The 65,378-nt window shown below is 46.5% G+C and overlaps 2 protein-coding genes across 8 annotated transcripts; both read left to right on the plus strand.

The window, feature by feature from the left end:
- Nucleotides 1–33,359: 33,359 nt before the first annotated feature.
- Nucleotides 33,360–48,819, plus strand: BNIP2 (BCL2 interacting protein 2). 7 transcript variants are annotated; one of them, XM_088148321.1, is made up of 11 exons: nt 33,360–33,510; nt 36,661–36,801; nt 38,207–38,271; nt 39,050–39,152; nt 41,382–41,558; nt 41,659–41,761; nt 42,560–42,691; nt 42,882–42,968; nt 43,059–43,157; nt 44,413–44,448; nt 46,138–48,819. In XM_088148321.1, the coding sequence occupies exons 2-11, from the start codon at nt 36,786–36,788 to the stop codon at nt 46,184–46,186; spliced, it is 867 nt and encodes a 288-aa protein (XP_088004447.1). In that variant the 5' UTR covers nt 33,360–33,510; nt 36,661–36,785; the 3' UTR covers nt 46,187–48,819. The 7 variants fall into 7 exon arrangements, with proteins under 7 accessions (XP_088004447.1, XP_088004443.1, XP_088004442.1 ...); XM_088148317.1 differs by having other exon boundaries at nt 33,361–33,510; nt 38,985–39,152; XM_088148316.1 differs by having other exon boundaries at nt 33,361–33,510; nt 36,676–36,801; nt 38,985–39,152.
- Nucleotides 48,820–49,955: 1,136 nt separating this feature from the next.
- On the plus strand, nt 49,956–58,355 carry GTF2A2 (general transcription factor IIA subunit 2). The gene is made up of 5 exons (XM_088148323.1): nt 49,956–50,111; nt 52,373–52,514; nt 53,127–53,231; nt 55,084–55,210; nt 57,221–58,355. The coding sequence occupies exons 2-5, from the start codon at nt 52,443–52,445 to the stop codon at nt 57,244–57,246; spliced, it is 330 nt and encodes a 109-aa protein (XP_088004449.1). The 5' UTR covers nt 49,956–50,111; nt 52,373–52,442; the 3' UTR covers nt 57,247–58,355.
- Nucleotides 58,356–65,378: the final 7,023 nt, after the last annotated feature.

A 65,378-nucleotide genomic window follows, 5' to 3' on the forward strand; every position in this document is an offset into this window, starting at 1 on the left:
AAATCATGCGGGAGAAGCTGTGCTAAAGGAAAGGAAAGGGCCAAACTATTGTTAATAAAACCCCCTGCGGGTTTTTAAGGCATTTGTGGTGGGTCAGTTTGTATCAGAACCACTCTGGTGGACGTGGCCTTGTGGCTGTTGATGGGACTTGTGGCCAGACTGATTTGGAGGCTCACCAGATGGGGAGAAAACGGCTTTATGTGACGGGTTTGCGTTGCTTGAATGCACATGAAGGACTGAGCAATGGGACTGCCATCGGATCCCACCATTGCTGCAAGGGAGCAACCTTAAAACAGGGATATGGAACCGTTTTCAGCTCGGGGACCATGCCTGGCCCTTACGTTGCAGCCGAGCATCATGTTAGAAAAAGAGAGCAGGGCCATTTGGCTTGCATCTGATGTGATTTGCATGCATTTACATGACATTAAGCGAATTTGTAGGAAATAAAACACAATTCCCCGATTCACAGAACAGGCTTAAGCGAGTCAATGGTGGGAGCAGAACAATACTGTGTGAACATCCACGGCTACTCAGTGCTGGGACAGAAGAGGTACAGTTCAGATCCCAAACTGTGTCTAACCAGCTGTGAGCCAAGGTGTCACATTGGTGAACCCAGAAACCCAGTCAGTGATACCACATATCTCAGTTCTACAGTCAGTCCTCCAAGGAAAAGAAAACAAGTTGTAGAGCAGATGGAAAGCCGTGCTCCACATTCTCAGGGTCCTCTGCCCTTCTCCAACTGGGGCCTTAAACCCTCATCTAGCTCTCCCTTCACCCCACTCCATCCCACAACTTACGGTCAAGGCACAGAACGCATTTCCCAACGACAAGAGTTGCAGTGTCTGAGCCACCCAGTGAAAATTCAGGACATCTGGACCTCCTTCCTTGCAAGGCGGATGACTTCCAGACAATCCTATCGTAGCAGTTAGCGTCAACCCAGATTGAAACCCTGTACACTTCAGTCTGGGCATGTTCTCTTAGACTAGCATGTAGGGAAGGGAAGCTTGACTTCATCACAGCCCAGCCATGGTGGCTGCTTGGTCAATGGGAAAGAGCCACCGATGTTAGGAAGCCTTGCAAAAACTCTCCAAGCCCAAGAAGACATCAGGCAGGACCCCAGGAAATGGGTGGGGGTGTTGTGGTCCACAAAAGGGTGCTCCTTGACCGGATTAATTTGACTGGGTGCTAACCCTCTTAGAACCCATCAGGTAAGGAGCTAACTGGGTGAAGTGTGTTGGGAAAAGTAGGGTGCTCCTTTTGTGTTACAATTCCAGCTGGTAACAACCAGAATCACAGAGCAGGCTGGGAAAGGGGTGGAAGAGAGTTTAGGCACAGAATATCAAGAGAAAGAAGATGAGTCTGCTGCTAGTTTATCTCATAAAAGGCAACTCAGCCCAGGTGGGGGAAAAAACACATTTCAAATCATTCAAAGAGGCCACACCTTAATTAACCCACTATAATAGAGACGGGAATTTCTCCTACATTTTCCAAGATTCTGTACTGCCCCAAAGTAAAGACTGTTTCGGAAGTCTTCTGAAGTTCTTGCTTCTTTGACCTTGTCCGGCTATGTGGGGTGACGGAGGCATCACAGCTTTCTCTGTTTTTGCCCATTGACCACCTTCGGCAAAAGAGCAGTCACCTTACTCTCTGTTGATCATCTCTCCTACTGAGCTCAGATTAAATTGCCCATTTTTAAAATTTACTTACTTATTTATCACATTTGTCACTGCCCATCTTGTGAAATGACTCTGGGCGGTTTACAACAAGATAAAAATTCATTAACATACAACATAAAAATGAGAGTTTTGCAGTCATTGTGCAGGTGAAGAGAGTAGGAGATTTTGGGAACATGTGTCAACATTTGAGAATCCCCCAAAGGAGATGTTGCTGCCTCTGACACTGAAGCTGTTGACACAGGGAAGGCGGCAATATTAATGGCTGCCCTGACTCCTCCAGATGATACAAATGCTGTGGCTCACATCTGCCCAGACAGCTGTTGGGAAGTGAAACTGACAGCTTCCCCGATGATCTATTGGGAGCAACGTGCAATTTGCCAAACTGACGGAATCAGGCCCGTTCTACAGATGTACCTGGGATGCGAAGAACATCAGGATGAAAAATTCCCCATTAAGCATGAATTCTTAATTACTTCAGCTTTGCCAGAAATCTCTGGACCTGAGTGGACTTCCACATGGGAAGGATTCGCATGTCAGTGTAATTATCTTCTCCTCTGGACATGCTCCCAGGTAGGGCTCTAGCTGCTAGGTGAGGAGCAACCCACAAGTTGTGGGAGACCTTCAGATGGCCAACGTGAGTTGTGCATTGTTTTGTGGCTATCGAATCAGTATTAAGAACAGAAGCTTGCCATTTTGCGGCATGGAGAACACTGCCTTTATGACCCACAGTCCCAGATCGGTTGCACGAGATCCTTCCCACCTCTTGCAGGAATCTGCTCCAAGGTTATGATCCTTTTCAGAGGCTCACCTCTACCTTCTGAGATCAGACCAAGGGGGCAGGAAAGGTCTTCTCGGTGGTAGCTCTCCATGCCCAGAATATTCCCCCCAAGGAAGCTTTTTGTTTGCAACCTGAAATTCAAATGGTCAATGCACATCCAGAGAGAAAATGCACATAATAAACTAACATGACGGGGAAACCTTAGAGGCTAGACCTCTTCTTCCTGACCCACTAGATTTCTGTATGCAAGGCTTCATTTCCTCATCACAACCTGGAAAGATACTCAATCAATCAAATCTTTATTACAGTCAAAGACCAGCATATGAGAAGACACTGCCTATATGGATTTTCAGTGAGAAGCAGACCTCAGCTTACCACTTTTCTCTCATACACTGTTTTGTGCTTCCACAGAGGCCCCTTCACCTTCATAAGCAGGTAGGTGGAAATAACTGTTTTAGGTGCCATCACACACTTTATGATACCAAAAGACTCTTAACACCGATTTCTTCCTTCCTCTCCAACCTATTTGCATGGTCAGCAACCAAAGATGGCTCTGCTCCCCGAATGCCACCCTTGCAAGGTAGTCCAGACAAGAAGCCCACCCAGAAGTACTAGCTCTAACTTCATTGTAAGAATGATATTAACAGAATCTTACAAATCTGAAAGTACCTCTCTCCCCCCTTGCCTTTACAATCCAAGAAACTAGGGAAGGTCCCTTCTGAGACGTTTGCCACGTTTGCCCCCATTCCTCCTGTGGGCTCAGCTGCCGCTTATCTGATCGTTGCCTAGTCTGCGGCTCTTCCTCCTGTGTCCCAGGGTCATTCCCACAGACCATTACACCAAGCCAGAAAACAGAGGTCCAAGACTGAATGTGAGCATACCCAAACGTGCAAACCAGCACTTCTATGGTAGCTTCACCTTCACATGCTGGGGAGTCTGCAGCCTTCCATCAAAATAGAGAAGCGCCTCACGTGGGTGAGAACAAGTGCAGAAGTGGTAATTGCCTCTTGAAGAACATCCCGCTTGCGCCGCTCCACCATCTGCTAATGACCAGCAGATTCCGAAAGGAAGAAGCCATCTTCCCAATTATTTAAGCACCTGGAGCAGTCTCGGTGCATCAGTAGCTTCAAGAACAAAAGGAAGGAGTGAAGCTCGCGCATCAGGAGGGTCGGTTTGATGTCCTTGTGTCTTTATGTAATTTTGATTTTAGGAAACTAAAGACAAATAAGACCAGGATGGTGTGGGCAAGGGATTTTTCCTTTGTTCCTGCTGTCAAGACTATCATTGTTTGAACAGCCCGGATAAACCACACAAGAAACGGGTTCCATTTTTATCACCCCAGAGAGCTACTGGCGGAAGGTAGGCACGCTTCGTGCCATCCATTCCACCCAGTGAAAACAGGTGCCATTATTCTGGTCTCACCTCAAATTGATCTTCCAGCAGAACAGGGTTGCGGGAGGGCGCAATCAGTCCTTAATTACAAGGAGCGTCTGCTCCAGATGTTGGAGAGCAACCGGCAAGTCATTGCCAAGGCCCACTTGCCAACACCTCTGCTTCATGGTGGGGCAAATGCTCCTTGACTGGCAGGCCAAAGAAGTCTCCCCTTCTGTCTGATTTCCTCCGTTTCGTCCCACCTTGCTTGCCAAGAGGGCAGCAGGAGGACCAAGCAGGAAGCTCCAGGTTTGGGGAAGACAGATGGGCAAAGATATGGGTGTAAGTCAACTGTAATGGGCTGTGAGGATAACCTCGGGAGATAGGAAGAAGATCCACAACCAGGGCAATAGTCAGATAAGAGATATTTCAGCCCACAGAAGGAATGGGAGTGGAGAAAGCATCTCAGAAGGGACCCTCCCTAGTTCTCTGGAAAGTAAAGGCAAGGGATGGGAGAAGTGCTTTCGGACTCGCAAGGTTCTGTTCCTGTAACCTTACAATAAAGGTAGTGTCAGTACTCATGGTTTTGGCTTCCTGTCTGGGCTGCCCCAAAGGGAATTCTGCAAATTGGTTATTTGTACATCCACTTGCTGCTGGTGTTACAACAACGCTGCAGCAAAGTGCTTGATGGATAGAGGTGTGCCCTGAGGATTGGAGGCCACTTCTAAACCCCCCAGTGGGATCTTCTGCCTCTCTTAGAAAGAGAGTAGAAGACGTGCAAGATTGATGCCAGCCCTTCAGGAAACCAAAACCATGGCTACTGAACGCTACCTCACTGCAGCGCTGTGATGAACCCATTGAAGTCCTCCAACTCCGGTGCCTCCAGGTTGATCACCCATTCGGCCGTGCGACCCACCAGGTAGTCTGCGGCTCTTCCTCCTGTCTCCCAAGGTCATTCCCACGTGTCATTACCGGTGTGCCCTTTCCACACAACACACATTTTAGTATCAGTTCAACTGGGGTGCATTTTACCAGAAACATTTTCCTGCACAAGGCCCTTCAGAAGCACATTAACTTGGGTTGGGTCTGCAGTCCGCATCTGTCTCCCAGCCTGTTGTCCTCAGCAGCAGCCAAAATCTACCCCCTGAAGCAGACAGCATCCCACGAGGCTGTACCACTATGGGGGAGGCGCTGTAGGCCCCCGCTTTTGCCAGCTCTGCAAGAACACCCATCTCTCTCCATTAGTGAAGCATCAGCAGGAATAAAAAAGTGTCTGACTTTGGACGTGGAGAAGCATTTCTCATTACCCTTCCCATCCAAATGAATAATTAGGTGGAATAATGATCAGCCTTAAGAATAATTCACACCCCGGTGTGTCCATGATGATACCCAGGATAACAGGTGTTGAGTGTGCCTGGAAGGGACAAAGATTAAAGATTATATTCCATTTTCTTGCTTTCTCCAGGCAAGGAAGTTGTTAGATTTATCCTGCCATGCTCTGAGAGGTCTAGGCAGAGCCAACCCCCTCACCCACCCCATGTTTGGCAGTTTGCAGAACTAAATCTTTAGCAGACAGCAAATCATGTTTAATCTGGGGGAAAGTGTGTCCTTGAGGATTTGAGCAGGTCTTCTTCTTCTTCTTTTTTTAACTACCTCTGAATTTGGTGCCTGAATCTGTAGGATATTGCAGCTTGGGTTCTGGGGTAGGAAGATGTTAGCAGCTAGCGCATCCTTCAAGGAGGTCCATGACTAATTCAGAAGGAGATCGTTGATCTCTGAGACCTTGGATGGGATACAGAGGGGGCTTAATCCCATTGTTTCAGCATTTCTTAAAAAGCCACCCAAAGAGTTTGAATAGGAAATCCACGCTGGCTGAAAAACACAAGCTTGGCACACCTTCTGGTGTAGCCTAGTGACGAAAGTGTGAGTTGATTGTCTGGTTCTCCATTCTCGGCTCTTTCACGAGGTAACCTTTGCTGAATCAGATACTCCATTTCAGCTCCAGTCTGGCCCAGAACAACAATAATTCACTAAAATCTCCAATGCCTTTGCAAAAAATGACAGACCAGTTCCTTTCAGACGCACAGAAATGGCCCAGGCTAACCTGTGTGGAAATTAAACTGGAGTTAAAGGGGACGCTTCATTTAAGTTGGGGTTCAGGCAGGAACACGATTGGCCCATCCTTTAAGCAAACCACCATACTCATCCCGCATGCACGCTTTGCACGGCACAATTTCTGGACTGCTTTTGAAGATTTCCCCCGCCCCCAGTGATTATTTCAGAAAAGAGAAAATCTACATAATTAATATGGATCATAAATATTCAGCCTCAGTTCATCATTAAGCAGAGACATGCAACACATTTACTTGGAAACTGAGTTTGGGGACCGAAAGTAAAAGACTAATAAGGCATCATAGCCACCATTCCTGAAAACTCCAGGGATTAAGAGGAAATGGGAGCTGGGAGGGGGGGTCATTAGGCAGCATTTCATTCTTTTAGGACTCCCCCACAAGATCGGCGTTATCATCTTGCCAGCGACTGAGGCCTTACAGGTGTGTTTCTGTGTTAGCAACCTGCTATCAATTCTCTGCAAAGGTCACTACTCAGGCCTTACGTTTCTACAGGATGCTCACCCCCTTGGCTACTCCAGGTTGATTTATTTTAAGGAAAAGTTAGTTTAAATCAAGCAAAGGGTGTCTTCTGAGATGGCCAGGCTGACAACCAATTAGGTGTCTGGCTTTTAACTGAGTAATTCCATAATTCAGTGAATGGAGCCATGAAAATTATCTGTGTGGGTCTACAAAGGCCCAGGAGTCACTCTTGACGTCTTCATTTAAATGTAGGCACTATGAAATCCTTCAGGGAAAGGATGGGGGGGGGCAGCATCACAGACCTCCTGAGACATCTTCTCCTGGTGTCTCTTTCTGCACCAGACCAGGATAGGTCTGTGATGGGTTGACTCGTTGGCAACCATGTGGTTGGCCCGGATTGGCTTAACATGCAATAATCCAGTTGTTCTGGATGGTAAGCAATGGTACTGTTATGGTAGTGGAGGGCCACTTGGTTTCGCTCCACAAAAATCAGCTGATATTGTAAATCTGTTAGCCCCAACAGGGTCACAAGATGCTTTGTCGTGTGGCCAGAAGATGCAAAGCTGCTTCAGCTGTGCCAGGTTCTCTCTATTTCTCTAAATTGCATCCATCTTCTGGGCAACTGATTCTCAACCCTGTGACTCCACTATCCTTTTTAAACAGAGTTGACCAGAGTTGGATATGAGATGTGGAGAAGGACAAGTCAGCCCCTTCCGTAAATGGTCTAACCGTAGGACCTCTTGAATTGCTCAAATTACAGTCCTGTGCAGCAGGCCTGCAAATTTCATCTCAGAAATGTTGGTGCCTGCTTTTATTCTGAGGCCGGTCACTCCCGAGGTCTGGTGCCATTCCTGAAAAATCCACCCACTTCCATTTTAGCTTCCTGTATTTATCCCTCACCAGGTTGTGATTCACCTGGGCAAATACGCATGGAGAACATTGCAACAGACTGTGGAAAATGCCAAAGAATTATTTCACGTGCTTTTCTGACCTTTGCTTCATGACCCTGTAATTGGTATTTATGCTTTGGGGGTTATTTTCTGCTTGGTTCTAAATCTGGCACGCGGTCCTAAGCAGACTTTCTGATCTGTGGTCGATTTGATTCAGCTCAGGAATGGAGAGAAAATTAATTCCAAACTTTGCCTTTTCTTTCCCTGCAAGTAGCATGATGTACGGGTAATGTGCCTCACATTATCAATTATGCATAAAGGAGAAAATGCAAGAGTTTTGACTTATTAGGGAGACAGCTGTGAACAGTTGCTTATGTAAAGATTTCTTAATAGATTTCCCAGGATTTCATGTGTGCTGGACTCAGCCGTGCTTAGGAGAAATCTTCAGTAAGGAAAATGTCCGGGAAATTGGAGGAAGAGGAATCTTGCAATTACTTGACTTAATTTTCAAATTACATGCATTTTTACCAATGTGATATGTCACGGATTTAGAAAACACTGAACTGAAATTCAAGTTTACCAAAGGACTGAAGGGATCAAGTTTTCCAGTTCTGCTTTTGCACTTTTTTCACCTGAAATGACTGCCTTGATTTGAGTCACACGTTCTTTTGCTATCTCAACCTGGAGGGACGATTTGGTGGGTCTGAAAAATATGAAATCCTTATAGGCTGTTTCCTTTCCAGCTTTAATTTTCATTGAGTGTCTTGCGTTGCAGCAATTTTATTAACGTGCTGTCTTTCAATACATCATCATCTAACAATTCACTACAAAGATTGATACTAAATATTAATTATGTCAACAATATATTGCTGTGCGTATTCAGATATCTCAAGCTGCCAAACCAAGATTTCAAAAACATTTAGCAAATACCCCTTTCCCTGAAAGCCTTTGAGTGCTCCCGTCAAGTAAAGGGAGGCGGGCTTCTTTTGAAGACCTCAACGGATGCCTAAGTTCAGACATCCTGGCGTTGAAGCACAGAGGTCTTCTGCGGTGTCTTGAACTCAATCCAGACGTAAAAGAAGAAAAATAGGAAATAATGTGATTCCCAATAAGCAGACCCTGTTTAGCAGCCCGGCAACTTTTGATGGAGTTTCAGAAGTCCATCATGTCTTCAGAAGACACAGAGTGATTAAATCACTCTACGTCTGATTCCTGACATCTCTAACCATAATACATTTTTAAGAAGAACATAATACGTAAACAAAGCTGGGATGTGTAGGGTCTTGGTAGCCACAGCAGCCAATAAGGCTAACTAACGCTAGGTTGCCCGCTAGCTAGACATTAGTACCTTCCTGCTTGACTCTTCCAGCAACTGGGAGAACCAATTAGGACCAGAAAGACCCTGTTCCAGACCACCCTCAGCCATGGAAGCTCCTTGGGTGACCTTAGGCTGGTCACTATAGAAAGAGGGAAGATTTTCGAGTTGACCTTCCAGGATGTCCCTGCCAATCTACTTCCCAAGGTGATGATGATGATGGGGAAGATGGGACAAGGGAGTGCTACATACATGGCCTTCTGTTCCTGGAGGGAACACAAGAAATCAATCTAACAAATAAATAAATAAATTGCTCTAGAGAGACGTCATTGTTCCGTTACTGGAAATCATATTCAGCGATCAGAGCTCAGAGTCATTTTTATCGTTCCCCCGCATGAAATTCCTCCAATCCCTTCCTACACATCTGTCTAACACACTTTTAAAGGTGTCCAAGCGGGCATCGTGACCTTCCCGGAGACCAAATTCCATACTTCCACTGTCGGTTGTACAGGAAGATGCATTTTTGTCTCTCCTCAATCTCCCTCCGTCTCTCTTCCTTGGATGACCCTGAATTCTAGGGTTTTTCTTTGATGAGAGTGGAGAAAAAACTCTCCCGCTCCTAATTCATAATTTTAATGACGATGCTAATTAGAGAAGGGTGTTTTTTCTTTTAAAAAAAATAAAGTTATAAATTTTATGAGGCATAGATTTGTCCAATTAGAAGGAAGTCAGGTGAAATACCTAGAAGAAGTCACAAAATCTGCTCAGCCCAACATCAGCCTTCGCCCTACAGAGCTGGGTTTGGACGGATCTCCAACCCAACTGCTTGTTCCCTTGTTCAGTAAGGAGTGGTGGCAACGAGCTATTTATAAGGCTGCGTTGAAACGTTGTTTTCAAAGGAAGTTGCGAGTGTCAATAGATGCAAAACTAATATTTACTTTCCCCCCCCTTTGATAGTTACCCCTCCCATCCAACGTCTACGCTGAAATCCTTGCGGCCTCAGGATATTTATTCTTCTTATGAGAGAAATAGCTTGCATCTTGCTAATGGGCTACCTTAATTCTTCCTGGCTTTGTGTTTTGCTGAAATGAAGAATAAGCAACGTTCTTGGAAAGATTCAGGATCCCGTTCCAGGGAAGCTGAGAAGGTTGCAAGAAGGTTGTTCCAAAGAGGGGGTGGCCAATCAGGGAAGCATGTTTTCCGGGTGTTATGGGCTTAATCCAACTGTCATAAGTGGTACATCTCTATCTCCCTGCCTTCCCCCCTCCTCCTGTCCCCCCCCCCTTTTATGGGGCAGCAATCTGTCTGACACAAGGGAAGGAGGGACCCTCTGTGCAGTCGTATGTTTGCTTTCAAGAGAGAGAGATTTTGTTCGGGTTTTCCGTTACAGGTAAATATCAAGACAGTATTTTTCACTGCAATCGCCAAACTGAGAATTGCCGTTCTGGCAGAAGCCTTTGACAAGGTTAATAAGTTAGATTTAGTGACAGCCCTTCAATAAAAGAAGCATTTCCTTCCCCTTAACTATCCTATTTAGATGTTAATAACTTTACTTAATGTCACTTCTTGGCTGATGGATGGGTGTTTGTGTGTCTGCAGACAACAGATGTTGGGGTCCTCGGTTTCCTGCACTGCACTGCGATACCCAAGGAGAAAAAAAATGGCAAAGGGTAAGTTTTGGGCTTTAAAAAAAGAAAACTCCCCCCATTTTTGTTGCTTTCAAACTGGTGTGGCAAAGCCCCAAGGTCTGGCTCTGGAAAGCCCACTCAATGAGGCATTCATGGATGCAGTAAGCAGGAGCTGCCAGGATCCTGGAGGGAACAGCAAACCATGGTTACTCTGGCTTAATTCTAGCCAGTTTGCATATCTGAATCTGACCCAGCTCACTCACTGCGGTTTGCTGGGTGCCCATAGAGCAGTGTTCCTCAACCTTGGGCACTTGAAGATGGGTGGACTTCAACTCCCAGAATTCCCTAGCCAGCTCTGCTGGCTGGGGAATTCTGGGAGTTGAAGTCCACCCATCTTCAAGTGCCCAAGGTTGAGGAACACTGCCATATGGGAACATCTAAAACTATGATTCCCCTGCTGGCTGGGGAATTCTGGGAGTTGAAGTCCACCCATCTTCAAGTGCCCAAGGTTGAGGAACACTGCCATATGGGAACATCTAAAACTATGATTCCCCTGCTGGCTGGGGAATTTTGGGAGTTGAAGTCCACCCATCTTCAAGTGCCCAAGGTTGAGGAACACTGCCATATGGGAACATCTAAAACTATGATTCCCCTGCTGGCTGGGGAATTCTGGGAGTTGAAGTCCACCCATCTTCAAGTGCCCAAGCTTGAGGAACACTGCCATATGGGAACATCTAAAACTATGATTTGGAGGCAGCTGGTCAAACTCAGCTTGTTGCAATGGGATGGTTAAATTCACACGTTGCGCTAAGCTGCAACGTGTGATCCGTTTGGAGCTGACTCTGTCCGCTGCGTGAAACGGGTTGCTGCGGTTTGCAAAGCAGGATTGATTGCCGAGCCGAAGACGTGAAGTCTGGCGTAAAAGCTGGTTAAATCAACGATGGCTTAGCCCAACGGGTGAGCCCAAACATCCTTTGGGCATGCTGGTTCCAGATGCTCATTGCAACCTCTGGCTGTGGACAGATCTGATTCGCTGTGTTTTGGCTTCTCTGTAGTAGCGAAGGAGGGTCAACGTGAACGCCATACGGTCAGCGAACGACCTCTCCGATGGGAACGAGGCTTTCCCAAAGATGGTTGCATCCTGCATATGAAATGGAGCCCTCCCATCGCTCCCATTCTCAGTCACCACAAAACAGCCATAAAGCCTCATTTCTCACCGGTTTGGTGGGCTGGTTGGTCGGAGAGACACTTCCAACAACCCAGAGAACCCTTTCCTTATTTCAAATCTAATTAGCCGTTTAAATGTCTTGGGTTCATTTATTAACACTTTATTCATCGGGGTGTAACTTTTACGAGGCTTTATGGCGTTTGGAAATGATATTTTACACAAATACAACCGCGGCTTCAACGTTCGGCAGAAAAGGCTGACCCCCACCAGGTTTTACGGCACGGGGTAGTAATGAACCTTAGCCGGCCGAAGCTTTGAGAAGTGTAAAACATCGCCGCTTGCCACTACTCCAATTTTGTTCCTCTTTAATGACTGATAATCCATGGCGATTTAGTGTGATAGCCACAATCCAATCCTGTTGGGCTCCCCCCAAATGTGATTGTAGCAGGACCTATTAAGGGGGGCCGCGTAATAAAATTAGTCAGAGCAGCTTGTAGAGCCTTTCCAGCGAGCTGGGTTTCCATTAGGATATTGAAATTTGTTGGACTGTGAAGCCCTCAGTGGTTGGTTGGAAAGAGCCCCTCCAGACAGGAATAGTGGTTGCAGGGGGCCATTTGCACGATCTGTTCAAGGAAATTAATCTGAAAGAGTCTTCTCGGGCTTCACAGCAGAACCTAGTTAAGAGTCTTGCTTTGTCTCAGGGAAGAAGCCTCCATCCTCGGCAGCAGCCAGCCATCTTGCAGGGTGGTCCATGGCACGGATTTGAGGGGTTCAGTCTGGTTCACCCAATAATCAAGACCGATCAGAAAAATCAAGATGGTGGCTACAGTTTGGATCCTGTGGTCGTAGCGGCCACCTTGATGCCTTTGACCTCTGCAGACGCCTGTCTGCACCTAATTAGGACGACGCTATCTGCACTGTGGTGTCCCAGAGCACCTCGTCACTTGTTGCCCCCAATCCTAGTTCCTCAACACATCATAATAGCCTGAGTTTCCACGACCACCTAAGGCCTAAGCCATGATCTACAAACCAGGGTGGTTGTGTTCATGCACCGCAGTAAGACAGGAACCAGCACAGCATGTTTTGACTTGGCCTGACACCTGAGCCCAGTCTGAGCATCATTGCAGACTTTATTTATTAACCTAGTTCCCACATTCCTGTCCCACCACAACCAAAGACGCTTGGTGGCTTACCTAAGATGATAACAATCATCCACAATTCAACAGCCATACAAACATTAACAGGGATGGAGCAGATGGATCATCTCCCTCCAACTCGCAAACTGATTTTCATTGATTTATTGGTATGATTACGAATACAATGGCGGCCACTGGCTGACCTGGTCTGCCCTGTACTGGGATGGGAGACATCCAGGAAATCCCAAACTTGTAGCCCAAACTGGGAGATCAAGCTACCTCCCAGGAGAAGACATCAACCAACCGCTGTCTAGCCTACCTCCCTGGTGTTCCTTGGTAGTCTCCCATCTGAACCCTGACCCAGGCCGACCCTGCTTAGGTTTCCAACCCAGACCATCTGCAAAGAGGCTTATAGCTGGGTTCAGAAAGAAGGGGACAGCAAGAGAGGCTATAAAGCAGTTGAAGGTGCTGCAGAGGAAGACAATTAAGGGACGTGCAGATGTGCAGAAGGCAGCCAGCGAGCGAGATTAACAGATGCACCCAGCAGAAAATCAGAGTGGGAGATCTGAACGGTTAAGAGAATCAAAAGGCACGGTCTGTCGGCATCGGATGCTTCCAGGCATGGAAGAGATGCGCCATGATGGCCTCCTGGCTGTAGGCAGAATGGGAAGGCGATAAACCGGCCGGCCGGTGCTCCAAAGCTTTCTCTTAAATTGCTTATTTACGGCACCAACGGGAGGAGCAGCGCGGCTCAGGAAACCCTCCCCGTTTTCCGGTAGGGTCGATGAGCCGTGGGCTGTTGTCTGAGCGGCCAGAGGTGATGACAGCGACCCTGCTTGGCCACAGAAGGCCTCGGGGAAGGGCAGCCTTCCCTTCCCTCACCCGGACAGTCCTGCTAAAAAGGCAAGAGGGGGGCACCTGCCCAGGCATTTCGTTTCACGCTCTGCGCTCGGCATTTGCCACCCTCCGGGGTTTGCCCCCAAAGGCCCCAGTGGGGCTGCAGGGCCAAATCGTTTAGAGGGTGACGCTGTTTCACCCCATAAAAGCCTTGAGGGGTTCCGAGCTGCGAGCCTTAAATTAGCAATAACCGAAATGGACATTTGCAGCCGAACCCCGAATGCCCAGAGCCCGGCGGGCTTCGTTACGGAGCGGACAGACGAGCAGAAGGCACAAAGGAAGAAACGCATCCGGTTGCCACCTTGGACCTCACAAGAATATGACTGAAAGATTATTTGGTAGCCTGTGGATCCAAAGGATGAATTTTTTCAAAAGACACATGGACCCCCAATGGTGATTTATCTTTTGCTGCTGCTGAATGCATGGGCAGCGATGATAGATAGATATTTAGAGAGAGAGAGAGAGAGATGTAGATGATAGAAAGATAGATAGAGATAGATATTTATATAAGACAGTGTTGTCCAAACTTGGCCACTTTAAGATGAGTGGACTTCTGGCTGGGGAATTCTGGGAGTTGAAGTCCACTCATCTTAAAGTGGCCAAGTTTGGACAACACTGATATAAGAGATAGATGATAGAGATAAATATTTAGATAGATATAGATATTAGATAGATATAGATATTTATATAAGATAGATAGATAGATAGATAGATAGATAGATAGATAGATAGATAGATAGATAGATAGATAGATAGATAGATAGATAGATATGGGATGAGTATATATTCACGTTTGAACTACAGGAAGCCTGGTGTAGGGATAAGAAAGATGTTCAGGAGCCTCTTTTATTCCTAATAAAATTCTCAGGGCAGGGTTTAATTAACCATAAAAGCCACCAGAGGGTTCAAAACATGTGAGGGAATCTTGGAACAGCTGTGCAGGTAGGGACAGGTCAAAAAAGTCAAGATGGTGGCCAAGACTGTGCAATTGAAACCTGTCACTTTTTTAGGGGCATGGTGTATTAAAAAAGGGTGGGACTTTAATTGCCCTGTGAAGACCACCACCTCGACTTTTTTGACCCCCGCTGCAGATGCCTCTTTGTGGACGAAGGACAGAAAGGTTTGCTCTTAATCTAATCCAGATGAAATTTTTTCAAGGGGAAAAGGTCTTGCAAAGGTGAAGTTTGAGCTTTAAGTGGGACCAGGGTGGCGGGCAGCTTCCAAACTGTGCCAACCACATTTCCAGGCTGGGTTACGACAACCAGTTCTAGCTGGGCCTTCCCTCGAAAATAGCTTGAAAAAATTCAGCTATTCCAAACTCTGAAAGTGGGAGGGTTGGGCAGGATCCCAAGGGCATTCCTTATTTCAGCTGTAGTACACCTTTTCATTTTGCTCCAAATCCAGCTTAAATTGATTATAATCCAAGCTCTAACTTCCTTTAATCTTAGCCTTATATACCCTGATGACTTGCAGTGCGTTTTAAAACATGCATCCTGCTTTTTCCTAGATAACATTTATTTTTTAGGCCTCTGCATGTTGTTAATAGACTCCCCCCTCTTCCAGTTTTCCTTTTTCACCCTGGCAGCAAAGTGCCAACTACGGCCACCCTTATTTTCCTCCTCTGCAGTAGCCTGCCATGTGCCAGACGAGGGGAACATGGGCACAGAGAATGCGGGAGCCTTTGATACACGGTTCTCCTTCCCCATTCCAGTGCTGGGCTCAATTAGTGGGAACATGGCTAATTGGAACATAAGTGGGTTTCTTTGTTAATGCATTTGACAGCTAGCCCTCGGGAATGCGTGCACCGTTCATTAGACACTTTAGTAATCCTTCTCTTTTCTGCCCCAAAACAGAGCCGCTGCCCATTCAAAGATGGTTAAGTCTTTCTCCATTGCAGATTTGCAAGGAGGTCTAAAAGCTTTCCAATCGTGCCCCTCAATGCATTAATCAGCATGCCAACTCCAAACCCAGATCTGATGGAAACTTATTTAACCTTTTTTTCCTCTCAATTTTTTGGGGGGGATAATTTCAGCCATCCCCCGTCTTCTCCTTTCGTTTCCTTCTCCCTCTCATTGCCTTGCCTTGCCCTCGTCTTTCCAATCAAGCAACTTTAGCAGCATATCATCCCCCCCAAATAATAATAATAATAATAATAATAGTAATAATAATAATAATAATAATAATTCTTGTACTTGTTCTCCTCCTCTTCCTCTTCCTCCTCCTCCTCCTCCCAATTTGTCCATCTCATCTAAGCAACTCTGTAACTTGGGTTAAAACAGATAAAAGGAATTGACAAAATCAATACCATGTTGTCAATCACATAATCAAATCCACATTAAGCACCATAAATCACAACCAGGATTCCGAACCTCCCAAACCAAAGTACAGTCAATTAACGGAGCCAAAGGCTACGTCCTTCATGGCTTTTTCTTACACCTTCAGGGGCAGCTTTATCTGGAATGGTCACCTTTGTGGAATTATATGGGTTGTTTGTCAACCTTCTAATCCAGTGAGGGAACATCGGTCCTTTCTAGGGGTTCAGTAATCTCATACGTTTAAAACTGGTTGATTCTTAGGCAGCCATTGTTCCATGGCGGATGTTCTCCTTCGTTTCCTTGGAAGCCGCAAGGATGGGGCCTGAGAACCTGGGGGCGCAAAGCCAGTGTCCTGCCCTGAAGCTTGGTCCAGAAGTATTCTGCAATAACATCCTCTGAGATCCAGATCTCCTTAGCTTGAACAAAGCCATTTCAACATCTGTTTCTAAGAAAATGTGGAAGACTCTAGTTTTGCTCCTACAGACTTTGTCGCTGGGGGTATTACTATGCATCTGATGACCCTACAGTTTGCATCCTTGCCCAGGGGGATATTTAGATTCCCCCCAGAAATATTAAGGGCAGCCCTCTTGCTGACCACCAGGTGCTTTCCCTTTTCTTTACATGACTGCAAAACATAGTCCTGGCCAGCGGGAAGAATTCAGCTGTTGCCAAATGGGTAAAATGAATGGCTAAACCAAGAGGACCCACCAGGTGGCAGCTGAGATCATGCAATCAAAGACACTATTTTGACTTTTTTGACCCCCTTGCTCTCCCCCTCCCGCCCCCCAGATGACCCTGGGAAAGTTCTGGAAGCATCCCCTTGTGCCCTGGTGCCAACTTTGGGAACTGCTGGACTGCAGACTTCCTTTTGGCATGATGATATCTAATCCATCAAAAGCTCAAGTATTTCTCTGGGCTGTGAAAATGTCTGCCCTTTGGATGGGTCCCTTAATTGACAGGCCATCTTAAAGAATGCTTTTCATTAAAGAATATAATTTGAAGAACTGGGTAATTGACTCACATTTGATTAAGGCCGATTCTATTGGATTAGCGTGATTAATAGATAAAATTACAATCAAACAGAACGCAGTGCAAAAGGTGGCTTAAGTCATGGATCACGTCAAGATTTTAAATTTAAAATAACAGAGATGTATGAGGGAAATATTCATTTTGCAGGAAATGGAGTACTTTGAGTTGGCGCCGTCTTCAAAAAACGTAAGGCAATACCAGGGAAAGATAGCACTCTGTGCCACTGTTTATTAGACGGTAGGTCTATTTCTCAGCTAAATTCCAAGAGTATAATTCTAAGAGTTGATACTTGGCATCCATATTATAAGAACTGCACTGACTTCCAGGTCTCTTCAAAGTACAATCCAAAGTACATTCAGGGACTCTTATTCAAGGAAGAGCATGTCCAAGAGGGGTTGATGCTCCAGATTCTCTAAAAGTAGTCTAAGGACATCTCTAATCTCCATGCAGACCCTTCTTTCTTGTTCTTTCCAACCATCTAGAACCAGTTCAAGCTCTTCAACTATCTTCTCTGTTGCCAAATGTCTTGGCCTTCATCCTTCCAAGAAATCGACGTTCTACCACAATTTAAAAACAGACTGGCCTCCAACTCTTTTCTACACATCCTACCCTGGTGTTAAATGTATGCCAGCTTGCTAGTGATGTGGAAACACACCCTAGGCAAATCACCCTTCCAGCCACTCCATGTGAAGGACCAGGGAATATTCCAGGATTATCGCCTGAAGGGATTGTGGTTTAGAAGAATCTTAATGCCTGCTTTAATCCCAATGCAAAGACTCTAAAATGTTCCATCTGTATAATAATTTACAGTGCCATGATATCTCTTACTGTAGCTCTAGTTGAGGACTAAAAACTTAACTGCTACATGTAATGGAAATATGTGTGTGTATATGAGATTATCTCTCTCTCTCTCTCTCTCTCTCTCTCTGAATGAAATGGATCATTGAACAAATCAACCCAGAGTTTTTACCTGAGGCACAAATGACCAAGCTCAAATTATCTACTTCAGACACATTGTGTGAAGACCCAGCTTTCTGGAGAAGGCTCTAATGCCAGGAAGGTGGGAAAAAAGAGAAAAAGAGGATGATCAGCAGCAAGGTGGATGGACTCAGTTACAGCGGTGATGGAGGCACTGTTGGAAGACCCAAAAGACCAGGTTAGGGACAGATTGTCATGGAGAAAATCTATCAGTGTGGTCACTAAGAGTCAACACTGACTTGAGGAAACATGATCAATCAGCTGAAAGGAAGACAATGCCTCAGTGACAGGAAAGTGGAAAATTATAAGTTAAGAGTCAACACCAGCTTGATGGCACATAATCAATTAAAATTATACACACACACAAGCACAAATTTTTACATTAGCGATTTAAAGCATCGAGAATCCCTGCCATTGTGCCACAATAACAGTGGCACAATAACAGATACAAAGACAGGCTTTAGACCACTTGAACAATGGCTGGATGATGCTCTGAAGGTGCTATAAATTGCTACTGTGGAAATCCTACCCTCCAGAGTCATCCAGTTGGTGGCTAAGGTGAGAAAAACAGGTGACATTCTGGGGTACTCTCTCATGTTTCAGTTGGAAAGGCCTTCAGGAGAGTTTGACTGGTATTAAGGTCACGTCACCATTTCTGATGTTCCCTGTGTGGGACTCCTCTATCTCCTGTGCCCTTGCTCACTCCTGCCATCCCTGCTGCCCCCACCAGCTGAAGTGCTGAGCCCTCAAACTCCCCCCCACATGAAAAGATAGCTCCAGCCAAAAAGGTACTCTCCATGTAAGCACATTTCTTCCTCCCCAAATGGCACCTGAATGAAGATGTCCATCCTGCCTGTTTGATGAGTCCCCCCAATAGGTATTCCAGTCCAAAGCACCTTCAAGATATTTTCCTGGAAACTTTACACAGAAAAAGCTAGGAGAAAGCAGTTCTATGTCTTTAAATGTTGAGCCTGCCCAAACAATTAGAATTTATAATCGTTTCCTATCTGCACTTCCTTAGGAAAGACATTGCCTTAAGCCAAGAGTTGAATATGGCTTTCAAATGCAAATATTTTAACAAGTATAACACACAGAAGCATGAACTATCAATTCTTCCTAGAGGCATATGTAAAGCACCTTGTTTATCATACAAAAATAAAAATAAAAATAAAAAAACAAATTAGGCTAAGCACATTAAAAAAAAAAAAGCACAGTGGTGAACTGAAATATCATTTTGTTCTTCTGAACTTGGCTGCCATTTTGGTCCCTAACCCTTATCCTTCTAAGTATGCACAAAAGATTGTCCATAGTTGGCTAGATACTCTGGAGCAGTGTTTCTCAACCTTGGCCACTTGAAGATGTGTGGACTTCAACTCCCAGAATTCCCCAGCCAGCATGCTGGCTGGGGAATTCTGGGAGTTGAAGTCCACACATCTTAAGGTTCCCAAGGTTGAGAAACGCTGCTCTGGAGGAATTCTGGAATTCTAGGTCTGCAAAAAGGGTTCTGGATCATCATGAGGGTCCTAATTAGTTGATTTTCCTTAATGTTGCATGGTGCACCAGCAGCTTTTTGAAGGAAGCTTTAGAAATCTGACTTCCCCAACCTGGTGCCCACCAAATGTTTGGGGTTCTTGCAGCAGAATTGCTAGCCAGCACCTCTTGTCCTCCTGCTTTTATTATCTTTGTTAGATTTATAAGCCACCTTTCCCTAGAAAGCCAAAAGTGGCTTACAGAGAGATCACTCTTCCTTTTAGCTCCCCCAGTTTTCACTTCTGGAGAGAGGCCATATCTCAAAATTGGCATTCTGAAAATGTAGAAGAGTTCCCCCAGGGGACGAGATGAGTTGCCACACGAGCTGAAACGAAGGGGCGAATACACTGGGTTTGCAAGTAACTGGATCCACACATCACACCCAACGCTAGTTTGCTTAACTGTGTTTTGTTGAAGAAGTCACAGTTAGCTGGATTCACACAATGGACCAAGCCAAATCTGAATAGAAGAGGTCTGGCTGAGCCCCAAAGGTGGTTTTCAAAATATAAAAATCATCACGCTTCGGAAATAAAATCACAACAGCAGTAAAAGCTTCCAGTCACCCCGTAGCATGGCGGAATTCGGGTTTTGCAGAGAGAGGAGATACCCTTCGCAAGCCCTGGGTTTCCTTCCCACCTGACCTTGAGGGCTTCTGGAGCGGTTTGGCGCTTTCCTCGGGCAGTTCCACATCCGCTCTCGGTGTCGATTAAACCTTGATCTCATTTATTATCACAGGAAATGGTCTCAAGGTCACAGGGCTGGAAATTTAATTATGGCGGCAGTATATTAAGTGGCACATTTAAAGATGCTGAATCGTAGTAATTAATTTTTTGGATGGTGGTCTCCAGGGAACCGGTTTCCTCCACACTGGGTATTCAGGCATCCATCACGGCCACTGAGCGTGGCAGCTGTCTTTTAGCTTTAAACTGCCCCATTATTCATCTTTTACGGCTGCCTTTAAAAACACCCGACACCGCTACCGCTCTTCTTATTGTAATATACGTCTCCCCTTCGCAACCAGCCATACTTCACCTTTGCTGTAAAAGGCAGCCCCTGGGGCTGGCCACCTCCCTGGCCCACGGGCTCCACGCTGGCGATCCCTCCTGTCAAGACCCCAGAGGGGCTGCCAGAGCGTGAGGAGGAGGGGAGGGGGAGGAGAGAGGGAGAGGGGGAAGGAGAAGGAGGGGGAGGGGGAGGGGGAAGAGGGAGGAGAAGAAGAGGAGGAGGAGGAGGAATTGGGAGGAGAAGAAGAAGAGGAGGAGAAGGAAGAAGAGGGAGAGGAAGAAGAAGAAGAGGAGGAGATGGAAGAGGGAAAAGAAGAAGAGGAGGAGGAGAGGGAGAAGAAGAAGAGGAGGAGAGGGAGAAGAAGAAGACGAGGAGGAGGAAGAGGGAGAGGAAGAAGAAGAGGAGGAGGAGAGGGAGAAGAAGAAGAGGAGGAGGAGAGGGAGGAGAAGAAGAAGAGGAGGTGGGAGTGGGAGGAGAAGAAGAAGAGGAGGAGAAGAAGAAGAGGAGGAGGGAGAGGGAGGAGAAGAAGAAGAGGAGGAGGAAGAAGAGGGAGAGGAAGAAGAAGAAGAGGAGGAGGAGAGGGAGAAGAAGAGGAGGAGGAGGGAGAGGGAGAGGAAGAAGAGGAGGAGGAGGAAAAAAAGAGTTGGGCTTTGCCAGCAATTCCGTCCATCTCGCCCAAGAACAAGCTGTAATAATTAGCAAGCACAAGGGATCCGTTTTGCAGCCGCTGTTGACTCTAAGTTATTGAAAGTCATGCCGCTCGGCCAAGGTCTTAAAAAGCTTGTAATGTTTAATGAAGGGATGGTCATTAAACTCGCTGGTTCAAATATTAGGCAAGATGGTCTGGGAGGTGTGGAATCAAGAGGTAGGAAAATAAAAACTAAATTACCCATCTCCATTAACAATGCTGGCAGCGGCCCAGGAAATCCTTGGAAGGTGGAGATCCGTCTGGGGTTCAAGGCCCCTGGGTAGGCTGGCGTTCAGGCCCACCCGAAGAAGGATTTTCCTCGTTTTGCTCTCTGCAGGGCTTCTCCTAATCTGGAGGAGCGCATCAGTCGCAAAATAATCCCATCCAGAGTTTGGGAAAGAAAGTAGGAGACGCTCAGCTGGAGATGCAACGCAAAGCCGTTGTTGGTCCTCAAGGGTTTCTGGATGCTAGACTAGCCTTATATTCAGAAGGATTGAAATTAAATCCTAGCCCAGGGTTTCTCAAGCTTGGCCGCTTTCAGAGGGGTGGACTTCAACTCCCAGAATCCCCCAGCCAGCCTTGCTGGCTGGGGGATTCTGGGAGTTGAAGTCCACCCCTCTGAAAGCGGCCAAGCTTGAGAATCCTTGGGCAGTTGAGTAAATAGACCTGATACTGAGTTCATTTTTGCTTCTTTTTAAAATACGGTTTTAACGTGATGGAAGCCGTTCTGGAAAAAAATGCCTTTGAAGGGAGGCGTTTGGACGTTCAAGGGAGAAGCCCCATGATGGACTGGGGTTCACCAATCTGATGAAGCCTCTTGGAGGAAGAGCTTCCCTTCTGGTCCGATCTGGAGGATTCAAGCCTCCGAGCCGAGATTCGGAAGCAAAACGGACCCTAACGCGTCTTTTGACTCCTCGGCTCTCAAAACGTTGCAAGACGGGCAGTTCTCCAAGGCAAAGCTGCTTTCTTCCAAAATAGTTTTTTTTGGGGGGGGGATGAGGGGGGCGCTGGGTAAATTTAAAAAGTTGAAAAAAGTGGTGGAAAGATTGCAGGCAGATTGTCCTAGAAAGTCAGTTGCAACCTCTCCTTTCAACTCCATGGCAGGATTTCCAACAAATTCAAGTCGGTTCATAAAGCCAGGTTCTTTTTCTGCCCCCATTCCTCCCCCCACCTGATAATAACTGCACAGGAGGGTCTTCAAGATGCTCCCATCTGCACAAACCATACGGTAACTGCACCGTGCTGGCCAAACCCAGATTCCTCTTGATGTAAAGATAACCTCTGCAATTTAAAATCCCCCCCCCGCCCCAATGCCCTCTTACGGGATGTTCGGAAACCCGGTGGAATATTGATCTAACGGTTCTTAATTGCTTGTTGTAAATACAGCTTGCACCCTTCAATATTTATCGACGGTGTGTGTTTGGTTTAATTCAAAAGCACCCCGTGAATGAGGAAGATAAACAGGAGCCCCTTTGGCAGGGGCGGGGGGGGGGGGAAACACCTTCAGGAAACTAAAGGGACGATTCCAGCCCACCTTATTAAAACCCTTTCGAAAATTCATCTGCTGTTTAATGAGCGATCTCCATTTTTCAGAGACGTTTCCCTCGAAAAGGCCGCTGCAGAACTATGCCCCAGCTTCTTCACATGACTGATACTCTCATCACCAACCAGCCTGAACTCTGGTCAACTTTCTAAATGAGATTTTATTGGAACTGATTAGAGTTAGATAAATGGGCAGCTCTGCTAATGTATTATCCCGTTTTCAATTACAGTGTATGTATAATCATACGCATTTCTTTTTGGATAGTATGACATTTATGTGACAGCCCTCGGATGAGATAGACTCTCTGTTTACAGAATGGTTTTTTTGCTCTGTTGTTAGGTGAAGCCGGGGCTTCCGCTCCCTATCTCATAACTCTAGATATGCCTAGGATCTTTTTCTAAAAAAAGATCTCCTTGAATCTGCCCATTTGGGACACAACACAGGTTGCATTCTTCTTCTGCAATCTGACCCTGTTTGGGGTCCAACTGCTGCTGATTGCAGTAGGCACGAAGGCAATATGGAACCCCCATGCTTAGAAGCAGTCTATCTTATTCCTTGGTTTTAGAGAGGTTTTGTTTTTTTTTAAATTGGAACATACAGCTACATTCATACAAATTAACCACAAACCACACGTTAGTGTTTTCTGTAAACTGTGGTTGATGGCTCCAGGGTGCATGGGAATATAGGCAATTGCAGATGATTCACTAAGTGGGTTAAACTATGGTTTAGTGCAATATGTGATCCAAGCCTTAATATTTAGGCAGTTTTTCCACTAAAAACAAAACAAAACTCTAAGCCCCCAATATGGAGCAAATGAAAGTTGTTTAGCCTGGCCATAAATGCTTGTTTGCAAATCACGGGGACTGCGTTCACACCCCATACTAAACCAGAAACAAGCAAGTGCATTATGGCTTAATGTGGGTTTAAACTGAAGCACGGTTCGGGGATGGGGGCCGCTCTGGGCCCTTGCTTGTTTCTTGCACGCTCCCCCCAATATTTCCCCTTGCAGTTGCAGCCAGGGTTGTCAGGAACACAACCAGGGCCCCCTTTTTGTAGAGTTGCTCCCCCTGTTTGAGCAGAAATCTTTCTTCCGCCCAACTTTCCCTCTGCCTTCACCTATACTTGACTCTACAAGTTCTTTCAGGAACCGGCCATTAAGACAGCTCTTCTTCCAATTGGAAATTCTTCCGCTCGGATACAATCATGCAAACAACTGGCAGAATTTATTTAACCTTCAGCCAACTGCTCAGCCGAGCTGAAATTATTGATAGCCCCTCGGTAATAATCAAGATGGAGAGGTTCAACCGGGAGGTTTCCTCGGCCCCCCCGCCCAGCTTCGCCAGAGAGCCACTGAGCTGGGAACGCGGCTCCGAATGCCATCTCCGCTCCCATCACTTGGTCAAGGAACTCGGCTGCGGGTGGGAAATAAAACTGTTTAGCCGCGGCCATCCCCCAATCCGTCACGGGGGTAATGGCGTTTCTTCGGAGTCAGCTCGCATGTGAGGACAGATACATCTCCCCGACAGCTTCTAAGAGAGCCTTAAGCCTCCGCATATTGTTTTGTAAAGGTAAGGATCGGCTGGTGATGTATGGCCGGCACAGGCCACTGAAATCAATTTTGCAACGTGGAGCCGGTAAAGTTAATCTCAATCCAGGAAACCCAGTGGGACGCGTTGATGGAATATTCATTTCTACAGGCAGCAGTAGGGGTATCTCCTCCAATGCAGCCCGGTTACCTTTTCGGAGAGGATGGACACTTCTTCCCCCTCCTTTGCTCCCTGTAAAAAAGGTGATTTTCTTAGGGCTGCACAATTTAGTAAGTTTGCCCTGGAGATGAGTCACTGGTTGATGGGTGTTTTCTGCCCCCCCCCCATAACAGGAAAGGACATTTACAAGAAGACTGGGTGATCTTTTGATGGCCAACTGCCACCCAGAACATTTGGGTGTGTGAGAGGTCATGACGCTAAATGTCCATGGCCCCATCAAGGAGAACGGATTTTCTATTTGTACAAGTGGAAACCGTGGGGTGGCAGGTTATCACCCTGACTTAAAATGTGCTTCTTAATATTAGAAAGGGTGGGTGTGCCTGTTCTCCAATTCTCCCTGCCTGCTAGAGGTGCTTGAATGCATCCTGATGCTTGTTAAATGACTGCCCGTGCTTCTGTGTTCTGTGACATGCTAACGTCGCCACTCAAAGGGTCTCGTCACCTTTCCCAGAGTCTTTAGAAGTTATATCTCCAAGAAGGACAGTGGCTGCATCTTGTCAACCTTCAATGAGATACACGCTAGTGTGTTGCGCCCCCTGCCTTCTGTTGCAGCTTATCTGTAAATGCACCCATGTGCCACTATGCATCTGTTTCTGCTACTACAAACCCCCATCTTGCTTTTTGAAGGGAGACAGGAAATATGGCAAGGAGCAAGGCGGAGAGGAAAGGGAGGGTGAACCTTTTGACCACCTGCTGCCTCTCTGATCCAAATGTCCCACTTTTGGAAATATTAAAGGGGAATTCTGTGATAGGAGATACGATTTAGAGTGAGAAGAAAAGGGGGGGGGAAAGAAAATTAAACTCTAAAGCCTCCAGATTTCCCAGATGTATAAAGACACACTCATATATTACAGTACTCCTATGCATGTTGGCATATAATGTTTAGCTAGACCAGTATTTCTCAACCTTGGCAACTCTAAGATGGGTGGACTTCAACTCCCAGAATTCCAACAATTTGCAGGTTTGCAGCATTGCTAAAGAGTTGTAGCTAGTACCTAACAGGCAGCAACCAAGTCTTCCTGGAATACAGGTCATACTCATTTAGCGACTGCCTCATTTAATGACTGTTTGCAGATATGACAATGATGAAAACATAACTTTGCAACCAGTCCTCACATTGACAACCTTCACAGGTCTGCAAAGTAAAGGAAAGCTAAGTCAGATCGTAAGCACCGTCGCAGTTTCGCTGAACGACCATTTCGCTGAACAACTGAGTGGCCGGTCCCTGTTATGGTCACTAAACAAGGACAACCTGTATTTAAAAGCTTCCAAGGATCCACATTGTGTTCACGGTATGAGGAGGAGGAGTGCGGGCTTCAGGAAATCCACAGCCTCAGACTGCTCTGTCCTGCAGCTTAGGAATTCTCGACACGAAGTAAAGGGGCTGGCCTCCTCTCCCCCCTCCCCAATTTGAATTGGGATCCCACTGAAAGAGAGCAGGGGAAGATTAGCCCAATCTTTCTCCCATCCAGCAACTGGGCGTCCCCTCCCTGGTTGCGTTCTCATCACAAGTTTAATCTGCCAGCTGGATTATGCCAACCTGTCATAAAAGAGACGGAACCACAAAACTAATAAAAAAAGCCGTGTTCCTGCCACGCAAGCCAAGGTTGCAACTAACCAAGGTTAGCATGATATATGAACACCCACACTAAGCTGGCAAGGAGTTAGAATGGGGCATTGCCTTGAAGTAAATGGGTGGGTGGGAATCTGTTGCCCGGTTCAGCCCGTGCAATGGTGTTCTTCCGCTGAACTCCTACTGGTGCCCTTTGCGTTAAGTACTCTGCACTTACCCTAGAAACGCATGCCAGAGTGGCGATAGATCTTGCCTATTAAGCACCCCGGGGACCAAGCCGGTGGGCCTGACTTGATAGGCAGATGCATCAATTTCAGGGGAGGATGAAGTGCTCCTTGGAGCAGAACCCGTCTCTCCAAGCCCCTTTGCAAAAGGGGACACCCACTCCAGGATTTCATGAAGAATAATTGCCTGCCCTTCTCTGGGTGGGCCCTTTTATGGTGCAGAAGACCGGAATCTGGAAACTCCGCTAGCTTTGGCACGGCTGGAGGCAGGCTAACAACAGACCAGCCCTAGTCTAGGCAAGCACCCCATGGCCTTCGAAACCGAAGATGGAAAGTGGACCACTGGCTTCCAGGAACATAGGAGGGAGGTGAACGCACACAATCACACACAGATATCCTTCTCCGCTTTCCCAGCGTTCAAGACTGGTGCAGGATGTGTCTGGCACATGGATCGTGTGGAAGCAATGATGCTTTCTCAGAAAGGTTGGTGTCCACCACTGCCACCACCAGCAACTCATTTCTCTACTCCATCTCAGTGCAACGGGCAGCTCGCATGCAGACGTATTGATTCATGCCAAGGGTGATCCTAGAGCAGTGTTTCTCAACCTCAGCGACTTCAAGATGGGTGGACCTCAGCTCATACTGGCTGGGGAATTCTGGGAGTTGAAGTCCACTCATCTTAAAGTGGCCAAGTTTGGACAACACTGGTCTATAGGAAGGGATGGAGATTCTTAGTCCAACCCACTTCTTCTGCACCAAAAAAGCTTTATGTCACACTGAAGACCTCCCCAAGCGGGAAGACGTGACTCCTGTCCAAGAGTTGTCTTTCCCTTCCTCAAAGCTCCACCCCTTGATATAATCTAACCTACCAGGAGATGTAAAGATCTGACTGTGGTCCAAGATCTAGATTAAGCTCCCCACCTTGGCCTCAGACAGGACTGTGGCCGGGCTGAAGAATTCTGGAGGCCTCCCATTTCCCTTACGAGGAGGAGGAACTTGTCCAACTTTCTTGATGAGATGCAAGAGTTGGGAAGGGCTTTTGTTGAAGACAATGGTAATTGGGATTAATCGTGACAGTTTGCAAAGGCAGGCTTTTGCCTTCCTGTTTGTCTTTCTTCAAGAAAGGTACTTCATCAGCATCATTTATCAGTGTCATGTGTGGGGGTGTGGGGGGGGGATGAATATCTCCTGCTGGGGATCCCACTGAAACTTCAAAACACATTTAAATCCCATTAACCACTGTCCCACTGAAGAGGAAGTAGATTTAATTGGGAGCCAACATCCATTCTAAGCCTCTTGCTGGAGAGGGAGAACCTTAAAAATAATGAACAGAAATCTCTCTTTACAGCACTAGACAAATACTTTATAAATATCAGCTTTGCTTGCCCGATGTCAACATCAGCTTTACAAAGCCCTCCTCGTGGCTTGTACACTGAAGCATCCCCCCCAGACTTGGAAGTTTGAAAAGTGAGTCAAGGATCACGACAGTTGTAAAGGCCAGCTCTAAAATTTGATCTGCCAAGAGAGAAATTCAGGGTGTGCCTTTATATGCCAGGGATTTGAGAAAACCTATGCGTGTGAAGACGGCCAAATCTTCTCCAGTTGCGAGACAGATTTTCCCTGCCTTGGAAAGTGAAGTCAGGGTGAAATAGAAAGCGGGGCGGCTGATGGATGATTTCGGATTACAAGCAGTGATCCTTTCCAAATTCTAATAGAATTATGCTTTAATTACGGCTTGTCTCATGACACGACACCAGGTGGGGAAGGAAACCCTTCCGACAGCTGGGCATTTTATTTTAAAGACTTGGAATAAAGTTCTGGAGCAAGTCTATTCATGGATGTTGTTCCTGATATTTATTTATCTTATTGAATTTAGAGGCTGCCCGGCTCCATTCAGCTCTGGGCGGCTTGCATAATAAAAGATAATAAAAACAAGAAGATGGCCATGAAAATTCCCGGGCATCCTGGAGATTTATATTTAGGATCTGCTGCCTTAGCTGTTCCAGGAATACCGGGCAGGGTTCCTCCTCTGTTGATTGATCTTTGTCTGCACACCTTTTTTTTTCAAGCATCCCAAGGGTTAGAACAGCGTTTCCCAACCTTGGCAACTTTAAGACGAGTGGACTTCAACTCCCAGAATTCCCCAGCCAGCATGGCTGGCTGGGGAATTCTGGGAGTTGAAGTCCACTCATCTTAAAGTTGCCAAGGTTGAGAAGCATTAGAGGCTTTGTTCTGAGGTTCTTGTATCATTTGGATTCGTTCAGACAAGATTACCGGCCCCGGTTTTCCACCAGCGAAAGGCACAGAGACCCAGGCAGGTGGCAATCAACAGACACAAGCCAGAATTAACACTCTGGCACAGCCTTCCGCCCCCTGGCATCCAAGGCTGGACTACAAACACCATAACGATGCCGGGGGGAAGGTGAAAGGGGCTGTAATCCATCTATACAGAGAGCGCCCGTTTGGAAAAGCGGCTCTAAGGACAAGGAGGGAGCACGGATCAGTGCATAATCGGCAAGAGAGTGTCCTGTTCACAAGGCTGTCTCCCCGAAGCGCATCAACGGGGCTTGGAGGCCTGACGGGAATCTGCAATTGCTTTCTTCAACCCCCCCATCCCATCACACCCCCCCCCCCCCGGTGTAAAGACAGACAGACTGACTCTGAGCCACAGAGCTGGGATGGAGACTTAAACCCTGCGGTTCACAGGGAGCAGCCTCTGCCAAGGGTTGAACACTCGCAGGTGTGTGTGTGTGCATAAATCACCGCCATGTTCACCCCCTTTGCTCGTTCCAGGAAAAAAAGGAAGCCTCCATGAAGGCCATTACGTTTTTCTACACCGTTCCCTACTTCGTCACTTCACCTTTAAGGATAATGTTATTTGCAAGAAGAAGCCCAAAGAAACCTGGGCGGTGCACGTGTCCCGTTTGTGCCAATCTGGGGCTGGGGAACTTGAGCCCGAGCTCGGCGAACGTGCGAGCCATCCGTCCCCGAAACAAGCCTTTAGCAACTGGAAAAGATGGGAGATAATTGGGAGGAGCAAAAAAAAAAATTTACAGCATCAACAATAACAGATACTCGACCGTTCTGCACAGCATAATAGACCTTTAATGTATTCCTTCTGTCGGCATTGTGTATCTGCGTGATAATTTTATGTGACAGTGTAATTAAATTGGAAAACAATTCCCATTTCCTATGTCTTTTACCTATTTATCATCATTTATTTCTTTACTTTCACCCCCTGCCATAAACATTATTGTTAGAAGAGTTAAATAAGTTAAACCAATGCAATTACTTTTACAGATTGAAATTAACTTCATATATCAATTTATACCCGATTCCCAGCTCTCTGCCCTGGATTTGCTGGACTATATTTACGATGTCACTGTGGTTTCTGTGTTTGCATTCGTTTTTGAGTAATGATCTGTGTGTTAAAAGCTGACATTTTAACAGTATTTTCAAACATTTTCATTCATTATCAAATAACCATTTGTTACACTGTGGCAATTTCAAACCATTTACTGGACCCCCCCTTGCCCATTGCTAAACAATGATTAATCAACCACGGTGCAAATTTTAATGCTTATCACAGCAAATAGAGAAAGTCGCATTAGACAGTGACTTGGCTCCCGGCTGGGTCCAAATTTTTTTTCTTCTTCTTCTTCTTCTTCTTCTTCTTCTTCTTCTTCTTCTTCTTCTTCTTCTTCTTCTTCTTCTTCTTCTTCTTCTTCTTCTTCTTCTTCTTCTTCTTCTTCTTCTTCTTCTCCTCCTCCTCCTCCTCCTCCTCCTCCTCCTCCTCCTCCTCCTCCTCCTCCTCCTCCTCCTCTAAATTCCTGATGAGACATTCAGTGTGAAATGTTTTGCGTATATATATATATATATATATATATATATATATGTATATGTATATGTATATGCGCAAAACATATCACACAATAATATATATGTATTAAAACAAGCTGGAGAAAAGCATCAAGCAAGACATTCTTCTTGGGGAAACCCGCGGATCCCTCGGTGGACCTCACGGGTCTGTTTCCCGGCTTGCGCTCACAACTTTCCCAACCGAACACAACTTTCAAAGGCTCGATTGTCCAACTTCCTCAGAATTGCCGCTCTTGCTACTTCCCCACGTTCGGCTCCCGAGAAGCAGCTTCTTAGCTCTGCACCCTCCCCTGCTGCTCCTCCCTAGGGTCATAAGCTCCCCGAGGCAGGGCACGGTTTTGGTGCCAGGCGCTGGGGAAAGGCTGCGGATGTGCCCGGCGGGCAGCCTTTGCCAGCTTCCAGCAGAGAAGCAGCGCGTCCGAGCGACACCTGAGGAGGAACCGGAAGAAAAGGCGGTGGAACTGGAGCCCCAACCTGGCATCGGAGAGGAAGCAGTTCAGCACTAGGTTGCCACATCATTGCTTAACCATGGTTTATTGGCTGGGTTCACACGATGCTCTAAGCCAGGGTTTCTGAACCATGGTTTATTGGCTGGGTTCACATGGTGCCCCCACGCCAGGGTTTTTCAATCTTGGCAACTTTAAGAGGTGTGGACTTCAGCTCCCAGAATGCCCCAGCCAGCATGCTGATTAGGGCATTCTGGGAGTTGAAGTCCACACATGCTGGCTGGGGCATTCTGAGAGTTCACACACATGCTGGTTGGGGAAACCTGGGAGTTGAATGCACACATCTTGAAGTTGCCAAGGGTGAGAAAGGCTGCTCTAAGCCACCAAACCTACACAATGCGAAGCCCGGAGCAAACAGATGTGGGTTAATCTGACGTGCGAAGGCAGCCAGTTCGGGGCCCGCTCGTTCCTGCAGCTGGCTGCCCACGTGCCCATTTTCCACTCCTGCCATGCATTTGTTCCACTTCTCTTTCCGACTGAAACGCAATTCTTGGGGTGGGGAGCAGCCTGGCCCGGCTGATTGGAAGGAAAGAGAAGAACGCCGCGCCCCACGAACAGAACGGAAATGGATCTCTCTCTTTCCTCCTTAGCGCCCGTTTCTTCGCCCCGGAGCCCCAGGGTCCCTGAGCGCCACCCAGCCCACCTCAGGGAGAACGATGGCGGGGAGGCACCAGGAGAGGTCGGCGAGGAGGAGATAAACGGAGCCTCCCCGGGGGCTGAATGGCCATTATTTGCCTTTGCCGAGCCAAGGGGAAGCAGCCCGCGGTCCTGGATCCGACTTCCCCTCCTCGCCAGCCTGGCGCAGAGCTGCCCTTTCCTAATTAGCCATGTGTTTGCTGCAACTCAAACACCTTGTTAACGGCGCGAACGTAGCATGCAAAACGAACCCTGGAGATGCTGGGAGCAGCAAGGCGGTGGGCCAATTAAGCCCCCCCCGTACGCGGTGCCTCACAATACCAGGGTGCGCAGCTGCTCCCACGGCCTGCCCAGCTTCACCCCACCAAACAGGTTTGACCTGCCGTGGCCTCCCGAGAGGGTGGCGATCTCTCGGCAGCACGAGAGAGGGCCGTGAGCCGTTTCCCGGGCCGCTTTCCACCAAAAGCGAACGGGAAGGGGCCAAGCTTTTCCCGGATGGGCTACGATGCGATGCAAACTGATTTCAAGGCAGATTTCCACGTCTAACTTTGTGTGGGGAAGCCCACGAGCCGGGCAGACTGTCCACTTTCCGTACATTCCCCATCTGCTTCCACAAATGGGAAGAAGGGGGCATCAGAAACGGGCTGCAACACTCTCTGGCATCCCTAGGGGGCAGCAAGCAAAACCTCCTGCTGCCCCCTAGGGATTCGTCTGGAGTACTGCAGCCCAGAACTCGTCGCTTCCCGCCTCTTCCCTGACTTGTTCTCTGCATCACCTCTAAATGCTTCCCGGCTTTCCCTTTCTGCATGTTCAGGATCGGCCTGCCATCCTGTGGACAAAGCAAAACGCTGCATAACGTGATTTGAAACAGCAGATCTTGCCCAGGAAAGAAGAAAAAACAGCAACAGCAACACCGAACTGAGGGCCTTGCAACAAACAGAGAAAGAGCATTGTTCCAAATAAATCTTGCCTTTCAAAGCCGAGCAAGAGTCTTAATAGGTTGATGGAGCCTCCACGTCAGGGGCAGTCTATCTGACGTTCTGCTGGTCGGTGACTCTGCAGGGAGATCTCCGTTGCTGGATTACAGGGAGACCTTCGGGCGCTTTTTATGCTCCATTGGGGCGGCGTTAAGACGACCGACTGACCGACTGCCAGACAAATCTGGATTATGAAGTCCCCGTTTACCAGCACTTCCGTGAAACAAACCGACATTCTGCCGTTGTTGCGCAACAGCAACAATCGTGCGCCTTATTAAAGAGCAAATCATGTTTGAGAGGAGCAGACGAAAAGGGCAGATCTCCGCCCAGGGCTTGCATTTGGAAATGCTGCGCCGCAGAAGGAAGGAAAGGGAAACGGGGGGAAAATATCTTGCCATATATAACTTTAGGGCAGAGTTTCTCAACCTTGGCAGCTTGAAGATGGGTGGACTTCAACTCCCAGAATTCCCCAGCCAGCCTAGCTGGCTGGGGAATTCTGGGAGTTGAAGTCCACCCATCTTCAAGCTGCCAAGGTTGAGAAACTCTGCTTTAGGGAATGTTCGGTCTGGAGGGTACCCCACGATTTTTCCTGGCCTATTCAGGAATTAAGCCCCGCTGCACGAAGCGACCGCATTCCCACAACACGCTAACCCTGGTGACTGAGTTCGCTCACTTGTCCGTGTCCCTACAATACGCCGAATCATGCAGCCCAACTCAATGGCCATGATCCCAAAAAGAGCTAATCAAGAGTGGGTGTAAACGGAGTAACTGAATACATGAACGAACACAGGTTAACCCTAACCAAGCTTCGACTGTCGTGTGAACGCGGCCGCCGGTCTTCCTCTGACTTGGTTAAGCGGGGTGTTGGGTGAATTCACCCGCAGGGTTTCCCAGACCGGCTCTGGCTGCATGCAGACAGTCACTCAGGGTGCAAGACCTGAGCGTGCAATCAATCCATGAATCTGGCACCCTTCCTCCTTGCCCATCTGCAACCTGGCGCCCGGCGCTGCACAGATCCAAGCCCGGGCGGCTGTATTTGCATAGGCCACGCCCGCCGTCTTATAGGCCACCCCCATTGGCCGGCTTGGGAGAAGAAAGGGCGACGGGCGAAGAGAATCTTCGCTTCAGGCGCATGCGCAATTTCTCCGCCCGGCTTTCCCACGCTGAGGCGAGCCACGCTCGGCGCATGCGCCCTCGAGTTGCCCCGCCGCCGCCGCGCCCTTCCTGGCGCCGGACAGTGCGCAGGCGCAAATAGCGGGTCTCTCCGTTCGCTAAGGGAGCTCCCTCCTGCTTCCTGTTTGGTCACGTGCTCTTCCGGGGCAGGGTCGCCACCTTCGGGAGGGGTCGTTCCGGCCGGCTGCGGGAGACCGAGAGCGGGAACGCGCTGAGGTGACGCCTCTCCCCCAGGCCGGTCAGTCTGGGGGGGATTATTATGGGATGCGGGGGTCTCGGAGCCGGGAAATGGGACGGAGGGGGTCCTCCGCCTTCAGGCTGGCTGTCAGCCGACGCCCCTCTCCTGCGCCGCCGAAGATCCTTGGCCAGCTGGATTTCTACCTGCAGGGAACCTGCGCTGTCTGCTTCCTTCCCTCCTCAGAGCGCAGGAAAAATCCACACGGGCGCTTTCGGCTGCTCGCGTTTCGGCTGCGGTCGCCTGTGCCGGCTCCGTCCCGTCGCCAACCCGTCCCGGGCCGTCCCGATCGGCGCCGTGGAAGGGCGGGGCGAGCCCCCCGGTGGGGCGGGGCCGGCGGTGGCCCTCCCGCCGGTTGGCTCATTGGGGGCCCCTTGGCTGGATTCTGAAGGGGCTGCCTTGAGGGCGGAGGGAGATTCCTCTGCAGGTCCGAGGACCCCTGGGGTCCCCCAAGACCCTCTCGGGGGTCCGCGACATCAGGGCGTGGAAGGCGTGTGCAAAAAACGTAGAACCAGGTCACTCTTCTCCTGATTATTTTTCTATTTGTTAGAAAAACAGAACGTTTTTCATGACAAACATTTTATTTAGGTTAATATCCAAGGGGGTTGACATCATTGTTTTTAGATGATTCAATAAGTAAATCTTCTATGAATGCGCCAGGATTAATTCTGAATATGGTAAAGATCGATAAATATCACCCATACAAACAAAAGACCTTTTGGGGTCCTCTGTAGTTTTTAGAAGTGGGAAGGGGCCCTGGGAGCAAGATGTTTAAGAAACACTGTCCTATAGAATGGCGCTTTCTCCCCAGTAAGTCAGTTCAGGAATGAAACTTCACCTGTGAAGGGTAACTGAAGCTTTTGCGGGATCTGAATCCACACCCAAGGGCCTGCTGCAACTCCCATCATCCTTGCCCTATCTCCCATCATCCTCAGCTAGTACAGCCGTGAACCCAGTTGCAGAAGGCTCGTTCAGGCCGTTGGAGGCAGAGCGCATGAGCTCTCAAACGCCTTTGGCTTTTAAGCATGATGGATTGTGTTTCTCTGTGTTACCATGGCAGAGCTTCTGTGATCTCTTACATTAATACCTTGTATTGTTCATATTATAGTAGTGAATTCATTAGTAAACCAGTGACTACTATCACTAAGATACATAGATTCTCTTTTCCTTTTTAGTTTGTGTTTTTAGTTTGTACTTAAATTAAAAAAAAAATTTTTTTAAGATTAAAGATCGTTTTGCAACAAAAATAAAGATATTGAATTAAAACAACATGACGGATTCCGCTGTATAACAAGGACAGGGTAGATTCTTACTTCCCCCGAGGTTTGGCTTTAAAAAAGGAGAGAATGAGAAGAAAAATGGCATTAAGGAAAGGTTGGTGTGCTGTAGGGATTAGGAGATTATTGCATGGTGCCATGAAATACCCCAGTTTTCTTGAGCCTTAAGATGTAGCCTCAGGCCTTGAACATATGCTGGGATGAAAGATTGTGCTAGATGGTGTTACAGAGGTGATGGAAGCTGTTTCTCCTTCAGAAGGGAAGTGGAAGGGTGTCTTGCAATAACTGGTGCTTTGTGGAGAAGGGGGTTAGCATCCTGAGAACAGGCAGTTCCTCCTATGTTAAACCTGAAATTTCTGTTCCTCCCCCCGCCCCCCAATGGGGAATTGGTCATATTTCAAATAGAATCTGGAGCACATTGATCCTAAAGTTTATAATTGTTCACCTATGTAAAATGACTTTTTTTAAAAAGACATCACTGATGCTTCCTTGGAAGAACGTGGGCTGTTATCCTAAACAACGGGGCAACAAGATCCTGTCACTGTTTATCTAAAACTTTATCCAAATTCAGTTAGGTTCAACTCCCATTGAGTTTGCATAAAACGTGAGGCTCCAAAATTAGTTGCTGATCTCAGTAGAGACTGATGAATCAGAATCCTAGGACGTATGTGAAAGTAAGCTTCAGGACTTCTGTGCCTTTTATGGCTAGGTTAAAGACAATCCTCTAAAGAAGTTGTTCATCCTGACAAACAAAATACAGCGTATGAGCAACCTGCTTTTCCACCATCAGATTGTCCAAGCAGTATGCTTTCCTGTACCTGAAGCCTCCTCAACTGACTCCCTTCCCGAGCAGCAGGAGAAGCTGTGCAAACCGTGCTGGATTTAGGCTAAAAGTCCCAGAGCAAATATACTGTTCAACAGCCACAAGCAATAATTGTAGTCTGCTGGATGGAGCTCAGCTATTATGAAATCTTCAGTGTGGCTTCCTGCTCAACCATTCTAATGGAACTAGAATTACTCAAAATCTGTTTCCTCCAGGGCTTGCATAGGCAGAAAACTCACTTTCAAGGGAGTATGATTAATATCCTTTTAGAGTTTGCCCAGTCGCCAGTCATTGCTGGCCACGCCCAAAACTGTTGTTGCCTATCTAACCATCCTGGGGGTTCTTCCCTGGCTCTTCCTAAGAGAAGCAATTGTAAGAAGAGCAGGTAGAGGGTTTGCCAGGGCTGGAAGACACTCTCTGCCCCTTACAACAATGGTTAACTCGCCATTTATAGGATCAGTGGCAGTTTTGCTGAGTTGCTCCCACAGGGTATCCCAGCTGTATAAGTTGCCGAACCTTCCTCCCATGCTGGAGTAGAGGGTGTGATGGAGGTCACTGCACAACCATTTACTGCAAACTGGGAGGCACAGTTGGTGCCCATGGCAGGTGAAGTTGTTGAAATCAGATGATGTAGAATGTGCTCTCAGGTCTGAGGGCCCTTTTTTCCCCAGGTCTGCCTGAACAGGGCACCCAGAGATGGCTGCTGAATGAGACTATGGAAGAAATGAGGACTTGACTCAGAAGCTTTGTGCTTGGTGTATCTCTTTTACTTGCATTGCCAATACTGGTAATGTGTAGCAGGTCTTTTCCTTTATGCATATGTCCCCTGTGTGATGGGCACTGTCTTTATAGGATGAGAACAAATTTCCAAACAAATGCATAAAGGCACTCTCTGAGAAAATGCATTGTTGGCTGTAGATTCACCAGAAATTGAGAAATTGCTGCTGTTTTTGTATAAATGCATTGTCCTGTTCCAGTTTCTTCTGTGCTTAGATGCTTAATCAGAATTTCATAGGAAGTCATTTCTGTCGTGACTAAGCACTTCTTTAACAGAAACATATTTTATAGTTCCTAACATCTCCCACAATAATAAAGAACTCTGGATCAAGAAGGATCTGCATCAGCCATTGAGGCAAAACTGAGGATGGAAGGAGTTGAACTTAAGGAAGAGTGGCAAGATGAAGATTTTCCAAGGTAAGGCTTAGCTGACTTGTTCTGGTCCTCTTTTGCTGGAAAATGGTATGAGCTATTGTCTGTATATAGGTAGTCCTTGACTTATTTGTTCAGTGACTGTTCGAAGTTACGAACGTGCTGAAAAAAGTGACTTATGATCAGTGCCCGAAGTTACGGCCGTTGCGGTGCCCCCACGGTCGCATGATCAAAATTCGGGTGCTTGGCAGTCCGCCTGCACTACGACTGCACGTCTCCCCACCTGCCTATCTCCCCCCATCTACGCCCTTTTGCTGCCCTGTGCTCCGCTGCCCTAGCTGACCTTCACTGTCTTCTTGCTTCTGCTGCTGCTGAGGTGTGCCTGGCCTGAACGTTGGCTGTGAAAGAAAAAAAAGTTATGCAGAGTGCAGCTATAACCACAGTTCTTGTCAAAAGTACACAGCAGCATTAGAGAGATTTAAAGGATGCAATGTCCTTATCTTGTTCTCCAAAGAAATCCAGCCAGAAGTTATAAAAAATATCTGGTTGTTTATTGAGAAAAATAAAAACTACATAAAATACAAGTTTCATGCAAAACATAGAAAAAATCACTTCTTCTCATATATGTGGCATCCAAGACTTATCCACTACACAAGTTTAACAAAGTCTCTAGCCAAAAACTCTCAGAGAAGAGGTACGCTACTTGGTTATTAGTTACTACTACATAACCTATAAAACTGATTACATGATGGCTAAAATCCTACTGAGCAGTGAGACATGTAATCCTCACACTTTATTGACACTATCCACCACCCCTTGAGTAACTAGCATACAGACGCCGATAGATGGCAGTAAATAGCAGTATACATGCACACTAACAAAAATAACTGCAGGTGGCCTGTTTATGTAGTCTAAACAATGTTTGGAGATAGCGAGGTGCATTTCTTCCCATGAGAAAATCCTAACCAAAAAAGCCAAAAGCAGCCCCAGGGTTGTGGCATGCCAAAAAGCCTCTTTGCAAAAAGCTTCTGGGCGGGGCGGGGCTGGCCTGGGTTTTTGCTTTGTGCTGTGAAAAAAAAGTCAAAAGCAGCCCCGGAGCCACCGTGTGCCAAAACATCCCTTTGCACCATGTTCCCGGGCTGGGTCTTATGTAGACTTGTGTTGGAATAGCCAATACATTCAGTCTTCCTGAAGGAGGTTTCCTTTTAATAGGGATTGTTCTGTGACCCTGTGGCAAATCAGCAGGTTCAACTACACATTACACAGATCAGCAGCTAGTCTGTCTGTTTGTGGATGTCCCTGTTTCTGAGCATGGTCTCTTTTTGTGTTCAAGTTGTTTGCAAAGTCCACTGTTGTATAAGAAGTTATCAGTGTCCCATAGAGTTATAAAAAAGGAAATAGGAAGGGAAGCAACTTTTATCTTGACTATAATGTCTGTTCTCTGTCCCAGACCTTTGCCAGAAGATGACCATATTGAAGCTATGTCTGATCCAGCTGAAAGAGGGGACCAATCTGGTAAGTTGGAGTAGGCAATTTGATGCCGTCAAGATATTTTGAACTTGGCCTTGGGGCTAAGGCTGCTGGGCAAAAGTTGATGTCCTGCCTGCCACTGTAAAGTTATATTTTTTAAAAATTAAAGATATGAGGGATATGCTGCTTGATCTCATAGTCTTTTCTAGAAAGTGATGGAACAAGAATAAGAAACTGCAGTGGAACACTTCAGAGATTCTGATGTTCCACCTCAGATTTTGTTTTGCCTGATATTCCACTGACCAGTTCCAGTACTGTAGAAGTGGGCAAAACATTTTGATGTGGAAATTCTCCAGCCTTGAGATGCTCTGTTTTCTTTAGAAGTTTTCCAACCTTGGAACAGGCTGTGGCAGTCTTCCCAGAAGTGGTCTGGCCCTGAAATTGGCTGTCATAGTTGTGAAAGCATTTTGAAATCAGACTACCTTTGATAAGGTCAGAACACTTCAGTAAGGATGGACCGGGATGTTCAGGGCCAGTAGGGTCCAAACGTATTCATAAAGGACACAGAATAGAGTGTTTTTTTTATGAAGCATACTGTCCACTGGCTTTATTAGAATAACTAAAGTTGTGTATACTATCTTTGTTGAAATTTCAGAACTGATTTCAAATAGAATAAAATCAGTCTTGTATTCATTTAATTATAGAACTGTTGCGCATACAATTAATTTGTTATCTTCCCCTACCTTTCAACCTGTTAGAAATTAATGGCAACAAAGTTAAGAAGAAACTAATAGCTCCAAATATAAACTTGACTTTGGATCAGAATGAAGAATCCATTTTGTCTGGGTTAGAGGAGAGTGGAGATATCGACCTGGATGATATTGACACACCATCTGAGAACAGTAATAATGAGTTTGAGTGGGAAGGTAAGTTTTTTTTAATAGTAATGAAGTTTTGTGCTTATGTATGTTTCCTCTTGCTGGTTATGTTGGGTTAATGTCCCATTGACTTCTAGATGACTGACTTGTAGTTGCCTACGATAGTTTCCTTGGATCGGATTTTTTTACAGCAGATGTAGGCAGACTTCACGGTTTTGTTGACTGGGCACTAGAACAAAATGATAGTTCAGATGGCAAAGACAGCTGCCAGTTGCTTCCGAAGAGCCCTGCCCCAAACCTGCCAGTAGAGGAACGAAGGAACAGCTCTGTATCTGAGGTTCTAGGCCTTGGGGGGTACAAAACGTGCCATCCTGGAACATTGTGACCTTGAACCAGACCCATTTTGGAAGCAGTTTGACTACAGAATGGAGCCGTTCTGAATTGTCTGTAAAAAGAGTCCATTGTAAGGTGTGCAGGACATTTACAATGACCAGTTCTGGGGTCACAGCATTCCAGGGTGGAAGGTATTGTGTACTTCTATTCTGAAGCTCAGGGGTTTTACTCTCGGTAGGTCTCCCCTTTATAGCACTGGATTTTTTTTAAAGCTGTGAGGTTAACCATACCTGTGCTGGCTTGGATCAGTTTGGACAGCAGTGCCATTATTGTCTCAAACAATCATCTCAAGTAAGAAATGCGGGCACTTCTTTTCCCTCTGCCTACAGCTGCTACCCTTATGCAAGCCTCTTTTTTGGGGGAGAGATTAGAGATTTGACCATGTGTAGAAATGTAAGATTAGGGGGAGGCTGAAAAATATTCTTTATTTGCAAGTAATTCAAACTGAGCTGTGGATGTACAAAGGGGACGGTGTGTATACCTATTGGAAAAAATAAGTTTATATTGCCTTGGTTGAGTCTGCTTGGGAAGAATGTCCTTTCCTTTGGTCTGCTTCATATTCTCCTGGGTTTGTAGGGTGATACCTTTGTATTTTACAGTGCTAACTGGGGTGAATTTGGTGATGTTTAACCGAGACAGCTGATAGTGTGTGGATGTCAGTTAATGTAGTTATTAGAACGAGAGTTCTAAAAACAGAATAGTTGGCCAATTCTCAGAAGTCCATAGACGTTTCTTAACCTGGCGTAGCTAACAGCCTCAGGGCTGCTGTCTGTATTCTTCAAGGCTGACGCTCCAGCTGATATGAAAAGAAATGGCAGCTACTTCTGATTAACTGATTTCTTGCTGGGACAGAACCGACTCAGAGGGTAACCTGTTTTGGACCCCCTGACTCTGGAGCAGAGATTAAGGAAGCAGCCTTTTCCGCTGGAATATTCCGGTGCCGAGCTTCAGGCATGCCAATCAACCTTGCTGTGTGCTGTTGCTGATGCGCGTGCTCATCGGTACAGATATTTCATATGCGTTGGAACTGGGGGTGCAGAACACACAACTCCACAAGTGCTTGGATTTTACTTTGGGCGAGAGGGTGGAGTTGTACCTCATTGGAATAAGGTTTCTATCTCTTCTCTTTTTAATGCGGCTGTCTGCGTTTCCCTGGGAGGATAGTTTCCATTAACAGCTTCTGTCCTTGGAAACCAACTACTAACTTGCAGCAGTAGTTTTTCCCACCTCTGTGGTAAGGCTTGTACTACTGAAATTCCTTTTTCAAAGCCATGAGGATGATTTAGTCTTCACTAGGCTCCCCAAGATCCTGCACAGCTTTGATTGAAAGACTTGTCTATTTGCATGACTGCTGCAAATCAGGGCAGTGGAATGATTTTATACCAAACTTACAATCAGTGGGAAAATAACAGTTGAAGGGAAGCCATCCAGAGCGGTCAGCTGCTCAAAGGGTTTTCAGTATCAGTCTGCACCGCCCTAAACATTCTGAATCTGTTTTTAAAAATGCCACGTTTCTTGAACTCAGGTGTGTCAAACTTAAATGCTGACGACTCTTTTTGTGGAGGGCAACTCTGATGTAAAGAAAGAAAATCTAATATAATCAGAATGAGAGTGACTTACATTGATTTTAATAATCTGCAAGAGATGCCAAGTTTTCAAAGGGAATGGCAACTTTGTATTTCCAAATACCTTGACTTTAAAACCATTCTGCTCAATAAGCGCTTAATCACCTGTTCAGAATGCGGCAGAGTTTCCATAAGTGAGTGTTGGCCCTTTAAAATATGAGCCGATCGCTCTTAAAGACTTAACCGACAAATAAATCCAGCAACCCGTTTGGTCTAATATGTAATGCTGCTTCCAATCCTTTGTTTACATCGTGGCTAGATGATCTTCCAAAGCAGAAAAGTACTGATGCTGCTAGGAAGGGGTCACTTCTGGAATATACAGCATCAGAAGAGAAGGAGGAGGAGCGGCGATGGCGGATGTACCAGATTGGAGACCAGGGTCACCGAGTAGACATGAAGGCAATTGAGCCCTACAAGAAAGTAATTAGTCACGGAGGTGAGCAGTAACTTATAACACCTTGTTCACCAAACCAGCTCTCTCCAACTGCGGGAAGCCTTAAGAAAAAGCCTCATTATGATTATTTTCTTCCTCCTAGGATACTACGGGGATGGATTAAATGCAATTATTGTGTTTGCGGTTTGCTTCATGCCAGAAAGTGGTCAGCCAAACTACAGATACTTAATGGATAATCTGTTTAAGTAAGTGGTACGGTGAACATGTAACCCTGCTTTATGTGGAGTTAGATCTTTGGTCCATCTGATCTGGAATAATTGTTGGAGCAGCCGGGACATTTCATCGCCCTCCTTACAGGAGATGCTAGGGATCAACCCACAGTTCTTGGCGTGCAAAACACCACCGAGACAAGATTCTCCCCTCCAAACTGTTGTTACAGTCTTTCTCATTTCCAAAGCTTAATAAGGGGTCACATTAGATTGGGAGCTTCTCTTGACACACAGCTTTCCTTTTAAATGATTAGACAACTTGGAGGTCATGGTTAGTCCACGAGTACCCCTTGTGAATGCTCAACGCATTCCCGTCTGTTGACACAGTTCACAACCTCACCCCTGCATAAGTTGGCTGCCTCATTTCAGGGGGATACTGAACTCATCTTGCTCCTTAACCTGTACTGGCAAACTGAGATACTGAATGTAGAAATGCCCTGGGAGAGTGTGTATTTAAAGTCGTGGTGTTATTTCCTCTTCCGGCTACTGCTGGGAGAGACAGTGGACTTTCCTTAGGCTGGGAATGTGATTAGCCCTCCTGACAGGCAAAAGAAGCCTGTAGTGAAGAAAACCAGCCTGCCATGGGCAGAATGGAACTTAATGGGAAAACGATTAAGGCAGTCTTTCTGGCTGGATTAAGACACTGCACTGAGTCATAGTTTGCTTGCTAGTACTATGGGATGTGTAAATCCCAGCAAATTATTGTCTAGCCTTCATATGAATCAAGCTGCTATGGCAGGTGAATGCTGTTTCTCTCTCTTTTCCTTCCCACAGATATGTTATTGGCTCCCTAGAATTATTAATAGCTGAGAGCTACATGATCGTTTATCTAAATGGGGCAACAACACGGAGGAAGATGCCCAGCTTAGGTTGGCTCAGGAAGTGTTACCAACAAATTGATAGGAGGTGAGATTAAAAGGGGAGAGGGGGATCTAGAAAAAAGCACCCAGGTGGAAGATCAATATGGAGTTCTTTGAGCGTGCTAATCGGTAAAGAGGATTTGTCTCATCTGTGACCGGGACCATCACATGGTTTTTCAGGGAGAGCGGTCCTTGCCTTCTGCTGCCAACATCTCTGCCATTTTCATTGACTTTAGGTTAAGGAAAAACCTGAAATCGTTAATAATAGTTCATCCTTCCTGGTTCATTAGAACACTTCTGGCAATCACAAAGCCATTTATTAGGTAACACATGCAATATTTATCCTTTTTTTTTAAGCTAAACATTGGGGTGGCTAGCGCTGTAGTTGTGACTGTTTTCCTATCTTTTTTTAGCTCAAAATTCAGCCAGAAAATCAGATACGTCTTTACCTTGGCAGAGTTGGCTGAGCTTATTCCCATGGACAGCGTCACCATCCCCGAGTGCATAAAACAGTAGGTTACTCTTCTTCTGTGCTCACAATCCCAAAAAGGCGTCTCTCATTGAGCTGGGATAGAGCCGTATGGGCCCACCGCCCCCTCACAAACAGGGGTTTTCCCCAGGAGTTGGCTGTTAAAATCCCCATGAATTGCAGGTGGTCTTGGGGCCTTTCCCAGAGAAGCCACCTGCCCTTCGTCTTGGAGGGCTTGTTCTCTCTCTCTCTCTGTCTTCGCTAAGCAGTTACAAAAATTCTGTGTAGCTTATAAAAAGATGAGAACATCTTTTTCTTTCCCCATTGGAAATGTGGAGAAAAGCGAGAGGCAGTTTCAGGCCATGCAGATATATAGCCCAGGAACTGCCTGTCCCAGGTTCCCTCGCTGTAATTATTCTCGTGGAGGCTGCTTCATCAACATCTGGAAGCCCAAATGTTGTGCATCCAGGCTGTAGATGTTGCTGTCCCACCCTGGGCCAAGCATGTACCAAATGCTTGAAGATCCTGACCTCCATTGGTAGGGATGCGGGGTGTGTCTTTCGGCTGTCTTCTAAATTACTGTTGCATGTGGGCACTTTATATATACATTGTGTGTGTGTGTTTTGCTAGTTTAATGTAGTACGCAGCAATGCAGAATAAGAGAAAGGTCTTTTATATTAAGAATTGTTCAGTTTCCTCAGATCAGAGTGATGGTCCCATTTCGTTCACCTCTCCCTCTAAAATGTCATGCTCAAAGGCCAGCAAGGCATCCGTTCAGTCTGTCTTGTCTGTCTGTCGTGGGATTGTTGAAGGAGGGACAGATGACGGGTGACCATGAAGGTTCCTTCAGGAAGCCAAAGATCCCAAATGAGAAGTGCCTTTGAAAGGGCTGGCGTGGGACAGCTCCTATAGATAAGGCTTGTTAGTGCCAGTCCCTGTATTAGAAGAACGGTGTCAGATTCATGCCATCTGACTCCAACCACTATGCCTTGCTGTCCTTCAGGGATTATTATGGAGGCCCCGAGTTAAATCTCTCTTCTGCTCTGCAGCTCACTAAATTCGTTTGAGCCAATTGCTACCTGCGATCCTAATCTCCTTTCCCAGGGGATCAAGCCTCAGAGAGGCCCAGGTGCCCTGGAGGGAGACCCAGTAGCCTCTCCTACGCTCCTTTGCTTGATGTCGCTTTTATACGTTGGAATACGTTTGGAAGCGCTTGACTAAATACATGCGGTTGGCTTGGGTTTTGTGAGTTTCAAAATTTGCGCCTTCTTTACTAAAACCAAATTTTCCCCACCAAGGTATGAAGAAGAAAAATTTAAAAAGAAACTCAAAAGGTATATGCACTTCTTGATCAGGAATGTGTCGTCTTGCCTCTTCTGCTCTCTGCTGGCTCATGGGAGGGCTGTGGCTGGCTGGAATGCATACAGCATGTGTGAATGGGAATCCGCCCCTGCAAAACCTTGTGCTGTCCTTGGACTAGCTTATGCCGGGCTGCCCACCCAGTGCTTGTTTCTGAAGTACAGTGTAATCCCCGAAGCTCAGTATTTGCTGTCTAATTATAACACTAACCTTCAGTTCTAGAGCTGCAAATTGTTCCTGTTAAAATTGGGTAGCAATGGCTGTAAAAACACTTCCTTAATTTTAGACTGAGGGTGATGGTGACTCAGTCAACATTTGTTCATCTACCCTAGAAGCTGACGGAATTACTTTTTTTTTTCCATTTTGTGCTGTCTGCATTTGCAATCCCCCCCTTCCCTCTCCTCCCCCCCCCCATTTATCAATGCATGCTGAACATTTCTGGTGGTGCTTTTAACAATGGTGGCCTGCTACTAAATTCATTGTGACCATAGTGTCCAATCTAGAGCACTCCTTGCTATGGCTAATTAACAAATCAACTTGATCCAGAATGTGCCGATTGTATATCACTGCTCCAAATGCCCACTCCTTTTTTTTCTTTTTGAGGGAGGGCTCAGAAGATTGTATATTTGGCAAATCCAAAAAGCTAGTCCCGCCTTCAGAGTGCTCTCCCAAATGGAAGACAAACACGGGAAGATGCTGAGGCCTGGATCCTGTAGGAAGCTTTCGTGGGAAGATCATCTTCCATGTTTAATCCTGCAGCATTAGAAAGCAGGGTTCTGACTGGTCATATGCATATTGGGGTTTCCCCATGGTAGCTTTAATTTCTGACCAGATCAGAGTGAAATAATAGTTCAGATAAATCCTTTGAGTCCTGATTCTGTCTTTGAAAATTTACAACTGTGAAAGCAAAGAACTGTCATAGGGATAGAAGCAGAAACGGGGTTCCCTTCTCATAATTCTCAGGGAAGACGATTATGCATTAACGTTTGTGAAACCTGCCTGATAGAATGTGGCCTAAATGGCAGAGGAGAGCTGGTTGGGTTTAGTGGTTAAAGGCACCGGGCTAGAAACCATGAGTTCTAGTCCTGCCTCAGGCACAAAGCTGGCGGGGTCCCTCTCTCTCGGCTCTTGGAAGGAGGCGGCGAGGGCAAGCCACTTCCGAAAAACCTGGCCAAGAAAGCTGCAGGGACTTGTCTAGGCAGTCATCAAGAGTCAAGTCTGACTCAAAGACAAGGGGGGAAAAATGTTCACTCAGCTAAAAAGTCAAATAGTGCGACCAAGGTGTATGTGTGCGTGCCTGGCTGGGGGAGGCCAATCTGCAGGCCCTAGCTGGGCTGGGTCAGGTTCCTAAGTGCAAAGAGCTGCAGCTGATCCACAGCGCATCCACTGGTGATGGGTGGCCCTTGGCCAAGTGTTTGGGCCTGCGGGGGGTGACCCGGTACGCAAAGGTTGGGCACTTTGTGAAAAGAAGCTACATGGTCTGCTTCATTTCCCTGTTAACTATCACTGTTCATAGTTCCCCTTACAATTCTGTAGGAACTTGCTGCTTTAACTTGTATTAACTGTCTCATTGCAATCGCTAAATAATCTCTTTTTTCCCCCCTGTGAATAGAACTTTTTAAGAGTGCAAAACATTACATGTTTTTCTTCTCTCCAATGAGCAGAATTGACCAAGAACTTAATGGGAAGCAAGAGCGGAAGTCTGAACAGTAAAAAAAAAAGAAAGAAAGAAAATATTTCGGATTCAAGCCAAGAGTGAAGAGCACGCTGGGAAATTTGATGTCCTGAAGAACACGCTGGCCTTCTGCTTCCGGACTTGGCCCGTTGGGTGATGCACTGCTGAGTGGGTTTGCAAGTCCCGGGTGATGCTGACACTTAATAGCTGCCTTTATTATAACTTTTATACTGCAGTGTCACAAGGCGTCATAGGAGAGGCACCCATTTTTATATTGCGATGCTTATTCAGTAAGTATTTATATGCTTAAATGTTAAGGAAAGAGATAATATATATTTTTATGACTTCTCAACCAATATTTTATAACGTCCATCTGCAAAAACCTCTGAGATACACTAGCCCACAGATGACTGTTGTCATTTATTTAGGAATAAAATGCATGAGAATCTCTTATATATGGTGAAATGCTTCTTGGCTAAGGAAAAGAGAAATGTAGCTTTGGTTGTTCGCTATGTTAGCAAGATCCTTCGCTGTTTCCAGTATTGGAGGTGCCTAATTGAGCTGGGTGTTCTCGGCACAAAACGGATTCAGTCCAAGCCCTTCTGTGTTGAAACTCAGATGCTTCAACTGCCTCGCTTCTGGACAGAAAGATCCAGTAATTGAGGACCCTAGCGGCTCTACTGTTTTAGCGTTGGGCTGGTGAAAGCTCTCTAGCTTTGGATGCTCAGTGAGTGGCTTATTTGGGATATGAATGGTGGTGGCCTGCCTGCCACCACCCAGGCTTCTCCTTTCTACCGTGGAGGGTGTCTTAGTGCAGCTTCTGATCTGCCTTGCTGTTTTGCTGCCCACCCATAATGTGGAGCGGAGATCCAGAACATGGTATCAGGATGTGGCGCTCAAGAGTAGAGAAAGTGTACCCAGGGTTAGGGACAGCTTAGCACACGGAGGCCGTTCTCGAGGGCAGACCACCCTGTCTCTCTCGCAAAGCACGCTTCCACCCTGAGGCAGAAGAACAACGTAATGTGGCTATTTTGTACTTTAAAAAGGAAGGCTCTCGAAACAGCGCTTTCCACTAGCACTAGATTCACTTTATAAGTTTTTTTTTAAGTCTTTTTTGTGCATGTTTCGCCTGTTTGAAGAAATGGCTGCTTTAAGAGTGGCCTTACTCAGTAAGTACGGAGGTGTCATCTGCACTAATTCCTAGTGGGGTTAATCATCAAAGCAATTGTGGATTGTGGCAGAGATGTTCAGTACTTTGAAAGCTTGGGCAGAACTTTAGAAATATTTTTTCTAAAATATAGAAATTCTAAAATTCTATTCGAAACAATAGAAATTTTTAAAACTTGTCTGTGTTGTTAGCAACACAGGGTTTTCTTGTCCCCAGTGTTTATGTGGGAAAAATACTGCCCATGTCTCAGCTTATAACCCAGTCAATAAATACTGTTTTCACATAAAGAATGACTTTAATTGGGTATTTGTCAGAATCGCAGCTCTGATACAGTCCCAGGTGTGAGAGTGACAGGAGGTTGAAATGGTTGTAGATTCAGAGCAGACCCTAAATAGTTTTGGCTTAACAGAGGAATTGTTTTTCCAGAGTATTTACTGTGGTTTTTTGGTTGGAAATGTATGTTTTTCCATATGATACAGACTATCTGCAGAAAAGTTGCTGGGCATCTTCCTGCCCTCGTGACTATGTTTTAGCTGTTTGTGAAGTTATTCAGGTGCCCGCTTGAGAGACAAGAAAGTTGGGGCTAAGTGCAGGACACGCCACCTCCTTTCCCACCCTTTCTCCAACCTGGTTCCTTCCAGATGTTCTGGGATGGTAATTCCCAGAATGGTCTGTGGCCACGTTGGCTGGAAATTTCAGCTGGGCACCGGGGTGGGAAGGCTTTGTGAGAGCTGTATGTTTATTAGGCCAATTCAAGATCACGAAATAACATGCCAGATTTTGATATCTCATCAGCTAACAGAGTAGACAATCTGAATGAAGTTGGAGTAATAGAATTTGCATTTAGTCTGTCTTGAAGCAGAAAAATGCAGACATTCAAATTACGCTCTATGAGGTGGTGTGATAAAACCACCCCAAAACCACCATAAGGTGCTTTTATTTTTGAAAACGTAAAATCTGTTCGCCACTGTAAGCTCCTCAGAACAGCTTGGAATGTTTCCACGGACAGCTGGGTGTAGAGCCCAACTTCCAGCTTGTTAGGGCGGCACTTACCAGTCTTCTCCAAACTACAGTTCCAAGCACAGGAGTAATTCTGGGAGTTGTAGGGTCAGCACTTCTTGGTGGGGAGGGGGGAACCGCAGGTTGGAGAAAGCTGGTGAATGTGCAGGGATGGTCAGGAAGCTGGTGTCACTGCAAACACCAGAAATGGGCTGTCTATTTCAGAGTGCTAAAAAGGAGAAATTCCTCTTTGCATGCCTCACGAGATACCAGTTTCAAGCATCCTCTCAAAGCAGAGTGTAATTTGAGAACAGGGTTTTTGCTAATTTGCAAATGAGGCATTTTTATCAATGGATTACGTTTCCTGTGATTGCAGGTGGAAATGTGTTCAGTTAATAGACTAGCTGGTCATGTGTGTTTATCCAGATGATTCTCAGTGGAGCAGTTGTTTGGAACTTTAGCCATTGGGTAAATCTCTAATAAATGTCTTTTTGAGGAAAGGAATTCTGTGGTGATTTATTCTGAAGCGGCTGTACGGGAGAAATCTTACTTGCTTTGACTAACCAACCCAAATCTTTGCGTGGTTGGGGCGAAAGCAGTTGTAAGTAGCGAGACTAGAAGGCCACAGAGGGCAGAAAGGGAAAATACGGTCGTTGCGTTAACCGTGCCAGTGACAGAACAATGGTTGGCTACGAAGGCTTGCTTCAGGCATTGCCTCGTCTGTCTCCTAACAACCCAGGCCCGGTTTAAAAGCCTTGGCGTAACCCTGCAGCTTCTCCTTGGTGCTCCTGTAAACGGTCTGAAATTCGTCTTCTTTCCCCAGCACCATCTTGCCTGCGGGCTGTGGCCCGCGTGTTCGAGCGCCAGGCGGCAAAGGAGGAGCGTTCTGTGTCCAGGAGCCACACTCGCGTCTCGTCTCTTCCCTGCCCTGCTGCTTTTTGCTAGAGCGAGGGTTATCCTGGCTGCCCTGGGTGGAGGTTTGCAGAATCCCCGCAGGCGGGGAGGCCTGGGCTCCTGGTCCTCCTTGGCCCCATTCCCACAATCCGCTGGGCAGTGTGGCTGGCCAGCCAACGCCGGAGGCAGGGCAGGGCAGGGCGGTGCCGGGAGTGGTGGCACTGCATCCTTCGGGGCTGCCCCCGGGAACGGGAAGGCAACCTGGAGCATCAGTTTCCTTGGTGGCAGTCCTCCAGCGTCTGGTCGTGGAATGTTCCTCCAGTTCAGGTTGCAGCCTAGGGTTTCCTGGTGGCCTCCCATCCAAGGGCCACCCAGTGAAAACCAAGCTCCGGATTAGAAAGGATAAGCCGACGAGGAAGAAATGAAGTCCGTGGGGCGGCTGAGCTCCCGCCGGTGCTCGGAGACGCCGATCTCTGGGTGTTCTCGGCTCTGGGCAACCAGCTGTGCGTGCCTCTGCACACGTGCAGAGCGCGCGGTCGCGCTTCCCGGAAAGCGGTTCCTGCGGGTTTGGGCCCGCGCACGTGGGTTCCGGAGCAAGCGCGGAGCGACCCCAGTCGCTCCCTCCTGCGCGCATGCGCCACGCCTTCCGTGCGCCGGGGCGCCCGGTTCGCGGCCGAACGTTCCACGCCCCCTTCCTCAGGAGCGCATGCGTGCGCCCGGCTCGGCGCCCGCGACGCAGCAACTCTATGATCACGCCTGCGGCCTCCGGCGAATTCCGCTTCCGGGCCCCGCTCGGTGGCGTCGGAAAGAGGCGGGGAGCGGCGCCGAGGGCCCGTTTCTCCGCGTCGGAGGCCTGGAGGAGCCGGCAGGCCCCGTGCGGGCGAGGGGCCCTCCTCGCTGAGGTAGCGCCTCGGGGTGTCCTCGGGGCGGCGTGGAGCCGCTTCCTGCCGCCCTGCGCCCCGCTGTTGTCCCCCCCCCGCGGCTCCCTTGCCTGCCCTGGGCTCTGCGTCCCGTTCTCCGCAGCCGGCTGGGTCTGGCTGCTGCTCCCGCCCCCCGGTCAGCGCAGGCCGTGGGGTCTGGTTCCCCCGGGGGCCCAAACGCGTCTGGGGGGGAAAGGCGGGCAGGGGATGCGCGCAGAAGGGCCCTCCGTGCGAGCTTTGGGGCTGGCGGGGCCCCCGCCTGCGGAGCCGAGGCACGGCGTCCTCTTAGAGCCAGGACGGTGTCTGGAGGAGGAGCGTGCCTGCGTGTCCGTAGATACACACGTGCACGGGCGGGGGCCAGGCCTCTCTGCAGCGCAAGGTTTGGGGCTGGCGGGGGCCCTGAAGCGCCCCCGAAGGGGGCCCGCGCCTGCGTCTCTGCCTCCGGGAGCGCGGTTCGCTGCGCGTGCCCGAAGGAGGTGGCGGCGCGCGCCGGGGGTGGGCTGTGGGCGTATCTGCCCTGCAAGGCCGAGGCGCGGCGTCTTCCCACAACCCGAGAGGCGTCTGAAGAAGCGTGCACGTGCACACGCACGCATGCTCGAAGGAGGTGGCGGCGGCGGCCAACGGGGGGCCAAGCCTCTCTGCAACGCAAGCTTCGGGGCCCCTCGAAGGCAGTTGGGGCCGGTGGGGACAGCTGGCCTGCAAAGCCAAGGAATGGAGTCTTCTATAGCCACAGACGCATCCAAATGTCGCTTGCAGGAGTTGCCAGCGGTCCTCTGTGTGTGTGGGGGGGGGGACATCTCTGCAGCAGGAGCTTTGAGGCTGGTGCAAAGTCAAGGAAAGGGGTGTTATGTAATCAGAAATGCATCTGAAGAAAGTGCGTGTTTGTGTGTTCATGCAAGCAGGTGTGTAATTGCCTGCGTGTGCACAAGAGAGGTGGTGGAGGGGGCCAACAGTGGGAGCCAAGCTTTGGGACCCCTAGAAAGCAGTTGGGGCTGGTGGCAACCCCCGACCTGCAAAGCTGAGGCCTGGCATCTTCTTATAGCCAGAAATGCATCTGAAGGAGGAGCGTGCATGTGTGGCACGTGTCTCCATGCATGCGCGTGTTCAAAAAAGGTGGCGGAAGTGGTCAACAGTGGGGGCCAAGCCTCTCTGCAGCAGGAGCTTTGGGGCTGGTGATGGAGATGCATCCAAATGTCGCTTGCAAGAATCACCAGCAGCTCTTTCTGCTGCGTTTCTTTGTCTTCCGCTTCAGCTTCTTTGTGACCCTCAGAAGTCAAGCATGACAAATCAAGAGGCGCTTTGCTTCTCTCCTGGATGTGGGTAGATCAGAAATAAAACCCCTCTTCTGAATCTTAGCAAAATGGTCCCTGAGTGTTTTGAGGCTGGGACCAGGATTTTAATGGAGTTTCTCAGCTTCTCCCCAGAGCATATGCAGGCGCACTGATGTCTCTGGCAGGGCTTGCAAAAATTAAGCAGAGCAAAATTCCCTCGCTGCTTTGTTTCAAGCAATCATTTGCATCAAGGTGATATTTAAGGGGCTGAAAGTGGAAGCCCTGTGTATTATCTTTTTGCCCTTCCTAATATTTCTGGCACGTTACTTTGTTAGCCAGCATGGGGGAGAAATGTTCTGCTTCAGACGCATCTTGTTTTCTAATTGTGGTACGCTCTTAATTTCCCACGGAAGCCAAAACTTTCACTAACGTATATTTTCTGTGTTAGCATAGAAAATACATGTTAACGTACGTTTGCAACTTCCATCACCTTTACTGAAGAAATAGAGACGCTAGTTATAATTTGCACACTGTGCTTCTTATGTAATCCCTTGTGGGAACTTCCACAAAATAAAAGCCATATAGGCATTTCCAAGAATAATTATTTCTTGTGAGTTGTTTTTGCTTTCAGATAGTCTGTATGATTATGACACATCCAAAGAATTTGTGATACTGTCGCATGTTCTTACATATAGCAAAAAAATTCTTTGCTTGAGCATTGCTAGATATACACCCATGTTTTACTTGACTGTAATTTGAAGAGCAGGGTAGAGGCAGGATTTAATCTACAGGCAAGCTAAATGGGGTTTGGGTTTTTTGTGCTGTTTTATTGTAATTATGTGAGTTTTGTGAGAAACAGGGAGACTGTGCAGCAATGCTGGTCTTGAACTGGTTGGAAGCTCTATTACCCCACTCTCTCTTATGTGCGTTACCCTTCCCTCAGCCAGTATAACTGTTATCTGGATTTCCTAGGTCTTCAGTGAAAGTTGGGTGGTTTCAGATTTGTGGATGACCAGCATCTGCTTTCTTGTTCTCTTGAGCCATGGCTTACCAACTGTATAGAAACACCACCCTGGGAAACAGTCTTCAAGAAAGCCTGGATGAGCTCATTCAGGTAGGATATAGCTGCTTTTTATTCTGATCTGTCTGAATAAATTGTTTAAGTAGTATAAACATAACTGAAGTAGGTACTTATTTATTTTGCAGTCGAAGTTCAAAGCAATGAATATTGCCTAGGTAAAGATGTGATACAGTGCTTGCTCTTCCCAGCCTTTCCACTGTATCATAACTGGAGACCAAAGCAAAGGTTAAGATGTCTGTGATGACAGGAGAGGTTTCACAAAGGAAGACGTAACTTTCCAGCTTCTCAAACTGAAAAACTGAGGTTTGCACTCCGATGCACAACATTGGCTAGCTTAGTGAAGTTGTAAATGGGCAAAGCCACATGCATATTGATTTAAGCATCATTCAAGTTCTGCATTTGTGGTTCAAGGGAATGAGAAATAACTAGTCAAGTCACGTTGATTGAAATCTTAAACAGGAAGTTCTAATCTGTACTGTAAACATTTTGGCTGTATTAGGTATGGGCCGACGGGCAACAATAATCAATGTGTGAAAATCCAAACAGAAAGTTCTAATTTTAGACAGATGAATGTTTATCTCTGGAATGAAAATCTTCCTTGGAGTTTAAAGTTTCTCCTTTATTCTCTTCCCACCAATCTTTCAGTCTCAGCAGATCACTCCTCAGCTTGCTCTTCAAGTCCTACTGCAGTTTGACAAAGCTATCAACGCTGCGTTGGCACAGCGGGTCAGAAACAGAGTCAATTTCAGGGTAAGAAATGCTAATTAGGAATAGCGAATGGCTTCAGCTAGTATTGACTAAGTTGGATACAAACATTTATCTGACTGCAGCTCTTCCTAACAAGCAGGCACAGAGAACAGCACCTAAAAAAACATTAGTAGAATACATCTCGACATAAACAGTCTTTCCTTGACTGGTGCCTTTCCTGTGTATAGGGCTACCACTCCCAGCTCTCTCTGATAAAATCAGACATTCAGTGCTTTAAACTAAAATATATAAATGGGAACATACAGTAAATCGCAATAACACCGTAACTGAAGAGCTGCTGCGTGTTAAAAGTGTCTCATAGACTCAGCACAGCGAAAATGGGAGGCTATTCTGAAGTGTGTAATATTATGTCAACAAACCAACAATTTGGTTACAGCTTGGCTTACTATCTTATTTAATCTATTCCAAAATGGATTTCATGCAGGCGCAGCAGCTTCTCTCATACAGAAGCAACAGTCCAATTCGGTTTCCTCTTTGGTTTCCCTTTCAAATATAATGCTCAAAATGTACATAGAAATCGCCGCTTAAACTGCACAGAGAAGCAGTGTGATATTATGTAAAGCTTCCAAACACTGGGATGGCTCCTTCCGTGCCTTAGTTTAGCAGGCTGAGCCTCAACGACAGATACAAGTAGCCCCCAGTTTAAGAACGAGTTCTGTTCCTAAGGTCTGCCCTTAAGCCGAATTTGTACGTAAGCCGGAGCAGTATTATTGTAAATACTGTATAAGTAGTATTGTGTAATGAACCTGAACCTTTGTGTATTTAAGTGGAATTTTGCTACAGTAGGCTTCTTTCTGAACTAGGGGTCGTCCGTAACCCTGCGTTCTTAGCCCAGGGACTCCCTGTAGTTGCATAAAGAAAGGGAAGGAGGAGACGGATTGGAAAATTCACAGCAGAACTCTAAAGCTTAGCTGTGTTAGTCTGTCTCTTATGGTTTGATTCTTTTACATCCTGCCTTTTTATTCAAAAGGGGATTCATGTCGGGCAGAGTGATAATCACAAACACTCCTGTTTGTGCAGAGCGCAGCAAAAACTCCAGGAAAATATTAGCCATGAAAGCAAACACATTGCAATGTCCATTTCTTGTTTCCCAAAGAAATCCAGTCAGAAAATATATACTAACTGGTGTTTATTGATAAAAATGCAAAATTCCATAAAATGCAAATATCATACAAAATATAAAGAAAAACACATCTTCTCATTTAATTGTAGCATCCAAGACTTATTAGCAACACAAGCTTAACAAAATCTCTAGCTACAAACTCTTAGAGAAGAGGTACACTACTTGGTACTTTGTTACAACTACGTAGCCCATAAAACCTACATAGTGGCTAACACTAAAGCAACTAACAACTACTCAGAGAGGCTGAACATTTTCCTCCCCTTGTATTATAGCTCTATGCCACCCCCTGGGTACCTAGCATACACACGCCAATAGGTGGCAGTAAATAGCACAATACACAACACACAATAACAGGTGTTTTTCACATGATCTCTGTAGTCAAAATATTATTTGTTATTGTTGTAAAGATAACGGGATGAATCCTTTCCCATGAGAAAGAAAATCCTGACAATTCAAAGTGGCTGACACCCATTAAGGTCCCAAAGCAAAGTGTTGGTTAATGCGCTTTCTAGAATTCCCCAGATTCTCTTGATCGTTAAAGGGTGTTCCTTTCGTGGTCACAAGGGGGAGATATAACTATACCCTTTTCCAGAATTGCCTTAGAATAAGGGAAGTGACTGGCTTCCAAGGCAGAAACTCAGCAATGCAATTCAAAAGGTGGTTTTATTTTTTCACTTTTTCTCAGCCCTTTTTCTCTTCTTCCTTCCAAAGGGCTCTCTGAACACATACAGGTTTTGCGACAACGTTTGGACGTTCGTACTGAACGACGTGGAATTCAGGGAGGTCACGGAGGTTGTGAAAGTGGATAAAGTCAAAATCGTGGCCTGTGATGGGAAAAGTAAGTTTGGAATTTTTGCCTGTCTCTCTAGGACAAAGTTTGTCAACCTCAGCTGCTTGCTGGGGAATTCTGGGAGTTGAAGTCCACTCATCTTAAAGTCAGGCAGCTCAGTGTGTTGCTATGATTGCTTCCCTCTTTCGAAAAGTGGATAAGAAAATTGCAGGTACAGGACTGGTGTGATCTTGGGCAAGTTTCTCCCTGGTCTTTTTTTTTTTAAATAATAATAGAAAAAGAAAAGAAACAAAACACCAAGATCATTATACTTGTGCAAATGCACACATTTTCAAAGAAAGAAAAAAAACCCTATACATAAAAAGTGCTTAAAAAAGTGAAAACAGTACAACAGAAAACAGAAAAAAAAGTATGCTATATTGTTATAACAAGAGTTACAATTCTATGTATACTTATCTAATGTAAATATTATTCAAATATGTATATATTAATTTCTAATACATTTACATAACCCTAACTATCAAATAATACTTAAAATTTATTGGACTCCCTTACGTTTCTATAGAAAAGGACTGTCTAAGACAGCATTTTGCTGGAGATGTAAGAAGGACAATGCTTCTTTAAAACATGTGCTTTTACAATGTCCTGTACTTTCTAAGTTTTGGGAAAAAGAAGTGAACCGTATAAATGTAACTGTGCGATGAAAGCTAAAATTTTCAAAGGATAATATTCTCTTGAATTACATACCTAGTACATGGAACTTGACATCTGGAAAACGTAAATGGACTCTCTGTGCCCTTACTATGGCCAAAAGGCTGATATTGCAGCATTGGAAAGATAAAGGAATGGGCCCATTTACTCATGGACTGAAGGCCTGATTGCACTTGCTGCCTACGAGCGGATTGCCTAGAGATGTAGACCTTGTATGGACAAATATAATGAAATATGGGACTCGTTTATACAAAATACAGTAGATTTTTAAAAATCCTTGGTTTTTAAGATATCTGGAGTTTGCTGAAGGCAGTTTGTTAGCTGGGGTAACGACACCTTTACTTACAGTTTTGCCTGCCAAAATCAACAAAAGTCCAGTTTTCCTGGTAAGAAGAGACGTTGCCTCCCATTAATACAGAGCCTTGCTGTTTCAACTCACCAGCTTCCTTCTCCCACGTCAAGGCCACTGTTGCACGTGGCCTTCAACATGTAGGGGAAAGTGACCTCCTGCCGTTTCAGGCGCAGAAACCTCTTGAGCCGGGAATTTTTCAGAAGCACTTCCGTCCAAACTGCTGACAGATCCATGCGCGGTGGCTGGCCGCCTCTTCCTCGGCTTATTTGTCCTGAGCAGTGGCAGCAAACCCTTTGCTCGTTCGTGCTTGAGCTTCCATTTCTGCAGGGCTGGTGGAATTGTTGCTGCCGCGGTCTATTGGGGGCGGGGGGGGCAGGGCCTGGGAGCAGAGACTTCCGCGCAGTGCCTTGCATCTCCTGGTTAAGCATCTGCTTGAGACACAGGAGGCCCCAGGGTCCATCCGGCTCCCCCACCCCACTGCCTTCCAAGGGTGCTTTTCAACGGGCAAGACCCCGGCAGAGACCCTCTGGAAAATAACCCTGTTCTGTATGGACCAGTGGCCAGATTCAGTATAAGATGCCTGCAGATCTTGATCAGACTTGTGGAATGAGATTAGAGAATTTAGTCCTATTAAACTGAGCAGCATCAGAGAACTTCTTGGATGTCTTATTCCGAAGCGGATTTAATGATTACATTAAGAGATGTTTGGTTTGGCTTTTGGTGCCTTTGCTGGCAACTGCCTTGGCGAGATTTTTGGAAGTGGTTTGCCCTTGCCGCCTCCTTCCTGGGGCGGAGAGTGACTGGTCCGGAGTCACCCAGCTGGCTTTGGGCTAAGGGGAGGACTGGAACTCAGGCTCTCCCGGTTTCTAGCCTGGTGCCTTAACCGCAGCGCCAAACCGGCTTTCTTATATCAGGAATAAGTGGGCTTAAATGTCTTCTGTTTAGCCTTGGTTTTTTAGCTGTGTTTCTCAGCCTACGCCTTTTCTCACTTCCAGATACTGGTTCCAATGCAGCGGAGTGAAGAGGGACTGGGGCTTCTGGGCCCACGTTGACCTGATGGGCAGCGCTTCCTGGGGAACAGCGTGGGCAAAGACTCTGTCGGGAGTTGTTTTAATAATGCAGACAGAAATCTTCTTTATTGGAATGCCTTGTGGAACTGTCTTAGCAAGATCCCGTACGGCACCTCCGGGCTCTTTCTCAGTCACGAAGATAACCAAGCTTGCTTTTTTTTAAAGAGGAACAAAAATAAGGATGAAACATGCACAGCTGCGTTTTGGTTCATCAAGGTCACCAATAAATATTTTATTTAAAACTTTTAGTTGTGTGAGAAGCATTTAGTCCTAGGTGTCTCTTCGTACATAAGATCCGTTTTTGGTGGATTGGTTTTACCCCTTAAAAATGGCATATTCTGTTTCTCCTGTCTTTAAAAAAAATGTCCACATATGGTTCTATACATATATATATTTAATTCTTATTGTATAAATGAGATCATGCTCTGTATTTATCTAACAAGTGTATCAGCCTGTATTCATTCAGTGTTGCGATCATTTCGTATCACAGTTTTTTTATACTTAATATTATTGAATCAAGGGAGAATGAACCGTCCAAGTTTAGCCTTGCATCACAGACTGGTAGCACCCTGAGTTCTCCCGCATTCATAAACTCATCCGGTTCGCTAAGTAGCAACGAAGGGGCCTTTCTGCAGACTGACTTGTGTATTTGCAGCTGCTCAAGCTTTGCTACCTGGAGTTGTACGGCCTTCTGCGGGCAATGAGAATATCACTTGTTTTTCTCAACACAGTAAGATTTCTCACGTAAGGTTCCAGATTTCCCCAGGCTGGCTTCCGTCTTATTGTTAAATAGTTAAACTATACTCTGCCGTAACATAGCTACTTAACTGTGGGCATAGCAACATTTTATACTTCCAAAAATAAATAACCTTTGTGCCCTCTTTACAATGAGATTGGTTGTAATGCTATGAATGTTTTGCACTCTCACCTTTATGAGTTTTTCCCTGAAGTGTGCAGTTGTTCTGCAGCTGTTCAGTCCTTTACATAAAGCTTAAAACTGGCACTCATTTTCTGCATGCAACATTTAGAACACTTAGCAATGTTTCACTGAACAAATCTGGTGATCTTATGGCTGCTGGGTGTAATAGATTACTTTTTTTTTTTTTTAAAGGGCCCTGGTCAAGCAGAGACTTCTTGAAAAAACTACAGTACTGTGACATGTGCACGAATGATGTGAAAACACAGGTCGCCCTGCTTTAGAATGACTTTATAAATCTGTAAGAATGGAATATATTTGCAGTAGTTCGTAGGATGGATAGAATTAAATTCTATGACTAAGTGATTGCCCTCATTCATTTTTAGCTGCTTGATGTCCTATCACGCTTGTCCTGTTCTTGGTTTTGGTCTTCGGAGCTGTCTGCTAGAGACAGTTCAAGAGGTGGGTTAGGCTCAAAGGCATTCCACTGAAGACCGGATTCCCCAGGAGAACTTGACACTGAAGTTCTCTCTCTCTGATGCTTATGTCATAATGACCTGAAGCACCAGCCATTAACTTGGGACCCCCCAAATAAGAAAATGGGCAGCTTGTAGGCGCATAGGGAGGCTTTAGCTGAGTTAAAAGACACAGAAATGGAAGATGGGTGCAGTTGTTGAGGGGGTGTCCCAGGAATTGCCAAGGAAGGAAGACCGAAAAAAATACAAAAGGAACTTAGTTTTGCAAGGAAAGTTAAAGTAGCAAACAGAGGTTTTGGGGCTACACCAGGAGGGAAAGAAAAAGGAAGAGGTGAATCCATTGGTAGAAGAGGATGGTAGGGGACAGGAAGAGGAAGTAGAGTTCCTCAACTTCCACCTTGCTTCCATTCCTCCCCAAAGAGGAACTGTGTTCAGATGGGTCTAGGCAGAAGAGCTGGTGCAAGGAAAGAATGGGCAAGTGAGAGTAAAAGATGGATGAGGAGCCTCAAGCTACCATGATCAGGTTTAAGCCTCCAGGACCAGACCAGCTTACATCCAAGAGCCTTGTAGGAGCTTGTAGATATTCTCCTGAAGTCCCTTTTGTCATCTTCGAGACAGCAGAGAAACGGCACAGTGCCAGCTGATTGGGAAAGGACAAATGTTGTTCTGGTCTTCAACAAGGGGAAGGAAGAGGAGCCAGGTAACTGGGCTGGTCAGCCTGATGTCAACGCTGGTGAAATTCTTGAACGAATGGCTATGCATTCAGTTTATGAGCGTTTGGAAAAGAAACCAGAACCGGTAAAGTGTGCCTAATCCTGAACCGATTTACCGCCTTAATTTTGCTTCATTGGGCTCGCTGGGGTATATTTCCACGTTGGTTTGATTTGAACAGATGCGTGGCAGAACTCTTCTAAAACGTTTGTTTCTTTGTTGACCTTCTTGAGTAATTTCCCTAGTAAGAGGCTGGGATTGTTTGTCTTTTTTTTCTTCTCTTTCGGACTTTCTACGTCATGCAGGTTTATCTTGCAAAATAATTGTTGAAGTTTGAGACTTAATAGTTATTTGAGCAGTTTGTTTACCTTGTGATTACGATTTCTTTCCAGCTGGATGTTTATATTACAAGACCGGGCACGGCAGAATTTTAGTTGTGCTACAAGGAACGGCTGTTTTGAGGTTGTGTTAGTGGATTTAGGCCTAAGCATTTTCATTTCCTGCAGTTTACCTACAAGCAGGTGAACCAGTTAAGCTGGAACCAAGTACTGAATTCATATCGCTTTTTGCTCTAGTAGAAATGTGTAGAATCCTGGAATCATGGGGCTGGGAAGGAACAGAAGGATTGTCTGGTCCAACCCTCTGCAATGTGCAGGAAAACCGATTAAAGCTATCAATGACTCTGGTCAGAGGAGGGGGAGGAGGAGAAGGAGAAGGAGAAGGAACCAGGAAGAACCTTCAAGGATTGCCCAGATACAATTTTGGGGAAATGGAGGAGCGATGGCCATTTCCCTCACCTTCACTTTTAGGAGTATGGCTCTTTATGGGATAACAACTTCACCTGGGCCTGGTGAGAATGAACCCTTACCGAGACTTCCACTAACCAATTTACTGGCCACTTGGGTCGCCTGGGGCCAATCCAGAATAGGAACAATTCCGAAGCTGAATGGGAATTCAGGACAGGCAAGCTAGTGGTTTTACTCCGTGCCAGGTTTTCAGTCCTTCATAAGTTGTTATGAAAGGTACATCTGCATGCCAGCTATGTCAGGTGTGGTGTGTCGTGTCTGAGGGGGGAGACATCATTCAACAGATGCATGGCTTCCCACTTTGCTAAATATGGGAGGGGAGAAGAGCAGCCTGCAGCTACCAGGCCTACACAAATCGTGCTCCCCCTGCAACCTGAAAGTAGCCTCCCATGAACCACCAGGGACTTGAGAAACCTGTTTGCAGGTCGGGTAGGTCAGCAGCAGACAACCCCTGACCTTTCTTGTCCAGGTAAAAGACAACTCTTGGAGCTTCTCTCCTCAAGAGGCCAAGAGCCCGCCTGTTGGGTCTGCCCCTTGGACATTTTGCAAAGGAGACCCAGAACGGGTGTGCAGAAAAACAGGGGCTGCAAGTAAGGCTCCTCTTCAAGATAGCTGAGGAAACAGAAAAAAGGTCCTTTCTGCCCACAGCTGTAGTTGTGCAAGAGTAACTGTGTCCTTCGGACTTGGCACTCTGCAGCCGTGGTATTATGTTGTTGCAACACCCAGGGTTGTCCCGGGAACAAAGCAAGGAACAGCTCTCTGTCCACTGAATCTGTGGGCAGTCTTGAGACACTGTGGGAAGGGCAGGGGTGGGGGAAAAAGAGAGAGAGAGAAATGTCTCCAGCCCAGAATTAGGCTCTTTGTCTCTTTTTCTCTGTAATTCTGCCCCTGGGGCAAGATTGCTTTTTGCAGAAAGTATCTGTGAGCCAGGGACAGGTTCTGGCTGGAGAGTAAGGTTAGCTCCTTACCTCCCACTGCGGTTCTAACTCTGGCAGTTGGGCTTGGCCAGTTTGCTTTCCAGAGGCCCCCCAGGATCAGGAAAATGTGAAATGCTAGCGGAGTTACTGTAAGGCCAGCCAGGTGCTGGGATCCAAAGGTGGTTCAAATTGCAGAGCAAAACCAACCCCAGCAGTTGGGCACATCACCCTGAGGAGCGTGGAACGGAAAAGCCCTGTGCCTGTGATTCTTGCAGGGCAGCAAGGATGTATTCACCCATAGCTGACCCTTCTAGGTTAGCCTGCATCTAACCTTGGTAACCTATTAACTGCATTCACCTGCAGTTGACATCTCTTGAGAAGACAAAAGATACGGGGAGGGGTCCACTGCACAGAAGAGATCAAAGGGAAATCCCAGTTAAGGTGATGAAGAACTTCTTGAACCACCAGTAATCTCGAAATGTTCTATCTCCTTGAAGCAACATGTATAAAAACCCTGATCTCTTCGTGTTCGGGGAGCCTCTTTTCATAGAGGTTTCCCCTTTACTGCTGTGCACCAATAAAGGAATTTTGCTCTAAAGAATTTCTTGTGTCCGGCGAAGTTATTGGTAGTTGACTCCAGGCAAAGAGCCCCATTTTGGGTCCAACAACCCAGCACCAGTCTGGGTCTGCCCCCATTTGGGGAAACTCCTGCAAACATTTTGCAATATGATGACTGTGTGAAAGGGGGTCTCTTCACACACTTAGGGTCTCGTCACACACTCTATTGTCATGTTGTAAAATGTTTGCAGGAGACCCCAACTGATGCCGCATGATGTGCCCAACTGCTGGGGTGGGTTTTGCTCAGCAATTTGAACCACCTTTGGATCCCAGCACCTGGCTGACCCTGGCTTGGCTTAGAAGCTAAGCAGAGTTGGGCCTGGATAGAAGAACATCCCAGAGCTGTAGGCTAGGAGAAGTAGGAAAAAAAATTGCAGAGGGCAGTGCCAGCTACTCTTTGATTCGCCGGATGCACTCTTGAACTCTCCAGGAGTCAAGCTTGATATCAAGGAGACTTTGGTTTTTGACCCAGAGAATCAGTTCTGGGGATGGGTGGAACCCCTTCCGACTGGAACTGCTCCAGTTGGAGATGAACTAGGACTGGGAGCAAACCCAGCACTCTGCTGCAGCCGCTTCTGGTTATGTTGGACTCCCATCCACCCCCATCCAGCAAGACCACAAGATGGGGAGGAAGCAAAGGATGGCCTACAACATGTGTGAAGAGCAACCCTGAATCAAACTTGTTTCTTTTCCCCCAGCCTGTTGACGATGGGGGTCTGGGACTTTTTTATGGCGTGGTGTATTTTTCCCCTTCAGAACTGACCTTGCTACATGAGAAGGTGCAGCATTGTCTTAAACTTGTATTTAACATCGTTAATACTGGGTACGATGCCTGGAAGCATCTCCTAAAGGGAGGGTATTGTAAGAAATGTACTATAGCCGTATTTATTTTTATCTAAACTGGGCGTTCTCTCTTGCCCGCCACAAAACATTAACTCATCCTGCTTGAAAAACAATGGGTAAACATCAGCGTCAAAATGCTGCAAAAATATGTTTCCACATATGGTTCAAATAGAAAGGGCCAGAACTTGAAACAGCAGAAAGGAGCATGCTTTCTATTCACACCTCCACCAGGACAATAATATTTCAAGAACAGGGCGTAGTGTGCTACACCCTCTTTGGAATTTGCAATTTCAGGGTGTGAATTTAATCCACATACCCTGATCTTGCAACATCTATTTATCACACGCAGCTTAAGTTGGGAGCGATTCTTCTTCCTTTGACTGTATTCTAGGTGAATTCGTGCCCCCCAGATAGTGTGGGATATGCCCAACGTCTCCTTGCATTGCATGAATTTCCGCCCTTCTGCATTCAGCGGGATTCCGGTCTTCCCCTCCTGCGTTCAACTTAAGGGGCAAACCAGTCAATCTGAAAACTGCTGCCCGTGATGTCTGGCTTGCAATTTGTGCCCTTCTATAGCACGAATCAACTTCTGGATTTGTACAGCACGCTAAACCGTAAACTCTGGTTTAGACACAGTGGCCGAACTTACATAGACCCCAAACCGAGCCACTCGGATTATAGCTTAGGACCATGTGTGAACCCTGCTGAAACTTTATTTATTTATGTAGAAAGCGTTTATTTAACAAAAAAGGGAAAGAAATGCAGCGAAGGGGGGAAAAACACATTAATACGTCATTGTAAGAGTAAACAATTGCAATTCTATATTTATTACCTGGTGCAAATGTTATTCATACATATTTCTAATACATTTATTAAGACTCAGTTTAATAATGGTTGCTGGAATTGGTTTTTGCTGGGACTCATTCCCAGAACATTCAATATTTCGCCACTGAATCTGGTTGCCACACCTTGGTGCAGGATGGCTTGAGATGCGCGTATCCCTAGAGAACAGACAGGAACGCCAAAGAGCGATGCAGGCATTTTGGTTAACAAGGATGGACCTTGTTTTGAAGTAGGCACTAAGTAGCAGATGGGTTCAGACCACTGACTTCCTCATAGGTTGTGAATTTCAGCTGCCCTTAATATGGGGATTACCTTATCTTTAATTAGGGAAAAATCCTATTAATCCACAGGCAACCTGTAACTGATTAATTACGGTAAGGAAGAGAAGCGAATGTTAAAGTGTGGTGTGGGTGTGATTTAATTCCTTGTGACTTGCAGATAACAACAAAGGCTTTATCTCCACACAGGTGTGGAGAGCTTCTAAGAACAAACTTACACTTTCATTCTATCAGGGCAGATCTTCAGGATGTGGGGTGAGTTCAGAAACTAGGCTTTTAAACTCGGTGAGGCCAGTGACAAAAAACGTCCACAAAGCTTTCTGCTTGTAGTACCCTTCCCTTTGCTTCTGGAAAGCTCAAATCCCCCCCCCTTTTTTTCTTTACCAGCTGTTTCTCCCTGGGTGAAAATTCATCCTTATAAAACAGTGGTTGGGAAGAGGAGTCATTGCATATCCTGTAGGCAAGCAATCTGATGCCCTACAGCAGTGTTTCTCAACCTTGACGACTTTAAGATGCATGGACTTCACACGCCTTCAGGTTGCCAAGGCTGAGAAAGTCCACATGCCTTCAAGTTGCCAAGGTTGAGAAATATTGGCTTAGGGAGTTGAAATAGTTGGGAGGAAGTCTTTGAGATGGCTACTGTCAAGCCCCACAAAGCCGCAAATCCAACAAGTGGGAATCCCCAGGATTTCAGAAAGGCAACTTCCATGTTTGTTGGGTGTAGGAACATAATCTTGAAAACTGTAAGAGTAAATTCCCAGGCAGACGTAATAGCAAGCCAATTAAGGCAGAGTCTCTTTGAAACTTTTCCTTCCCATGATCCCCCCACATCTGGGCTGGTCTGTCTCAGCCCTACTAGGTAGACCAGAAAATCAACTCCACAGGAAGGCTAAAACTGCTTTGACTGAGATTGGCTGTCCTAGCAATCTTGCAAGTCTGAGGAATCCTGGGCATTGAAGTCCACCCATCTAAAAGTTGTCAAGGTTGAGAAACACTGTCCTACAGATAAGGAGGAAGCTATTTTCACTAGTGTCAGACAGCTGGGCACATGGCAAGGGATTGTGGGAGTTGCCGTTTAAACATCTGGAGGTTCCTACCTTACGTTTTCCTAGCCTCTTAGTTTGAGATGCTAGATTTCTAGACGAAGGGCTGGTTTTTTCCCCCAATCAGCAACTATTCAGATACAGGAGATACTCCTGATGCAGCCAAAACTGGCAAGTCCTGGAAGACGTAGTCAGGTCATGGCCTCAAACTGTATACATCTCAGTTTGAACAGGCATACTTTGAGAGCTTGGCATATTGATCCTCAATACGTCTATCTCTGACCATGGAGATTCTGCATAGTCGACTGGGATTATAATGACTTACCCTCCTTTATGGTTTTGGAAACTCAAACCAGATGTTTTGTTTTCTCCGCATTGTGAGAGGATTCACCACGCTAAAGCTGACCTCCATCTTGAATGGTCCACAACATAAACTGAAGTCCACCACGCAAAAGGAATTCCTTGGTCTTCGTCCTCCACGCGGCAGACTCAAAATAAACAGCAGAAAAGAAAATACCGTTTCTTTGCTATAACCCCATTCCTCCCTCTTTAGATTAGTCTGAACTAGATTTAGATTAGTCTGCAAACAAGTGTGTAAACCACAAATGGTTTCAAACTGGAAACAACAAAAG

Source organism: Python bivittatus, unplaced genomic scaffold, assembly GCF_059951505.1.
Source record: "Python bivittatus isolate LINGU-HERP-01145 unplaced genomic scaffold, Pbiv_v1 ctg000530_np1212, whole genome shotgun sequence".
NCBI classification, from domain to species: Eukaryota; Metazoa; Chordata; class Lepidosauria; order Squamata; family Pythonidae; genus Python; species Python bivittatus.

Bases quoted from the DNA above. Each gene is read 5' to 3' on its own strand.
- BNIP2 (XM_088148317.1), top strand. From the start codon at position 36,752: ATGGAAGGAGTTGAACTTAAGGAAGAGTGGCAAGATGAAGATTTTCCA. The intron at 42,969-43,058 runs GTAACACATGCA...ATCTTTTTTTAG, and splicing joins ATCACAAAGCCATTTATTAG to CTCAAAATTCAGCCAGAAAA. The intron at 44,449-46,137 runs GTATATGCACTT...TCCAATGAGCAG, and splicing joins TTTAAAAAGAAACTCAAAAG to AATTGACCAAGAACTTAATG.
- GTF2A2 (XM_088148323.1), top strand. From the start codon at position 52,443: ATGGCTTACCAACTGTATAGAAACACCACCCTGGGAAACAGTCTTCAA. The intron at 53,232-55,083 runs GTAAGAAATGCT...TTCCTTCCAAAG, and splicing joins GAAACAGAGTCAATTTCAGG to GGCTCTCTGAACACATACAG. The intron at 55,211-57,220 runs GTAAGTTTGGAA...TCTCACTTCCAG, and splicing joins CGTGGCCTGTGATGGGAAAA to ATACTGGTTCCAATGCAGCG.